At 43.2% G+C, this 72,089-nt stretch overlaps 2 protein-coding genes and 1 pseudogene across 4 annotated transcripts; all 3 read left to right on the plus strand.

Moving 5' to 3' along the window:
* The first annotated feature begins 23,861 nt into the window (after positions 1-23,861).
* LOC136506640 (transcription factor LHW-like) lies at positions 23,862-29,513 on the plus strand. 2 transcript variants are annotated; one of them, XM_066501538.1, is made up of 10 exons: positions 23,868-24,396; positions 24,920-25,066; positions 25,175-25,259; positions 25,760-25,801; positions 25,887-25,946; positions 26,333-28,039; positions 28,174-28,275; positions 28,385-28,522; positions 28,605-28,730; positions 28,904-29,513. In XM_066501538.1, the coding sequence occupies exons 1-10, from the start codon at positions 24,305-24,307 to the stop codon at positions 29,066-29,068; spliced, it is 2,664 nt and encodes an 887-aa protein (XP_066357635.1). In that variant the 5' UTR covers positions 23,868-24,304; the 3' UTR covers positions 29,069-29,513. The 2 variants fall into 2 exon arrangements, 1 of the variants encoding a protein (XP_066357635.1); XR_010771683.1 differs by lacking the exons at positions 28,605-28,730; positions 28,904-29,513 and having other exon boundaries at positions 23,862-24,396; positions 28,179-28,275; positions 28,385-28,424.
* Positions 29,514-31,822: 2,309 nt separating this feature from the next.
* LOC136506641 (protein FAR1-RELATED SEQUENCE 5-like) lies at positions 31,823-36,344 on the plus strand. 2 transcript variants are annotated; one of them, XM_066501541.1, is made up of 5 exons: positions 31,823-32,268; positions 32,736-34,916; positions 34,994-35,124; positions 35,203-35,283; positions 35,954-36,344. In XM_066501541.1, the coding sequence occupies exons 2-5, from the start codon at positions 32,738-32,740 to the stop codon at positions 36,014-36,016; spliced, it is 2,454 nt and encodes an 817-aa protein (XP_066357638.1). In that variant the 5' UTR covers positions 31,823-32,268; positions 32,736-32,737; the 3' UTR covers positions 36,017-36,344. The 2 variants fall into 2 exon arrangements, with proteins under 2 accessions (XP_066357638.1, XP_066357636.1); XM_066501539.1 differs by having other exon boundaries at positions 31,823-32,252.
* A 27,655-nt stretch (positions 36,345-63,999) lies between these two features.
* On the plus strand, positions 64,000-65,517 carry LOC136506482 (E3 ubiquitin-protein ligase PUB23-like; annotated as a pseudogene).
* Positions 65,518-72,089: the final 6,572 nt, after the last annotated feature.

Here is a 72,089-nt window from a genome sequence, read left to right on the forward strand (position 1 = left end):
GGGTATGGGCGCAGGGAAGACTTGCTGCTCTCTTGTCGTGGATCCGGCTCTTTCCGGACCGACTGATGGGAAGAGGAGGTGGTGGAGGTCCTTGCGCCGCACTGAGTCCGGGATTCAGAGGCGGGGGCTTGGAGTCCAAGTTTGGACGGGGACCTAGACACCTAGGACAGGAGAGTGGTGGGTTAGTCCCACTTGTGCCCGGGGTACAAGCGGGGCGTGTGTCTTCGGGGCACCCAGCTGGGCACATTGATTCGCGAATCACCGGGTTACCCGGTACGGCTTGTCTGCGGTTTAGCACCATAGTAAGAACTGGAAGTGGAAAAGGAGAAGAAACAGTATCGATTGCTCAACTCTTGCTTGAAAGTAGCACAGGTGTTTATATAGATTGACTAGATAAAAACTTAATACGGCTGATAATAATAATATATCAATAAGGACTGACTATTAGTACTGCTTTTGGCTAAAAGAAAACCAGCAACCATAAAGCCTAGCATATTCCTTGGAGTCGGGAAAGTATTCCCACTATCAGATAAGTTTTGCGAGTACATTGTGTACTCAGGGTTTATTTACCCATGTTGCAGGTGATGCTTGAGGAGTACCTTGTGTGGAGGATTCTTCTGGTGGGCTCAGACGAAATCCTCGTTATCTTATCGCTAGATGTTATCTTTTAATATTCCGCTGTTTATCATTCCGAACTCTGTATTTGGTATTGTAATAATGTACTTTTCAGAAACTCTAATGTATGAGATGGACTTGTGTTGTAACTCGTTTTCATTATTGGATCCTTGGAGAAAAATGTGGATCTTTCGGGCTCTCCCTCGGGGTGTGTCCGACGGATACCGCTCGCGGTAGTGGCTTTCGGGGTGCTTAGTGTCTGGTGGAAGACGAGCGCCTCCGTAAGTACGCTATTTCGGGTGGTTCTGCCACAGCCCTAACACACTACATCTCACACTTTATCCTCACTTTTCTCTCCTCCAAGCATCTCTACTCCCACCAGACTTCTCAAGGGATAAAAGGCACCTAAAGAGACCCCCATGGAGGGTTATTATAGCCATTGCCAGATGTTGGAAAAAGGTGATCCAATGGTAACTTGAAAAATTCGAAGAGAGGGCAATGCTCTTGCCATGCCTGGATAGTCTGGTGTGTGCTTCTGCACAATACTCCTCCAATGGTTAGCTTTGGAACCCCAATAGCTAGCTGGCATCATCATTCGGTGATTCTCCAGTGGGTCCATAAAAACCACGACTGGATTTTCCTCCACATTTGTCATCAACACATTGATTTCTCAATAGTCAACACCATTCTGACAATAGTCTAGTGATGATCAAACACCTTGGCCAGACCGTTTATTGAATGCATCTCAACAGTACCTTCGAAACCCTAGATTCTATCAATTGTACACTAATTCTCCGGTCCATACAATGTCCATTGGCGGATTGTCCATTGAGTTTACTTCAATATAACCCTTCATACACAAGCTCTGCCAGAACACCTCTTCACATTGTCTGGTCTAGTCATTTTTGTCAGCATCTGACTGTCCCTTCTATGCATTCTTCTGGTTTCACCTCCAACTTCTCCGAATGAGCTCAAATCAAGGTGAAACTTGTTTTTGTTGGATTCCTTACCGCATGACCATGCCCACTGTACAATTTGTTCACCAAGTTTGTACCACCATGCACACTGAACGCTTGGTAAAGCTTCTTGCACTCAAATGCCCTTCTTGGAGAAGCACAACTCTTGAAAAGATCTTCACTCTGGAGTCTTTAACTGCAATACTTGACTATTCTAAGACCCCCTTAATCTTTTAGTAGTGTATAGCTTTGTTGGACTCTTAAATGATCTTCACCTTGAATCTTGAGTTCTTGATCACATTATCAACACTTGGGGATATCTTCATCTTTGTAGCCTCATGTTAACTTGTTTCTCCAAAACACACGTTAGCAACACATGCCAAGGTGTCCTCGATCCGTTTCTCAATATTTGAGGACACCTTTATCTTCATGCATTGTGAACTAACATAAAACATGTTTATCGCAAACATACATGTTATTCACACATGCAAACTTGTCATTAACCACCAAAAGAACTTACCTAATGGGCCTGGAAGCTCACATCAATTCATGCGCAAGATTCACCGCCATCGCATCCTCGGCCCGATGTCATCTCTAAAATAAATTTTATAGTAGTAAACACTTATCCTTGGAGTGGTAGCCTGCTTGGTGACAAGTTTGTTGATAGCTAAGTGTCTATGGTGAGTTGATCAACCTCAAGATCCATAGGCTTACTCTCATGTAAATGCTCATAGGATAAGATGTGCATGAGTGTGCTCTTAGGGAGGAAGCTGCATGTGCATATATAAGCATACTCCCTCTGTCCCATAAATATAGACGTTATAGAGTTGGTCACATAGATCAAGGAGGAGAATAAATATTTGCATTACCCCTACACACCTGCTACCTTTTTTATTTGACGTGCACCACAACGCCAGTCACCTCTCTGTTTTTCTCACCTCCCGGCGACGAAAAGAGTAGCTGAGCAGGCATGGATGGACTGATGGGACGTCAGCTTAGGCTGGGATGGCTATAACGTCTTGCTTTGTGAGACAAATTTTGAACGCTACAACGTCATGTATTATGGGACGGAGGGAGTATGCATCTATACAGTGTTTTAAAAAAAACATGTTCTAAATTTTAATTAGCAATTTATGTTGATGAGACAGAGCACATGGGCCGTTAAGCAATACTGGACCGCTTTGTCTAAAAGAACTACTACCTGCTGGCTGCAGTTATGTAAAAGTTACGTTTTAGAGAAACCGTACATCCTATTTTCTTCGTGTTTTCTTGTACAGATGTCAAGTTTCTGGACTAGAGGTAGTCGTTGCATGTATATTTGTCTAGAAACTAACGTATATTTATATCCATATGAACAGCGTCTAAAAACTAACATATATTTATATGCATATGAAAAGCACTAGTCAAGATTCGTAGTATGTGGTGTAAACCGTTTGGGAAAAAAAATAAGCATAGTAAATTTTTGGATAATACAAGCTCGCAACCTTCTGGACCTATAAATAAAGAGCTTTTTACATGATCCTGGAAAAAATGTATCCTTCTTGTATGGTCTTTTTTTTCTTAAACTTATTTATATGCTTCTAAAACAAATTTTTCTTACTTGTATGGTCTTCTGTCAAGTCTGTTAAGGTATTATGGTAGTTTAGCCACTGGTTAATACGCGAAAGGTCTAAATTACCCTTCTGGTCTTTCTCCTAGTACCGCCGCATGCACGCATCTGACCGAGACCGAGACTGAGCCCACTCCCAGCGTTGGTCGCCGTGGGGCAGGCGCCGCCGCTCAGCTGGTGGAGTGCACGCGACCCCGGCTGGTGGGCGGCGCGGCACCAGGCGGCCCCTCCGGCAGGCAGCCCGCGCGCGGCCGCGATCTCCAGTGGGCAGCTGAAGGGTCGAGATGGCGACTAGAGGGGGGGTGAATAGTCTTTTCTAAAACTTAATCGCGTCGGCTAACCGATACAAATGCGGAATTAAAACTATCGGTCTAGCCAAGACTATACCCCACTATATATGTTCACTAGCACCTTGAGTGAGGGTAGCTCAATGACACGCTTTACTATATAGTGAACATATATAGTGGGGTATAGTCTTGGCTAGACCGATAGTTATAATTCCGCACTTGCATCGGTTAGCCGACGCGATTAAGTTTTAGAAAAGACTATTCACCCCCCCTCTAGTCGCCATCTCGACCCTTCAGGTGCTCAGCTACCGCCATGGCCGAAGGCCACTTCTATTTATAGCCCCAAGGGCTAAACTAGCCGTTACCCCTTTACTGGGCAAAAATCGGGCCGATCGGACGCTCCGGTCGTGTTGACCGGACGCTGGACCTCAGCGTCCAGTCGCCCGCAGACGGCCACGTGTCCCGATTCCAACGGTCACATGACCTGACCGGACGCAGCAGCTTTCAACTGACCGGACGCTGAACCCCCAGCGTCCGGTCGTTTCCAGTAAGGTACCGACCTCGACCGGACGCGTCCGGTCACACTTGATCGGACGCAGCCAGCGTCCGGTCACACTCCAGCTTCTGCGTCATCGTACGTCAGCCTGACCGGACGCACCCTGCCAGCGTCCGGTGCTTTCAGACCCAGCGTCCGGTCAGTTGACCGACGCCAGCGTCTTCGCGATCAACTCGTTTTCACTTCTAACTTTTTCACCCTTGCTCCAATGTGCCAACCACAAGAATTTACATTCGGCGCAATAGAAAATAGACATTCCATTTTCCCGAAAGCGCCAAACCCATCTCAACCCTACAAACACCACCTCCTTTGTAAATGTGCCAACACCACCAAGTGTACACCACCATGTGTATGTGTGTTAGCTTTTCACAATCATTTCCCAAAGGATGTTAGCCACTCAACTTGCCACGCCACTCGATCCTAGCGACAATGCAAAGTTAGATCACTCGAGTGGCACTAGATGACCGATATGCAAACAAGTTTGCCCCTCTTGATAGTACGGCCATCTATCCTAAACCCGGTCATAAACTTCTCTACACACCTATGACCGGTGAAATGAAATGCCCTAGGTTATACCTTTGCCTTGCGCATTCCATTCCATCTCCTTCAATATTGATGCAACACATGCACCAACATGATCAACAATGATATGATCCACTTCATATCATCACGTGATCATATTGGTTCATCGATCTTGACTTCACTTGCTCTTCACCATTGTCATCGTCCATCGGCACCAAGTCTTGCTCAAGCTTCACCGCCACGCGGTCCATCACTCCAAAGCCTTCGACTTGCCCTTCACGCTTGCAACCGGTCCATCAAGCCAAGTCTTGTCTTGATCTTCTCCACCTTGATCACATGACTCAATGTCATGTCTCATGTGCAATAAGCTCCTTCATCATCACATGTGTGAGCTTTGCAACATCTCCAAGCCATTTTCATCTTCATGGCATATGTTGCTCACACACATGTACCTATGGACTAATCACCTGTGTATCTCACATAAACACAATTAGTCCACCTAGGTTGTCACTCAATTACCAAAACCAAACAAGGACCTTTCAGCAGCGTGGCTCGGCAGTAGGCGGCCTCCCCGCAGGTAGCCCGACGCGGCCAGCACCTCCAACAAGCACGAGCAGCCTGGCGCGGCTAGCCCATCCCACGGCGCAGCACCAGGCGGCCCCTCCGACGGCTAGCCTAGCGTGACCGCCACCTCCAGCGACAGATATTGGGCCCAACTCTACGGGCTCCGGTCGCTCGAACTCGTCGCAACCCTAGAACGGCGGCGGGCTCTCCTAGCGGCGGCGGCGACGGTAAGAGCATCCATGGAGGCTACAAATCGATCAGCTGCAGCAGGAGCGAGTGGATCTACGTGCATCAGAGCGGCGAGTGCGGGCGGCTATGGCGAGTTCGTCCGGGGATGAGGCCGTATCGAGGGCCTCGTCGGGAAGGCGAGCTTAGCCGGTGGCGGTGAGCCTGTGTACTGTGTAGCAGGGGAGGCCCCGCGTGGATGGCATGTGCGGTCGTGCGTCCTAATCGGAGCAGCAAAGCGGGGCGAGCTTGCATCAGCGGCAGGCGCAGGCTTATTGCGATGCGTTCCTTGCAGTGTTAGCTCCTCGATACTTCTTCTCCCTGCTTGGATCCATTTATTTTCGGTTTTCTGATTTGCTAATATGATTTGTTAATTGGTTTGGTGGTGATGCATTTGATTAGAGTCAATTTCATGATCTTGTATTGGATTTGAGAACAATGATGTTTTTAACAAGACTGCATTTAATGATTTTTTTATATGACTAAAAGTTCAGTTCACCATGACTTCAGATCACAATGTATTTGTGTCTTGATTCCCTATTATTTCAATACACGGAGCATTAGCCCAAATTCACGAAAGATCGCATTTGCAGGACTCTTTGAAACTGTATTTTATTTTTCCAAATGTACACATTTTACTTTTTTTACCAGGGGTAAAATGGTCATTTTACCCTTGACTTAACACTGTCAAGTGCTAAAAACGGACGGAAGGCCATAGAAGAAAGAAAATTTCGTTTCGGGGCCATACAAGTAAGTTCAAAAAAAAGGCCATACCAAGAAGAGGCATTTTTTCCAGGACCATACATGTAAAAAACCCATAAATAAATAAAGAGTTAACTGGACCAGCAGTCCTAAAAGTGTGTTACTTAGGTCCATGAATTTTAAAAATACATTTTGGGTCTTTAAACTTGTAAAGTGATGGACTTAACAAGTTTGAGGGTCATTGGTGCATTTAACTCATAAATAAATAATATCACACATCTATGATAACTCCTCATCACACACAAATTCTCATACCCGAACTGGCGAACTTTATGCATTTGTGACAAGGGTTAAGTGGCGTCTATAATGAGAGATCTGATATAGTGCTCAACTAGACTATTCCTTCTGTTCATAAGTGTAATGACTTAATAGCTTTGTTAAAAGTATGTTTGGTTCAACCCTGAGTAATGAATTGTTGAGTTGTGAGCTATGAAAAAACCGATGTGAGTTAATTATGTGCTGTGAAAAATTGTAACATATTTAGTTAAAACAACTATGAAACCTACCTTATCTCTTTATCTCCCTTCAAACAACTATAAAATGTCTCTCTATTTTCATCCATTTGAAAAAAAGAAAGCTAAAAGTCACAGACAAGGTCTAAGGTGCTATGAAAATTGTACTGCGCGAAAGCAATTGCTTCTGATTTTTTTTTCTGTTCTACCTGTTTGGTTAGCGTCCTAATTTTTTTTTTGTTGCCATGAGAAGCATTTTTCAAAAGTTGAACCAAATACAGCCAAGACATACACATATTGTATTAAAGTAGAGGGAATAGACACATATGCCCCTCAATAGAAGGGCATGAATCATAGTTGTTGCCTTAATTGTAGCCCGATTTGTTGGATAGCCCCAGATTTATAGGACAAGAGATCACCCGAGAGAAAATGTGGATTTGCATGATTTGTTTAATTAATTTACTGTATGGTTCTGGTACCAAAAATATTTATATTTATGTTCAAACAATATTTATATTTGTGAACAAATTTTAGACGCCTGAATTTTCTTCTGTCTGTGAAGGAATGCCTTATTGTTGAACCTCGTCCTGAAATTGAAATGCTAGTCTCATACCCCTTTATTACATAGAGATCGTTCACAGTTCAATTTTAAGGATACTTATAGTGGGAGTATCATGTACATTTGCTAGATACCATGTTACTCCTATAATATTTTACTTATGTGTCAAAATAATTAGAGGAGGGAGTGAGAATAAAGTTGTATCTCCATGAATATACAACATATCGATACTATGAAAAAGAATTAATTATTTTGATAATATTAGATACTGATACGATACTACTCCCTCCGTTCCAAATCAAAAGACGTTTTGGTATTTCTAGATACAATGATTTTACTATGCATCCAAAATAATTAGAGGGAGTGAGAATAAAGTTGTATCTCCATGAATTTACGACATATCGATACTACGAAAAGAATTAATTATTTTGATAATATTAGATACTGATACGATATTGCTCCCTCCATTCCAAATTATAAGACATTTTGACATTTCTAGATACATGAATTTTGCTATACATCTAAATATATACTTATGTCTAGATACATAGTAAAATCAATTGATTAAAAAAGACAAAACGTCATATAACTTGGAATGGAGGGAGTATATGTTGTTCCCTATCCACATTATTATATTCTGATATCCAAGGTTGACCTATCACATGGAGTCTATTAAATTATTAAGAAAAAAACAACATGTAATGTAGAGTACTTTCTATGCCTTGAAATATAAGATATCTAAGAATTTAAAATTGTCCTAAACTATAAATAATTCCGGATGAAGTAACTCCAACTCAATTTTAAAAGGCAACGTTCACATTCATGCCTATTATTAATATATACCACTGACCTACATATAGTCACAAAAAGGAATAAATGTGTTGTTTATTTTACAACATAATATATCCTGAAATTCTTAGGATACCTTATACTCCATCCGTCCATAAATGTTTGTCGCCACGATTTATGTGTCGATAACTTTGACTCGATTTATGGAAAATACGTACAATATTTTTATTTCTAAATAAATTTATTAAAAACTAGATTCAAATATCTATCCAATTATACTAATTAAGTATCATAAATATTAATATTTTTGAATATATATTTAGTCAAAGTTGTTTCTCGCGAAGCGAGAACGACAGACATTTAGGGACGGAGGGTCTATAATATAGACGAATGGAGTGGTATCATATCACTGTGTCCAACCGTCAAAGTAATTAATAATTGTGGGTTTGATATATGGAATTTTAATGCCATATATGGGTTTGATAGAGAAGGAAATCCAGTATCACATCACTGCGTCCAACCGTCAAAGTAATTAATAGTTGTGTCAACATAACTAAACATTGATAGAGAAGGAAATCCAGTATGTAAACATTGATACATGCGATCCTCTCTCACTCGGCAATTTGACGTGCTGACAGGTGGACCCGCTCTACCACACCCACCTCCCAAAAGATCTAAAACATGTGGCCCTTGTCACCAAACAGATTAACAGAGGTCAAGATCGCCTGATGATTCACTGCTACAGAAACTAAATCTTGTGAATTAGGGATGAGGACTGGGGGGGCGATGCAGCCACTGGCCACACTGTAGCTGCTGGGAATTACTCCGTACATTTTTTTTGAAGAATAATTTAATAGGATCAATATTAAGGAATTCACGTACATGGGCATGCAGAAAGCAAACCGCAGCGTTAAACTGGCGGGCGAGCAGTTCCCTTCTCTTCAAAAGATTGGGCTCCAGGGCTCCAGGGGTTGGACTATTGGGCTGCAAGCGTGGCTGTTGGGCTGCGTGAGGGCCTATGTTTGGGCTGAGTGGTTGAGCAAGATGGCGTGAGCATGTTTGGGCCTAAGAGTGCATAAGAGATGGACTATGAGATGACAATCACGGGAGGGACTCGATTTTGTTTGGACCCTTATGGAGTCATGGCGCCGATACACTTTGGGGGCAACGTGGCGTCGACATCGAGTTCTCATATCGATTCATTTTATTTTGCGCATACTCATGTCGATCCATTTTGAAGTGGTAGCAACGTATTTTATATTGTTTGGTTCAAGAAAAAAATGTATTTTATATTTTTTTGTGGGTTATTAGATCCTGCAAAGGTGCACCTCCTGAGAGGAGGGGAAGCAGCTAGAGTACCAATGGATTGGAGAACATGGAAATTTGAATGATTAGAATCAAACAAAACATAAAACTATTTGTAGAAGTACTTTTTTAAGTAAAAGATAAATATATTACAATAAAAGCATAGCTAGAATGCTATTTGTGCGGGCCACCTACTAATATTACTCCCCCCTTCCTAAATTATAAGTCAATTCAAGAATCTTGAAGAGTCAAAGCATCTCAAGTTTGACCAAAATTATAGATAGAATTACAAATACTTATGGCATCAAATAGGTATACTATGAAAATATAATTAATGAAGAATCTAATAATACTTAGTTGATATCATAAATGTTATTATCTTATCATATAAATTTGGTCAAACTTGAGATGGTTTGACTCTCCAAAATTCTTAGAATGACTTACAATTTCGGATGGAGGAAGCACAATGTTATAAGCTATATTTCGAGGTGCCATATTACAATGTAATTATATCAGCATGTAGAACTCACCAAATTTAAAGCTCTGTTTACGTTTGCTCCAATGGAATCCAAAACCTCAGTCAAAATTCATATTTATGCTACAATAGTTCAAACAAGGAATTATAAACGGTGCAATAAAAAGCATGCATATTTGATCTTCTCATATATATTTTTTTTTCGATCAATTATCTTCTCGGATTTTATTGGACACTTGTTTCAGTTCCGTTGAAGAGTGCACGCAGTGCATCTTGTTTTCTACCGACGGCGCCACAGCCCACAAGAGCGAGACTGCCTGTTCTCCGCCCCTTCCCCTATCTTTGTGGTCTTGTTTGTTGGCTCCGCTTTAGCCCGTGTTTCGTTGCCAAGCCAAATTCTAAAAAAGTGTTACAGTACCCATTACATCGAATCTTGCGATACATGCATGGAGCATTAAATATAGGCAAAAATAAAAACTAATTGCACAGTTTGGTTGGAAATCGCGAGACGAACGTTTTGAGCCTAATTAGACCATGATTGAACACTAATTGCCAAATAAAAACGAAAGTGCTACAGTAGCCCAAAATCCAAAATTCACCCAACTAAACACCCTCTTAACGTTGCTCGAATAAATTTTCGCCAAATTTGCTTGTAGTCAAGCGCTGAATATGAACTCTACTGTGTACAAGCTCTTCTTTGTTTTTTTTCTTTTGGCAGGAACTCGATCCGTATGGTACTATAATGAATACCAGGGAGGTAGGTAACGGAAAAGTCCACGTTACCTTCCTCAAATTTTTTTCTTTGAACTTTAAAATTAGATAAACCACCTTCGTGAACTTTTAAAATCGTTCGTTTTACTTCCCTGATCGGTTATAAGCGGTTTTCAAAGGCGGTTTTGTCTTTTTCTTTTTTATTTATCTTGGCTGAGTTTTGAAAAATATAGTAAATTTCAGAAAAAATCATAAAATAGGAAATTCAATTTTGTTGGAATCCACATGAGTAGATCTACGTACTGAACCTATAATATGGTATGCTTTAGTATAATTTTTACTGTAGCTTTAGATATATGATTTTCTGTAATTAATTCATAGCTGTAGTTTTTATGGTCCAATTGTGATAAAATTTTTATTGTGGAATAATTATTGTATGCTTGAACTATAGTAAAATTTTCATACTCATTGAATCAAGTATAACTAAGTTATAGATTTCCCACCATAATTGGACCATAGAACTACAGTTATGAATTAATTATAGGCAAGCATAGACCTAAAGCTACAACAAAAAATTATACTAAAGCATATCATATTATATGTTCACTATTTAGATCTACTCATGTGGAGTCCAACAAAATTAGATTTTCTATTTTATGATTTTTCTGTGATTTACTATGATTTTTCAAAGATTCAGTCAAAATAAATAAATAATAAAAGGACAAAACCGTCTTTAAAAACCGTTTATAACTGGTCAGGGAGGTAAAACGAATGGTTTTAAAGTTAAGGGAGGTGATTTACCTGGTTTTAGAGTTCAGGAAAGAAAATAAGACTTTTGTAAAAAATTAAGGGAGATAATATGAACTTTTTCCGGTATTGAATGCTTTGGAATGTGGAAACAGTATCAGTGATGGTGCAGCACTGTGGATGCAGCTGCTCATGGGCCAGTTCATAGTAGTGGAGGCCTGCTGCTCCGTCCAGGCAGTGCTGCTACCAAATGTGGGCTCAACGTGGGCCTCACGGCCTGTCCCCGTTGCTGCGCTGGAGAGAGAAGGAAAAAGTTCATATTACCTCTCTTAACGTGGGCCTCAAATATAGGCAGAGAGACAGGATGAACGGTTTTAAAATTTGAGGGTGTTGTTTTGCCCGATTTTGAATCTTATGGAGCAAAAACAGACCATTGTGAAAGTTGAGAGAGGCAGACTTAGGCTCCGTTACTGCAGTTTCTCCTAAAATTTCTATCACATCGAATGTTTGAATACATGCATGAAGTATTAAATATAGACTAATTACGAAACTAATTGCACAATTTGCGACTAATTTACGAGACGAATCTTTTAAGCCTAATTAGTCCATGATTTGACAATGTGGTGCTACAGTAAACATGTGCTAATGACAGATTAATTAGTTTAAAAAATCGTCTCGCAAATTAATCTCTATCTATGTAATTAGTTTGTAATTAATCTATATTTAATGCTCCTTATTAGTATCTAAATATTTGATGTGACATTAATTTTAGAAGAGTAAACACCCTTTCTCCGACAGAAAACTAGCAGTGGATGCGGATGGTCGCCTGCGAGGGACCATCTGCAGCTGCAGATAGGCTGCAGCCCATTGATGGGAATTGCAGAAGCTATGGGACAGGAGGCATGAACCCAAAGCGAAATCATTTTTGCTTCTTTTTTCCATCATTAAAAAAACATCAATTGCATTGCAGCAGCCAGCAGGCAGTATGTTCTTTACTCGCATTAATTAAATTCAATTAATGGCAGGTCTGGTCTTCCACGAGTAGCCGCCGAGATCTGAAGAGATCCTCCCATCGAGTGGCTGGTGGGCTGCACATTTGTCTCTCTCGCTGCGCGCTCCCTGCTCCATTTCGCTTCACGTACGCACTCATGGAGTGACGCATCAGTGATGGCCGCAGCACTGCAGGCCGGCCGCGGAAGCGACGGCACCTGCCGCACCTCATGAATCATGATAGAGATAGCTAGACCCAGGCCAGGCGGGCCGCCGCAAGCCGCAGCGTTAGAATGGGCGCGGAAACGGCCAATGGCAACGGACATTCTTGCGGAATCTGGCCTACCACCTACCTACGGCTACGGGCACCACTACCCGAGCTAAGCTATGCCAATGGCTACTTGTTTACTGCTGCAACGACCGACAAATGGGGTGGCGAGTGATCTCCTTTCCAGGCGCGAGATCTGTCCACAGATGACGCCGCCGCACTTTTGCCCTTTAATCCACTGCTCTGCTCATCAGGCCCGCCGATGGGATCTTGTTCTAGGACGTTACTGTTCATTCATTGACGTGTCTTGTGTCTATTTTTTTCCCCTTTTTTCTATTAGCGACTAGCGCCCGGATGTCTGGAGGGATGCACACGTCCAAATGCCCAGTCATACACTCCTTGCGCGCCGACATGGGACCCGCACTACTTGATGTCAACCGCACTGCTCGACCCTCCGCTCGCGCCACCTTCGCTTCCTTGTCTAGACGTCTGCACCCGCTTCGGTGGTGCCCCAGCAGCTACGACAGGTGGGTCCACAGGAGCAACACCCGATTCACTTTTGAAACATTCACATGAAATATTTGCAACATGCTTCTAAAGACAGATGAAAAATTTGAAACATGCGTCTGAAACACTTACAAAAATACATAAAAAATACTTGAAAAAGCCATCGCAAAACATATAAAACATTTAGATAAAACTTGCAATATATGTGTGAAACATATGCAACATCCAAATAAGCACACTTGCAACATACGTCTGAAAAAGCAGATGAAACATTTAGAACGGACGCTTGCAACATCCGTATACAACCATTGCAAAATGTGCAACATCCCGATCTTTTTGCAACATCTATATTTAACACTTGCAACATACCTATGAACACATCTGAAACAATTGAAACATACTCTTTCCAACATGCGCTTTCAACGGAACATCGATCTCCTTGCTGCTAAGCATAATGGAGGCTTGTCGGTGTGTGGTATTCACTGGAGGCAGCGGCCCGACAGCGCTTGTAGGCGACAGTGGCTGCACGTTGCAGAAGGGAGGCATCGCCCGCACGAGCGGCGAGAGGCCGCCGCCGCGCGACTTGGAGAGGGCAGCGGCGCACCGCGCCTAGCAGGGACGGTAGCCGAGCGCCGCGACTCGGAGGCTGCCGCGCGCCATGCTTGGCAAGGCTAGTGGCCGAGCGCTGTGCCTCGAAGGCGACCGTGCGCTCGGAGGCGGCAGACGAGCAGATAAAGAGCGATAGAATGAGGAACGAGTGGATGCGTAGCTTTTTTTAACGAAGGAGTGTGAGATTGTTGGGCTAGTGTCGTGGCTCAGCAACAGAGCGTCCGCACGGATGGACGCCCGGTTCATAGCATTACTGTTTCCCTATAATAATTGTATATTGTATATCGGCCCCGTTCGCTTCGTTGAAAAAATAAACCGAAACACAGTTCCGGCTGATTTGTTGTGAGAGAGAAAATACTGTTCCGACTGAAAAAAAAACGAGCTGAAAAAGACGGATTATAAGAGAAACGAACATGGCTTATAGTAGATACACGGCTTGTTTTTCAAAGTTATCACGAAATTAATTAAATTGTTTGTGATTGCGTGGGAGTAACGAACTAACAATAGATCTGCTACTGACGTGATGCGTACAATACTTTCGGTATTAGTAGTGGTGGCCATGGCCAAAGTTTTCAAAGGTTGATTGCGCGCGTGCGGCTCTTATGACGATCTGCTTAGCATTGGGGCTACTAGTATTATACTAGGGCTTTGTTTAGATCACCTCCAAATTCTAAGTTTTTTTACGCTCTCTCTATCATATCAATTTTTGGACGCATGCATGGAGCATTACATGTATATAAAAAAATAACTAATTGTACAGTTTGGTTGTAAATCACGAGACGGGTCTTTTGAGTCTAGTTAGTCCATGATCAGATAAAGTTTATCAAATACAAACGAAACGTGCTACAGTATCCAGATTGCAAAAATTTGCAATCTAAACAAGGCCTAGAATATATCTTGGTCGTGTATACTTTGAGGTTTGGAAAGTAGGGGATTCCGACAGGGGAAAAAATAATGCCTCTGCTTGAAAGAAAACTAGTGGGTGCACTCGGTGTAGATTTTTTAGGGTATGCAGATGTGGCTGCAAACAGAGAACAGAACTGCTGGCTAATAAGAGTGTGTTTGGTTGAGCTGTGGCTGTGGGAAAAAACTGTTGTGGGCTGTGAGCTGTGAAAAAATTGTTGTGGGCTGTGAGCTGTAGAAAAACTGAAAGCTATTTGGTTAAACAAGTATAAAATATACCTTCTATCTTTATCTCTCTTGAAACAACTATGGAAAAGCTTTTTATTCCAACAATTTCAAAAAACAGAAAGTCAAAAGCCAAAAACAGGATCAAACCAGCTTTCAAAAATGTACTACGAAAAAGTAGCTACTTCTAAAAAAACACCCTCAAAAAACAACCCTTTTGTTGGGCCAGCCAAAAGCCAAAGCTAAAACCCCAACCAAACGCACCCTAACACATCAAGCGGCCACGGTAACATCAAAGAAGAAGAAGAAGAAGAGCTGCTGATAAAGCGTGAACTAAAGAAAGAGAATATGGGACAAGGAAGATAGTACTGAAGGATGACACCTAGGTACGTAGATTAACATTGATTAGGTAGGTTTGGACCTCGATGAACCACCAATATGCGTATTACAGTAATAGTTTAGGGACTTAGCTTAGATGATATTTCTGGACAAACTATGGAGCGTACGGTGCATCTCACTCATTTCAAAAATATGATATTGTTTTAGATGATGGTTTGCAATACTCATATGGCCTTACAACGTCCACGTAGCTATTACTCCTTCTGTCATAATAAATAAGGCGTAACCACTTTTTATTTATGTCCCGTAATATAAGGTGTGCTCTCTCTATATACACGTACATCGATATAGTAATACTAGTGTTGAGAGGGAAAATTAAATATGTTCCTGGGTCTTTGAACCAGATGTGGTTACGTCTTATATACGGAGACGGAGGAAGTATTTGTCTCTACGATGAGAAGCCAAGTACTTCCATTTAGAACTGAGCATTCGTTGGTCTAATCCAAAGAGAAAAGCTAGATTCTTTTATTGGAATGGCAGCCCAGTCCAATAACCCCAATGAACAACAAACTTAGGCTCTCTTTGGCAACTCAAAACGTTTTGGATTCTTTCCAGAATCGGTAGAATCACCGCCAAATGGGTTAGAAACGTTTCTCGTTTTTATGCCTAGCAAGGAGAAATGCCTAGTTGTTGGTTTCGCGTGATTCTGATTCTTGCCCCCTTTCTGTATTAGCAACAATAGTTTTTTAGTTAGTTCTTTTTAAGTGAAATAAGGTAAATAGGTTGTATTTAAAGTTGTTCTTCGCCCACAAAAAGTTCTGATTTTTTTGAAGAATATTTATATTTATATGATTTTTTTATAAAAAATATATTTTTTGAATCAGAATCCTAGCAGCCAAATGGTTTCACAAGCTGATTCTGATTCATCATCAGAAATGTTTCTTGGGAGAATCTAGATTTGAAACGTTTCGATGAGAATGTGGATCCCTACCAAACGCAACACACCCTTAAGGCAGACTCATCTAGGCCGCCCATGACTTTAATATTGAAAAATGATTGACCTTAAGGTTTGGGGGAAGGCCATTTTTTCAACGTCACAAATTTATGCTCAAGGCCATCCAATTAATACAGCAGGCCTGCTTTCTTAGATTGAGCCATGTTTTTTTTACGAATCAGACAGAAGAGATACCGATTATATTAAAAAGAAGATAAACCCAAAGTGGAAACAACGATATAACAGGGACCAACAATCACGTCGGAAAATAAACTCAACAAAAAGGGAAAAAATAACTCTAGTCGGTCGGATTGGGACATCAATATGAACTGCATAAAGCCGAAGCTCAACTCAGAAAAAAAGAAAAAGAGAACCACCACCAACTCCAAACCACCACACTGCACCGCCAACCCACGGACGACTAAGGACGTCAGGGCAGAAACACCGTTGTCACTGCTCGCGCCGTCTTTACCGACGATAATCCACACCGAGCTAGCGTCAGGTCTACTCCCATTGGTCATAAGTATTTCGATTTAGATTGGAGTACAACTATAGAGTTGTGCTTGATTGGGGACGTTTAGCTGGTACCAACCATCGGCTGCCCTCACTCTTATACGCCTGTCACCCTGCCATGGCGCCTTTGTTGTTATGTCCACCTTTCTTGCCGTCCATGATTAGGGATTAAATCGACTTGGGGCAGCAAACAAGAACAAAGAGGAGTCAACATCACAATCGTCACCATGGAGCACCACACAGAGACCACACCGGCTAGGTGGGCACACATGCCACATGGATCCCCCCTGTCACCATGACCAGCAACCGTGCTTGCTTTCCCCTGCTCTTCTTGCTCCATTTTTACATTTCGTTTCTACCCTAGAGCTTAGCTAGGGTTTTGTGGTTATCATTTGCTAAAGCCTTATCATGGTTCACAGTCCATATAAAAAAAATCCCGCATATATCATAAGGCAGTCTTTTTGGGAGTAGGATAATCATATCACTACCCATTATCAATCCGGGTGGAAATTATCACTTTAAGGCTCGAACAGAGTAAAAGTAAAATTTGGTTAGAGCAAACCTGCGATGAAAATGGGCACAACTTTTCCACAAGAATATCCAACCATAGTGAATTGATATCACCACGCATATAATCATTGTCATATAAAATCTCGTATATCATAAGGCGGTTTTCTTTGGTGAAATCATATATATCACTACACACTATGATCAAGCTGAGTGAAAATTATCTCTTTGAAGTCTGAATAGAATAAATAAAATTTCTGAAACACAAATCTACACAATGAACGAATTGATGTATCACTGAGAATAGACAAAATGGTATACTAAGTAGAAAGTGAGACAACAGGGGACCCAATTTCCCTGATACCACTGCTGATCCATGTGTTCCCCTTTCTTGAGGCAAATACACATGGTAATAGCAGCATCAGATTTCAGTGTGGGGCAAACCAAAACAAGGCAGGCTTCAAATCAAAGGAACTGTTGCCCTCTTGCCTAGGGCTCTTACAGCTGGTATTATTTGCAAGACGCCAAGGTCAAGATTCTCATACAGATTACGTCCTGTAGTGGGTTGGTGTCTTTTTCTGTTTTCCATCTCACTCATCCTGAACAGTTCTGCCCTTCCAAACAAAGTTAGTATTTGATCTGATAATTAGGCACAATTTTTTTTTCTGACTGGGAGGGGTATTTGTCCTAAATTTAGCTGTCAAAAAAGGAGAATTATCTTATTCTGTATAATTTTTTGGTCATACATTTGCAGTTCTTCTGTGATGTTGTTAAAATCAACCAAACATGTATCTCTAAAAAGAACCAAATATGCACCACTCTTCCCATGTTTTCTACCCTTTTTCCTGAGCTGATGTCAGTCTTTTTTCTTGATTGTGTGATCTCACTCTCAAAATATGTGGCCTTTTAGGTATTTGTCCGATTGATGATCTCATCTCATTCGTTCTCACCTAAACGAGTCGCTGATTATCCAACTTCCGGTACCCAACTTCATGACTCCAAAGAACGAAGGTGACCGTCTAATTTGGGCTCTACCGTGGATCCAACTGAATGATAAGCTGACACGTATGAAACTGAGCCATTCCAGCCCAAAGCAGCTTTGGCTTGTTCTTGTTCCATGATGTGACTAAACTCAAATAAACGTCCTTGTTTGTGCTCTAGTGGAGCACTTCTAGAAGCGACAGCTTCTTCATCCATATATCCACATCAAGAAGAGGAGTAGGATTAGTCTGCAAGCCTCCACTAATGAGTCAGCACAAATCTTCGGATTAATGCTTCGTTTATCTCTTGGATTGGATTTGGCCAATACCTCTCATCTCAATAAACAAATGCAGTCGAAATACCACACGTTCAAGGACGATGGATATGTTTTGTTTCAGGTCCGTTGCAGAAGAAGGATGGATGGGTTAAAGCTTAAAAAGGCTTTGGTTTTGATGCTTCCAAACTGTTAAAAAAAACCAAAGCTGGTTAATTTTTGTCCTGAGGCTTTTGGCTTTCTGACTGGAATGGAGAAGCAACAAACTTGGACCGGGGCTCGAGTAACACTGTTGTAGCTGTGAACTCCAGCGCAGACACTGCCTGCCTCTGGTCTGTGGATGGAACTTTTCTTGTGTTGTCCAGACCCTGTGGTCAGTCTTCAGGCCTTGTTCAGTGACTGTTTGATACAGGGATTAAGTTTAAGAGGTATTATTTCAGATATCACATGGAGTGTCATGTGGTGTTTGGATAGTAATAAAATAAATAAATTACAAAAGTTTTCAATAATCCGCAAGACGAATTTACTAAACCTAATTAATTCATCGTTAGCACATGTTACTGTAGCACCACATTGTCAAATCATGGACTAATTAGGCTTAAAAAATTTGTCTCGTAAATTAGTCTTAATTTGTGCATTTAGTTTCGTAAATAGTCTATATTAATACTCCATGCATGTGTCCAAACATCCGATAGGATAGTGACTAAAGTTTAGGAGGTGGAACCAAACATCCCTTTATTTTCCCCTCTAAACTTTAGCCTATGTTACATCAAATATTTGGACGCATGCATGAAATATTAAATATAGATTAATTACGAAACTAAATGCATAGATTGAGACTAATTTGCGAGACGAATTTTTTAAGTCTAATTAATCCATGATTTGACAATGTGGTGCTACAGTAAACATGTGCTAATGACGGATTAATTAGACTTAATAAATTCATCTCGTGGATTACTGAGGACTTGTGTAATTTATTTTATTATTATTATCGAAATACTTGATGTGACATCCCCACGTCACATCCGAGGTGACACTTCTAAACTTTAACCTATGGATTTACACACCCCCTCACCCTCAGTCTGAAACTCTGAATGTATATACAGTAAGTGTGTACTTGTGTACTCGATAGATATAAGTAGATTGTAGAATGCAGGAATGTTCACATGCATGGAGATTTTATGGAAGCAGTACTCTTGCGGTTGCTGTTTTTTATTATCCATAGGCGATCAATAACAAATAAATAAATAAAACTTGATTTATCATAATGGGTGAACAGCTGCAAGATCTGAAAACCAAACAGCTAAGGCCCAATCCTTCTTTCAGAATGAAAGGCCAAGATGAAACTATGTGATATAATAGCATATCTTTCTAACAAAAAGCAGGGTCAGTCAGACTTCCATTCAAAAACAACTAAGATCTCACAAAGCACCTCATTATGAAATGTCCCCTGCAAAAAGATACAGTAGCAAATAAAAAAAAAAGAGGTGCTAGGTGTATACCACTGATGCGGCTATGCCAGCTGACAGTGGGTCCCATTGCAGGCAGAATATTTTCAGGCCCACCCACCAGTGTCTGCGGGGATCAGGACATGTCCAACCATGACAGTGAGAGAAGCTAGCAGGATTATTTTAATATAATAATTATTTACAGACGGTATACGTCTCATCTAACACAGCCTTTGGAAAATGTTTCAATTAGGCTAAGAGAAGACAGGCTCTGCCATCTGATTGTTTACTTCTCTGCCTTTTGCCCCCTCAGTAAAAAATATTTAATATGCTTGTTAATTTAGAATTACCCCACCACTTCCCTCAAAAGAATACACGACCACATAATTGTACTCCATGCCCACCTTTTGAAGGCCAAATTGGCACGGGCTGCAATTGTCCAGCAACCTCGAGGGCATATCTGTAATTCACGTATAAATCTGGTACACGACATTCCATTTGTTGGATTAGCTTACATTATCCTATTTGTCTTCTTCAGAAGGGTTCTGAATATAGTATGTAAAGCTTTCAAAAAGGAATTGCTACTTGGCGTGATTTTAAAAAGGATTGCTGCTCATTGGCAAATGTGACGAAAGCTTTGTAATGTCACTTGCTTTTAGTATAAGAAGAACTAGAAAAATAATTCTTGAAAAGAAAAGAATTAGAAGAACAATGTCTATCGTTTTCTAATCATGATTGTAGTACAATATAGTACGCCTTCGTACAATTCACATTTATATAAATAGTTCCATCTCTGTTAGGATCTTCCTCCTATCTACTACTCCCTCCATCCCAAATTGTAAGTCATTCCAAGAATCTTGGAGAGTCAAAATTTTTCAAGTTTAACCAAATTTATATAACAAAATAATAATATTTATCATACCAAGTAAGTATCATTAGATTCTTCATTAGTTATATTTTCATATTATACCTATTTGATGTCATCAATCTTTGTGTTTCTCTCTATAATTTTAGTCAAACTTGAAAAAGTTTGTCTCTCCAAGATTCTTGGAATGCCTTACAATTTGGGATGGAGGGAGTACTATTTATTTCCGTTCTTACATTGATTTCTGTTTTATATGGAAAGATAGTTAAATTCTAAACTTTTCTTTAGTTCATTTTGTCTAATGTCATCTTATTATCTTTTCCTAAATAGAAACTATGACAAACTAACTGATCTTTACATCAGTTGATGAAAGAGTCTAATTTTTGGCTATTCTAAGTGATTATTTTTTCTAGGTGAAGAAGAACTTGTCAATTTAAATTCTTGGATTCGGAAAAGGACTAAAAATATAAACAAGGAAAGTACGTTTTTCAATCATTCTGCCCTTTTTGGCCATAGTGCTTCTGTACAGTAGAATTCTTTTTTGTTTTTATTTAGATTAGTGAACCTTTTTAAAGGACAAAAGGTGGAGTAAATTCATTTTTATTTTCTTTGAAACGAGTGCCCTCTTAAGATTTTGGTAAACAAAGTGATCTTGCACTCATGCCTTTTGTTTCTTTGAAATACAACAATAAACTGATCAAACACACCTCTTGTTTCTTTGTTATTGCTACTCCCTCAACTCCAAAAAAGAATGGAAATCTCGTTACATAAAGAGCTAACCAATTTTCATTTTAACTAGATTTATTAAAAAATAGTATCAACATTCTATCTCCAAATATGTTTATTATAAAATAAGTTTTTATAATTAGTCTAGTGATACTTTTTATGCATCATAAATATGAATACCTTTTTATGTATTTGGTTAAACGCGTTATTGTCTGAGGGACGAAAAGGAGATTTTTATTTTTTGGGATAGGAGGATTAGTACAATAAAATCTTGATCTGAGAGGCGACAAAATCATGCAATTGTAAGGGGGGTTTGGTTCCACCTCCTAAACTTTAGTCGTTGTCCCATCGGATGTTCGGACACATGTATGGAGTATTAAATATAGACTAATTACGAAACTAAATGCACAAATTGAGACTACGTTGCGAGACGAATTTATTAAGTCTAATTAGTCCATGATTTGACAATATGGTGCTACAGTAAACATATGCTAATGATGGATTAATTATGCTTAATAAATTCATCTCGCGGATTTACTGACGGATTCTGTAATTTATTTTTTTTATTAGTATCCAAACACCCTATGTGACACCTCTTAAATTTTAGTCTCTGCATCTAAACACCTCATAAATGGAGATGTCAAATTAAAAACCTCCTGCTATAAAGAAAAGTAAAAACATCCTCAGAATCATGGTGGATTGTAAATGGAGATGTCAAAGTAAAAACCTCAGAAAAAGTAAAACATCCTCAGAATCGTGGTGAATGGCAGCACAAATGAAATGATGTGGCTAAAACGTAGGGTAGCATCAGCATCCCGATTTTGCCCCTCGTGGAGGGAATGATACCTGCCTCGGGAGCAGGGAAGGAGAAAAAAAAAGGAAAGAGAAAACGCAAAAGGGCGAGCACAGCAAAGCAACAAGAACGAGAAAGCCAAAACACGCTAGAGCACCCAAACCCGAGAAGAGAAGAGAAGTGAGAAGCCAAAGAAGCCAAAGCCAGCGAGCGAGCCAGGAGGAAGACGCACCAGGACATTGACGAGGAGCCTTTTAATCGTGTCATTCTAAAAGACGGTCGCGACCTATATGTCTCTAAAAAGTTGGAACGTATCTATAGATCCTGTTCGCTAGTCTGAAACTTGGTTGAAAAACACTGTTCTGGCTGAAATGTTGTGAGAGAAAAATACTGTTCCGGCTAAAAAAAAACCGAACAAGCAGTTTCAGACCAGTCGAACGACCCCTATGTGTCATGGTACTTTACTTTTCTTTTTGCCTCCCAAGCTATTCCGTTCACCTTCCGTTTGATTTTTGCCGTTTGCCAGCCCTGACATGTGGGCTCAGTCAGTAAAAACGTCCCAAATACCCTTCTGTCAAAGCGTAAATTGTTCTCTATATTTTTCCCCATCGACATCTTCCGCCCATGCAGCCCTCTCCGCGATGCGTTGGCCTCCCGACTCTGGCGATCCCCATCCCGACTCCGGCGAGCCCCTCTCGACTCCGACGAGCCCGGCTCCCCTCTCCCTCTCACATCCGCGGTGCGCCGACCGCGACCCCAAAGCGTCGGCGTCCGCGATGCGCCGGCCCGGCCTCGAAGCGCCGGCGTCCGCTTGGCCAGTGTCTGCCGCCTGCCCCGAGCCCCGGCCCCGACGCACCGTCGGGCCCTGAGAAGACGGCACGCGGTCGAGGCCTCGCTCGCAGGTCGTAGCTCGCGCAGCGCGGCTTCGGCGACCAGGGGCCGACCTCCCCCAAACAGCCAGGTCGCGCGCCGCCAGCCGAGCCTCCACTGGCGCGCTCGTCGGTGACCACGTCGTACCCGTGCCTTGCCAGCTCCTCCTCCTCGCAGCGCCCGGGCGGCCTTCCTCCCGCTCTGTGTGTTCCTCGCCCTCTCCGCCATCTCCGCCCGCTCATGCCGCGCCTAGCGCGCCGTGCGGGTTCTGACTGCACCGCCGCGCTTCTAGCCTCCCCCGGCGCCGTCGTCTTCGTCTTCGGGCTATTTGTGCCCCAGGAGGCGCGCAGGGTCGGGGCGGCGCATCCTCGGCTTGAGGCGGCCTTGGCGCGCGTAGGCCTGGGCTGGGTCCGGAGAGGTCAGGTGGGCAGGGAGCTCGCGGCCAGCGGTGTGGCGACACGGCCCGCGCAGGGGCGCATGCGGCCATGCGACCATCGCGCGCGTCGGTTGCGGTGGAATCGCTGGGTGCCATCGGTGGGTGCGTCGGCGGTGGAGGCACGAGGCAACGAGCGCCTAGGCTCCGCCCAACCCTGATGTCCACGAGGCCGGCTGTGCCCCCGGCCCCGGCGCCCGCGCGGCTGGCTCCGCCCCCCGCCCTAGCGCACGCGGGGCTTCCTTGCCCCCGCACACGGTGGAGGTCGGGACGAAGACGACCGGTGGAGGAAACAAAGAAGGGCACGGTGAAGAAGCAACATGAGGGTATTTAAGACATTTTTTCTAATGTAGATTGACATCGTTAGATAAAAAAGTAGACGGAATGGCTTAAACTTAAAAAGGGGGGAAAAAAATAAAGTGTCGTGGCACGTATTCGAACATGTTAGTGGCACCTCGGCCACGACCGTGTTTTATAATGACACACTGCTGAAAGGCTCATCGACGAGCCGAAGGCCGCAGCAGCAGCCCCAGCTTCAGCCCCCGGAGCCCCAGCACTGGGGCAGGCAGGCTCGCTCGCCGCCGCCGCGCCGCGTGAAGCGAAGCGCGCCCCCCGCGGACGCTGACGCTGACGCTGGGACCCGCGCCTGCTGGCTGGGAGGCTGGGAGTGGGCCCGCCCCCCTGATGGGCGCCTGCGCGCCGGCGGCGAGGGGAAGCGTGAGGACGAGGAGAGCCGGCGGGCTCCGCGCGAAGCAGGCCGGGCGAGCCAGCCGCCGCGCCGCCTAGAGGAGGGCGCCGCCGCCCGTCTTTGCTTGTTTGCTCGCACGTCCTGTTCCAGTTCCAGGCAGGCCAGAGAGAAGGCTCAGAAGGGGACTGCAGGCGGCGGGCCGCGGAGGAGCTAGGGTTCTCTTCCTGCGTCGCCGGGATGGCGGTGGGGGACGCGCTGCGCCGGCTCTGCGAGGAGGTCGGCTGGTCCTACGCCGTCTTCTGGAAGGCCATCGGCGCCGCCGACCCTGTGTAAGCTCCACCCCTCCTTGCTTCTCCTGTATTTTTTTTTCTCTCCCGTTTTTTCTCGGATCTTAAGCTTCTCCTGCAGCTCGATTTGCGAAGAAATCCCATCCCATTTGTTTTCGGAACGTTCGTATGCAACTTTTCGCTCCCTGGGTTTTGGGCTTTGGAGTTTTGCTGCGCATTCCGTTTCAGCTAGATTTGCCTGCTAGACAAGCGAAGCGCGCGTGGGGAACATTCGGATGGGCATATTCCTCGACATCCTTCCCGTTATGGGAGCTCTTTACTTCAAACGAACAAAGAACGTGTATGCACTTTTGGCGCCGCTGCAAATTTACTGGAACCTGTACCCATTGAGTTCGTGCTAATGCGTGTGAGTTCTTGGGGTGTCAAAGGGCGGGAATGCGTGAAATGCGCTTGCATTTCTGTGTAACGCTAATGTGCTGCGCATTTAGCTTCGTGATGATGTGCTTAGTGCACGAATTCAGCGGTTCTTTGCTGATTTGTGTGTCTTCGCCTCGGTGACGTGCAGGCATTTGGTGTGGGAGGACGGTTGCTGCGGCCACGCGTCATGCTCCGCCGGATCTGAGGCTCCTGAAGCTGGGTGTGAGCCGGGCACCAGTCTGTGCACGCTTGTTAGGAAGGTCATGGCCTCGCAAATTCATGTTGTTGGTGAAGGGTAAGCACGAATTGTGTTTTGCTTGTTAAAATGTTCTTAGCTGCTAATAAGTGCTTCGGCGTTGTTGGAGAAGTTCAAGCTTCACTGATATATATATGCTGTGTTCAGTACCATTGGCTGTGCTGCTTTCACTGGAAATCATCAATGGATTGTCCATGATCCTGCTGCCAAACATCACAATCTCAGACCCGAGGTACGATTCCTTCTCCTTCCCTTGTGAACTGATATAAATGTAGCCCAATTTAAGTTTTTCCGTGGTCCATTTTGCTGTCACTGTATTTAAAGCGTGAGGCCAATGGATTTATGCCACTGCAGAAGTCCTTGTGGGGTTATTTTGTCCTCGAGTATTTGTTCTACGCCTTGAAACTTTGGCATGTAGTGAGTTTGGTCTATTATTCTGTGAGCAAGCTGTCATTGTGATAAGCTAGCTGCGAAAGCACACAAATAGACGCGCGAAATAAGTGGAGACATCTTTCAAGGTTCTTGTTTGTATGGTTTGCCCTAGAGCTGAAGTCAACCATGATGGCATTTCCCTTTCTTCATGCTAGCACCATGAGGATTTCCTCATCTTTGGGGTCTTTCTTACTTATTGTCTAAGCAGATAAATGTTTGGTTTGTTTGGGGGATTTTAAATTGTAATATGAGCTTCTGTGATGGAACACCAAACTGATTATGTTCTTCTTACGATGATAGCTTGCCGCTGAGATGAATCATCAATTTGCAGCTGGCATTCAGGTTAGTACGATTTTTTTCCTTGCATGGTGGATTATTCACTGAAACAATGTTTGCATTGGAGCTCTCAATAAGTTATTGTCTGCAGACTATTGCAATTATTCCTGTGTTACCACGAGGTGTACTGCAGCTAGGCTCTACAAGTGTGGTAAGATATCCATGCTTTAGCAACTGGGATTACTATATAGTATATATTGTTCTACATGTCTTGAAGTTGTTCTCTGTCATTATTATATGGCCATGACATACTACTTTATGACTGTGTTACATTGTTGACTGGTCAAATGTCTGTTCCCTTGATCTCTGTATATAAACTATATGGTGGTGAGATCCGAGGAGACAAAACCTTCTTGTGGACAGTAGCGGAACCCTGAAAAGAAAAACAACTTGTGATAATTGTGCTCTATTTTTGCACTTAGGATTGCTGTGAAAGAAATAAGAAAAAAAAAAGATTCTCAGATATCTCTTTATGCTAACTCTACTAACCATGCTTATGACTTGTTAGAACTTATATGAATGCTTATTTTCTGGCAGGTAGTGGAAAATACCAACCTTGTGCTCCAGTATAAGAAGCTGTGTTCTCAGCTGAACAATCGGTCGAGTATGGCTTCATCGTCATCTGTTAAAAATGATTCGAACCGGAAAGTTCAGTCACGCCCTTTGAGTGGCCCCACAAGTATATACCCTGCAGATACATGCTCAAAGTTTTTTAGTGGATCCCCAATGACATATCAACAATGTTATGGTCCTGATGGCACAACTGTGTCTAGTAGTACATTGGCAAACATGGGCAGTAATGCTTCAATGCTTATGGTTGCACAAAGAAATGGCCAAGTGGGTAAAGAACACATTCTATATGCTCCTGACATGAGATTCAGACCGCAAAACCCTTACTGTGACAGGAGAGTTCAGAGTAACACCCAAAGTAGTGTTGTGAGCTCTGGTTTTATCTCATCTATCTCAGCATCAATGGAAAGGCATCCATTGATGACCAACAGTCAACAGTTAGAACAAGGACACACTGGAGAACCATTAGATCCCAGAAATGTTCTCTTGAAATCTCTTGCATACCGTAACCCTTTAGTCCATGAGAACACAAACATGACTTTGTTGCATGGCAGAGGCCAGGTGCCAGGTTTTGTTAATGGTCATGGGGGTTTTGATTTTCTCCCAGAAGGCACTAGGGTAGTCAAGGGTAACCTGTATGGCAGCACAGCAAATCAAAATTTAGACCAAAGATGGAGTTCTACTTCTGGGATGACAGGGCACAGGCCAACTATTTCATATAAAATGCCCCAATCTACCCAATTTGTTAGGAAAACGGAGAGTCCCAAGAGAGAGACATGCCAAGCTTCTGCTGCTCTGTCGTCTGGCTCTGATATTCAGGTTTCTGGTGGTTTGAAAACAGCCATTTCTCAAGAGAATCAGATGAGTACCTCAGATCTTATTGGCCCAAAAAAGGCTAATGAAGTGCATGACCCTACTGATGCAATTGTTCAAGCTGTCAAGAATATGGATCACCGCAGGCTCCCAGACATATCTAATGAGAGATCACCGCCGCTCCTTATGGATCCTGCTGCAGAAAGTGATTTGTTTGACATGTTTGGTTCCAAATTTCATCATTTGTGCCGCAATGTGGATAATGATCTTACCTGGAAAGCTGCAAAACCTGAGAGTTCAAATAGAGATGTACCTGAATCCTCTGTTCATCTTGGTTCCTCTCCAGCCTTCAGTTCAGTGGATGACGAGTTCCTTTATTCTGGGATCTTCTCACTGACTGATACCGACCAACTGTTGGATGCAGTTGTCTCCAATGCCAATCCTGGTGGCAAGCAGATCTCTGGTGACAGTGCTTCCTGCAAGACTTCAGTGACAGATATTCCTAGCACTTCATATGGTCGCTTAAAAGAGCCAAAGCAGGTTGCTCCTCTGCTAATCAAGAATGAGTTAGCCATTTCAAATTTTGTTAAACAGTCATCTTTCCCAGAAAAGGCAGAGGATGGCTGTCTTTCTCAAAATAATGCAATACAGAAATCTCAGATACACCTCTGGATTGAGAGTGGACAGAACATGAAATGTGAAAGTGCCTCGGCCTCAAACAGCAAGGGTGTTGATACGTCAAGCAAGGCAAGTCGAAAGAGGTCTCGACCAGGAGAGAATCCTAAGCCACGACCAAAGGACCGCCAGCTTATTCAGGATCGTATAAAAGAGCTCCGGGAACTTGTACCTAATAGCGCAAAGGTATCCTCTTCTTCTACTCGTGAATTTCAAATGTGCGTTAGGAATTTAGGATTATTTAAGGTTCAATTGCACTTGTTTCAAACTTTATATGCTTGTGCAATGACTGTTAGTCTCACAGCATTTTTTGTCAACAGTGTAGCATTGATGCATTGTTGGAGAAGACCATTAAGCACATGCTTTTCTTGCAAAGTGTGACAAAGCATGCAGATAACCTCAAGGACTCAAGTGAATCTAAGGTATGCACATATTTATTAATTTTGTCATCTAATTTGCAGCCTTTTTGAGAAGGTAATAGTTACTAACCTCATGCAATGCGTTGTGTGGCTATGGGTAAACTCCAAACAGATTCTTGGTGGTGAGAATGGTCCACTTAAAGACTACTTCGAAGGTGGTGCAACTTGGGCCTTTGATGTTGGTAGTCAATCTATGACATGTCCAATCATTGTCGAGGATCTTGAGCGGCCTCGTCAGATGCTTGTGGAGGTAAATGATTCTGCTATTGCTGGTTCTTTCAACTCTTATTATTGTCAATGCATGCATATTGCTGATGGTGTTGCCTCTGTAGATGCTTTGTGAGGATAGAGGTATCTTCTTGGAGATAGCTGATTTTATTAAAGGACTAGGATTAACCATCTTAAGGGGCGTTATGGAAGCACGCAAAAATAAAATCTGGGCACGGTTCGCTGTTGAGGTAAGCAGTTCCATGCATTATGAAAGTTCTCTAGGTTGGCTGAGAACTCAGAAGGCTAGAATAGCTTCTCCTCAGAGCATGTCATAATATATATGTTTTTCATGACTTCAGATTTCTTTTGCTTCCTCCACTGTCTGCTTTATGGAAGTTCTTATTTTACTGTGTTTATGCAGGCCAACAGGGATGTGACTAGAATGGAAATCTTCCTTTCCCTAATGCGCTTGCTGGAACCAAGTTGTGATGGTGGTGGAGCAGGAGAGAATCCTAATAACAACACAAAAATGCCTCTTGGGATTGTGCGGTATCCCGTAATCCCTGCGACAGGTCATCTTAGGTGAGCCAGCCAGCACAAAGATCACAGGAGGCATCTTTGAAATGCTAAGAGCGGGAGGTCGACCCACTTCTGCCATGACTAGCATTGTCAACACAGGACGAGCTGGAATCTCGTGACATGCAGTGCATCGTCCCTGCAGTGTGCATTCAGAAAGCCTAACAGTAGACGGGAATGGAGACATGGATAGTTGGTTCGGCGGATGATCATTAGACGACCGATGTTTTGACTGTATAATCTTAGTTTCTGTTTGTTGCTGATGCTTTTACCTTTTGTTCTTCTGCATATTAGTGAATTTTGTTACGTTCTGCTGAATGGAAATTCTGAGTTGAATTGTAGGCCTTGTTCTGGTACTGACTCGAAATGGGAGCTCTCTTTTTTTTAGTGTTCCTGTGTGATTACTAATGAGAAACTAGTATTACTGTTTACCAAGTTATAAGGTTCTCTTTCTTTGTTCTCCCAAATTCTCTTGTACCTATCCTTCAAGATGTTTCATGGGTTAAGATGCATGCAATTCATTGGCGGCACTGTACTATGACTTGGTTGACGTCCATACATTCAAAAAATCATGAAAGGAAAGCATGCATAATACCAGTTGGTAAAAGGAGAGATTCATCTTTTATGGCTCCAGATATTCAGATGTGCATCTGTTCTCCAATGACTGGGTGAAGCTATACAGAGGCATCTAACCCAAAGCTGCCATTACCGAAAAAAGGATGCCGGCCAGCTGAGGTACTGCCCCCATCCTGTTGCGAAGACATTTGTGCCCCCTTCTTTTCAATGTATCCTGTTCCAAAACCAATTTAAAAGAAAAAATAATTCAAGAATAAAAATTATGCATTCCAAATATGGTCTCACTTTGTCGTTAGCTTCGTCAATCAATTCAGTTTTTAAAGGAAAAACACTAGATTCAAGAAAAACCATGGGTTTGGAGCCGAGTAGCTTTTATTTAGTTTTGAAGGAGACCGCTAAATCTATTATGCCACTATTTAAAACGTTGCAAATAAGGAAATCTCTGATATATCCTCTTATGCTGCAGTTGGCTGCACCTGCACTCCGTTCACCCTGCACTCCCTTCTCTCGTTCACCCTGAGTTTAGCGCGCGCGCGCTCTCTCTCTCTCTCTCGTGTCGACCACACTGGCAACTGCAGCTGCCGCTGGTCTTTCACAACAAATGGGTCCTGTATGCTTGGCTTATAAGCCGTATTTTTTTAGCAAACAAACAATATTTTTCTCTGATAATGAATCAGCCGACAGTACTTTCAGTCATGGCTTATCAGCCAAACGAATAGGGCATTTGTTGTGTCCTTAGCCGCCAATGAGCACCCGCCAGGTATGCACAAACTATTTGGCTATTTGTATTTGGATCTGATCTAATTTCGAGTGTATAAATGTATATTATTATGTCTGCTATTTTGTTTTTGCAAATTTTATTGGATGTACATGTGTACACCCATGTTGTTTCCTGGGTCCGCCCTTGCTCCGTTTATTCGATTTGTGATAAATAATATAGAAGCTTAATAATAGAACCCAGTGCCTACTAGCTAGCAGGAGGTATAAAATGTGCTTTGAGTAGGTTTCATATTCATACAGTCATGTGGGGCTGACCTACTTAAATTCAAGGGTACTATTCTTATTTCTTTAATCCTAAATACTACTTTACGAGCGCGCGCACGTTGACGCTATGCGGAGTGCACACCGCACCGCTCCCTCCCCACTCACGCCCCCACAACCTCGTTTTCCACCTCCCCTCTCAGCCTCTCTCCCTCTCTCTCTCTCTCTTCCCTAGTGATGACCTCCCCGGAGCCTGCGTCCGCGCCTCACCGGATCCGACCGCATGCCCCCCCTCCCCGCACGGGCATGGCAGATGCGGCGGCGGATCCACCGGATCCAACGGCGGCGGCGCTAGGTAGGCCTCCTCCTCTCTCCTCTAGGGTTTCAGCGAGCTCTCCCTTCTTCTCCCCAACTCCGGTGGGCTATAGAATGGCCGTTCGGGAGGAGGCAGGTAGGCCAGGCGGTGGGAATGGTCGATGGGCTGCTTAAAGGAGCTGGCGGCGGTAGGGACGGTCATGCCAGGTTGGGGCGGAGGAGCTCCGGCCATGGTGGTGGCGGCGGCCATGGTGGGGGGGGGGGGGGGGGGGGGGAGAAGGGGGAGCCGCTGGCGAGCTAGGGGGACGGTGGTGGCGGTGGGGGGCGAGGGCGCCGGAGTTGGGGGAAGAGAGCTGCTGTGTTTTTTTTTGACTAAAAACTAGTGTTCGAGGAGGTGTGCGCGTGGAACCTCCAAATCATGCGGACGCATGCTTTAGTAGCGCCCTTTTTTAATTCTTTTTTGTCAACTTCTTCCTAATTGTCTGGATATTGGAGAGTTTCTTCTGTCTTGCTTTTTTCACTTAAACCGTACTTATGATCTATACTCATACGTGTTAGAACAGCTCATTTCTAGCGATAATGGATACACGGTCCAATTCCAATATATATATATAGAGAGAGGTTACGTCATATGTATCTCGTATGTGTTGAACTCATGACTCATGCACATATAAACTAGAATAACTCGCGTCTAGCGATTATACAGAGTCCAATTTCTTTGCATCTTGGGTTCCGTTGCAACATATTGCTAGTACTTATATTATTTTTTTTAAAAAAAACTGGGTATATAACTATGTATATACGTGTTATTAGGAAAACAAAAACAAAAAACGTAACATGGGTTCACAAATTCTCCTGGCGCTCTCCCGGCGACCCATCTAGCCCAGTTTTCTCTCCCGCGGCCTCGCAGTCGCAGGCGCTAGGTCCCCCATCGCCGTTTCGGCTTCCAGCGTTTCGCGCAGAACAGCGCCTGCGGCTTCTGCCTCTCTCTCTCCCCTTCCATTCCAAACCCTAGGGCCGAATCTCCGGCTAGGCGTCGGCGGCGAGCGCAGCCACGCTGTCCACGCAGGGCTTGGGCGGCCTTAGGACGTAGGTGCGCTGCTTGGGGCCCCGGGTGGCTGCGGAGGGCTGGGGCGGCCCCTGGCCAGGGGCAAGTCGGCAGCGGCAAGCAACCGGGGTGCTGGGCGTGGGTGGGCTGCTGGGAGGCCTGGGGCAGCGGCCAGCGGCAGCAACGGTCGAGCCTCGATCGTCCTGAGGAGGCAGGAGCAGAGCAGCTGAGCTGGTCTGGTACTCTGTTGATTCTCCATTGGAGCAGCCATCAGGTGTGCATCCAGTTTTGTAAGTTAATTTGGTGAATTGGCTTTCCGTTTCACTCTATTATATCAATTGCAATTTGTGAAACTATAACAGATACGGATATTAATTCACTGATTATGTGTTACTTATATGTGTTAAATAATTTGTGAAACTGCCAAATTGGGACAGTTCTACATGTAAAACAATTTCTAGTTATATTCAATTCTATATGAATTTATTAAATCATGCTCAATTATGTACTATATCTCTACTACTATGTGATATTATACATGACAAATATTAGGCTTTAGGTTGTAAAAAAAAATGATAGCCCTTCACATTTGTGTGTGTGTGTGTGTGTTTTTTTTTTTGGGGGGGGGGGGGGGGGGGGGGTTGCACCCAAAATATAAAAAAGGAGCTTCTGTGTCTTTGTTTCAATTGTTTCAGTAGTAGATCTGTTCTTGTACTTTCCTGTTATTTGTACCAATACATTGCCTTTTGTGATGCAGTGATGGAAGGTACTACGATTGCTATTGAGATTGATGGGGAGGCCATCTGTCTTGGCAGTGTCGAAGATAATGAACAAGAAGCTGAGGAGAATGGAGAAATGCAGCAAATAGTTTACACCGCTGAAAATGGGGAGCAAGTAGCCTTCGACAACCAAGAACAGGGGAGGGAGGAAGATCCTGCAGGAAATGAAGAAGAGGATAGGGAGCATAATTCCATAATCCCAAGCCGTGAGGAGTTGACTGAAGAATTACGAAATAAAGTCGCATATAGTGAGGAAGAAGCTTACAGGTTGTACTGTGACTATGGGCACCGTATGGGCTTTAGTGTTCGAAAGGGAAAGCAGTACTACTTTACCGGAACCAAAACCATCCGTACTAAAGATTATTACTGCTCAAAAGAAGGCTTGAAGGATGATGAGCAGCTTACTGAAGCGAACTTTAATAAGCCGGAGACCAGAACTAATTGCAAAGCGATGGTCCGTTTTAGGGTTGATTCTGAAGGTCAATGGCGAGTTATTCAAATAATTCCAGAACACAATCATGAGTTAGTTCGTCCGGAAGAGATACACTTACTGAGATCAGTGAGGACTCTTTCAGTCCCGAAATCTGGTGTGCTGAATGCAATGGTGAATGCTGAAATCCAAGCAATGCATGACAGTTTGCATATAAATGAAGATGGTACAGAATGCCACAGCCAGCTTAGCATCCGTAGTTACACTCTGCTTGAACCAGAGGAATGTGAGGCCCTTGTTGGATATTTCAAGCGCAGGTCAAATGAACAAGGTATGTTCTATTGGGATGTAGAAGTAGATCAAGAAGGCCGAATGACTAATTTTTTCTGGAGGGATGGGAAAAGCCGGGTTGACTATGATAGTTTCGGAGATGTTGTGATATTTGATACATCATATCGCACCACCAAGTATAATATGATATGTGTCCCATTTATTGGTGTGAATCACCACCGACAAAATGTCATGTTTGGCTGTGCATTTTTGTTAGATGAGTCCCTAACATCGTATGAATGGTTATTTAAGTCATTCTTGGAGTCAGTGGGCGGTCGTCCTCCTAAAACAATCTTTACTGATCAGAATGAATTTATCTCCAAGGCAATTGAAGATGTTCTTCCTGGGACACATCATTGTCTTTGTCAACGGCTCATTGAAAAGAACATGCTGTCCCATTTAGGCACTATCAATGATTCTGGAACATGTCATAGCTTGCTTATAAAGTGCATGAGAGGATGTGAGTCAGAAGCAGAATTTGATGAAACATGGGCGATGATGCATCATGAGTATAATATGCAGGAACACCCGTGGCTCACTGATCTGTATCAGCAAAGGCATAAATGGTGCACAGCTCTTCATAAGGATGCGTTTGATGGCGGGATCGAATTGATGGATAGGAATGAGGGTTTGAACAATATTTTGAGCAACATTGATGATGAATCAACTTCACTTGCCACTTTTGTTCTTGAGTTGGATAAAATTGCAGGTAGTTGGCGTGAAACTGAGTCTTTAGAGGACATTCAGTGCAACCAGGCTGCTTCGGAGTGTACAGTTAAACATAACAGAATTTTGCAACATGCTGCTGAAGTTTACACACACAAGGTCTATAAGTCTCTTGAAACAGATTTTCTAGATGGAACTGGTGCAACTTCATATCAGGAAGTTCAGTGTAATGAAACATTGTATAAGTTTGAGTTCGTTCTGCAAAGTAGTCCAAATGTTTGGGTAGTTTTCCTTAACACCTCTACCATGGAGTTGAGCTGTACTTGCAAAAAATTTGAGACCATGGGTGTACTTTGTTTACATGCTCTAAATGCACTTGGTCTCAAGAATGTCGATAGGATTCCTGAAAGGTATATTTTAAACCGTTGGACAAAATATGCCAGAAAAGGAACATATCCATTTCCAGTTGATGAATTTGCAGAACAAGATCCCACAGAAGCTGCATCTGTGTATCATAATAGGGCTATGTGGTTTGTTTATGATCTGCTGACGAAGAGCAAAAGTCATCATAATACAAGAAAACTAATTCTGGATGTACTTGAAAACGGAGAAAAATCACTGGAAAATATGTGTGACCTCAAAAGATTGCATATGAATCCCTTGGGAAAAGAGAAAGATGGGAGTAGGGTTGAAAAGAGAAAGAAAAAATCAATTAAGCAAGAGAAACATTCAAGTATCTCCTCTTTCACTTGCATTCATCTTGCTTCAGCAATGATTAAGTTTGATTGAATAAAATAATTGTTTTTATAGGAAATGTGAAACAAGTGGTTTTGCCCCAGCCAGCTGACCCGGTTTTTGTCGATCCACCAAATCAAGATCAATATTTTGCTGCAGAAGATATTGCATCAAACTCATCTGTTGGTAGACCTTACTTCTACCAGGTAGTGATCCTACCTCTTTAGGAATATTGTTTTATTAACTGCTTCCAAATTACTGAATCATGCATCTTTGCTTTTTAGGGATACCCCGCGACTGTTGTTTCAACAAGTCAGATTCAGGGGCATACAAATATGCATTCTGAGCCTCAGTGTGCATCCCAGGTGCTTAAATGAGCTTTTTTATTCTATATCTTATCATAATTGATGGTGGCATGTATGAAGGATTAGATGCAATTGGAAGCTTGAAAGCCTTCCAGTAAAACTACAATTAATATGAGCATTCTTAACATTAAGGAAATGAATAAATAAGCTAACCTGGCATCTTTGCTTACCCTTTTCTTTTATTCTCAAACTTCCAAGACATACACAAAACTTGCTTTGGAGTTCTAACTATTTATCAAGACAGACTTTGCACCAAATGAACAAGGTTGGATTTTTGTAGGCTAGCTTGGTTTAGTTTCTAGATATTCTGAGTCCTTTTGTTCAGAGTGTGTATATCCTTGTCTCCTCACTTCTTCAGTTGGGGTATTGACCTTCGAACCTATGACCCTTCTGTCACAGAGTCTAGTTCTCTACTCCATCTGTTCCAAATTATGACATTTTGGCTTTTCTAGGTACGTTGCTTTTACTATGTATCTAGACATAGTGTATATCTAAATGCATAGCAAGAGCTACTAGAAAAGCCAAAAAGTCTTATAATTTGGAATGGAGGGAGTACATGCTAGTAAACATTTCCTGTTCCTTTTTGTACTGGTCTCTCTCGCCTTAGTTGCTTCAATTCTTTCAGCTTTTACTAGTTTAGTAAGTTTACTGAACTTGTGAACTGTGACAGGAATATTCAGCTTATGGCGCAGTTCAGCCACCATCGCAATTTGGTGGTGGAAGAAATTTCTGAAAGGTGTAGTGTCATTGACGTGTGAATATCTGAAGCTTATATCTCTTCTACTGATTGTTGTATGTGAATTACTTGTTCATCTAGGCAGTAGACACCCAACCTAGCAACAGAAGAAATAGGTTACTCTCTTCCATTTTGTGAGAATGTACTAACTGTAAATCTGTTATTCACAACTGTATGGAATATGGAAGCATCATGTTATAGGAAACTAGATAAAATTTGTTTTCGAAATGTATCATTTATGTACTAGCTAAACAAATCAGTAAGCATTATAGTAGACTTGTCCACCACTTGATACTGATTGTCAAATTCAATTCAACCACCAAGTTCTTTACCTTGGAAGGGTATTCACTGAAGCACGGTCTTAAGGAAGTCAAAACATTTTTGGTACAGTCGGTCCTGTTCAGTAAATTACGTACTAATTGTTTATGGATGGCATGCTTGTTTAAAAGTTTGAATTGAGAAACAAAACCGAGTAATGAAAATATTCTGTGCATACTTTAGTTTTAGGAGCGTATAAATTCATTTGAGTTGATGCAATTGGCTAAGCTTTTTAGTTTGAATCACTGATAGTTGAAGGCTTGAGTTATATATCCGGTGCATAAAGTCACCATCTTTCGATTGCAATGCACTCTATTTTCTTGTTCCATCTGCTGCTTCTGGTTTTCAGTCATTTTTATTGTATTTTGTTTCCTCGTTTGCGCATTGCATTTGATACTAAAAACAGTGCCACCATCCTGAAATGTCCTAACATCAACCAATAGTTGGGTCGGATTTTTTTCGTCAGACACTGCACATGGAACTACAATTGGATATTTCTAGTTTTGACAAAACCTACGATTTGAAGTAATCTGGCTGTACGACTCGCCATCCAGTAACTTCAATTTCCATATTTATTACCATCCCGAATCGCTCATTTTCCTTCAACGATGTGCCATCACCCTTAGTTTATAGCTTTGTTAAACACGCTGTAAACAGACGGGTGTCAGGCTGACCCCCTGTTAACCCCAAATCTACGTGTGCCCAACCCAACCCAGTGCAGCTCCATCTCTCCTCTTCTCGTGGGACGCACTAGCATCCAAAACGAAAGATACAGATGTTGGAACTACAAATATGTTTATCATGATTTTCCTTCAATAAAATAATAAACTAATACACCTCATACTGGTGCTATTTTGATGAACCAGGTCATTTGTCTTTGAATCTCACACCAGCACTAGCAGCTAGGGGTGGACAAAATTTCACCAAAACTGATTAATCGAACCGAACCGATTTAACTAAAGTCGGTTAACTAAAATTTTTGTGATCTATTCAGTGAAGCCTTTGGAAGTATTTGTAGTTTGTCAATCTCGAGATTAACCGGTCCACCTCAGTTCTTTGGAGGTGCTCATGTGGAGGTGTGTTCATAGAGGTACACTCGTGTATATGAGTATCTACATCTGTATATTGGATTTCACAAAGAAAAAATAGCTTTAATTTTCAAAATATATTACAATTTATCTCCTCATCAGAGATATGGAGATTAATTAGATCAGTATTGAACTTCAACTTAAGGTAAAGGTCTAGTTCAATTTTGGAATAAAGTGAATGTGCAATTAATGGGATTTTTGTAATAAAAAAGGAGTCCAATTTGGAACATTTAGATAAGATGTCAAACTAGGAACTTTGTGCAAATTTAGTAGTTTACCGATACTTCATAAATCTTTCTCTAGTTGTGACGTCCATTGTTAGTAACTTGTGTGCAATCATTGAAACCTTGAAACACTAGATCACATATACCGTGTACCTTAAACTCTATTTTATTTGACGTTATACCTAGGATTTGAGTTGATGTTATTACTCTACATTATTAAATTTGTTTACCTAGGATTTGATTTGACGTTATACCTAGGCTAGTACTTGGTTTGTGCAATTACAAGAATCATGAGAGATCCCCAATCACCATGGAAAAAAATATTTTGATAAATTTCTAGCAATTTTAGTTTGTTGCCACAAGGCATGCTGCTATTGAGTATCACAATATTTAATTGATTGGAATCACACATGGAAGTGGCATATCTTCTTCTAATGTTCTGGTTGACCTCCGATATCTATCGATGCCAGTTTTGAGATTCAACATTGGAGTAAGTGATACTATAATCTTGAGTCTGGTAACACAATTAAAATCTACAGCTTAAGATCTCCAATCCTCAAAGGCACGTGCTAGTCAAATAGTCGAGATGTGTGTCAGTTGTACTATCAAAGTGTGACATGGAGGACCCTGATGTCTTTGTCGTGGCCAGGAGAAGTGGCCACGACAAGTTCCCGATGTCGAATATTTTGTATAAGTCCAGTTACGTTAGGACTTTGAGTTGTATGTGGCAATATAGACGAGTTGGAGTCAAACTCAATTCGGCCTCATAAATATGATAAGAGGGCAAGAATAGGGGCGGAGGGCTCAGTATGGCAAGGTATGGCGGTGGCCATACCTTGATTCCACCGCAAATCCCCTTCTAATTTGCTTGTCGATTGTCTCAATTACTGATCCGACATGGATGACTGAAGCTGAGCAGCCACGGTCTGAAACTCTGAATAGCGACTCAAGGAAGAAGAATGCTGTGATGAGAACCTTTGGCTGGCGCCGTGACTCCCTGTGTTGCCCGTCGGCCGGATTGTGTATGTCGCGCGTATCATCTCGTACCCGTCTCCCCATCTCCCCGAGTGTATGAGACGATTAGAGTTCCCCGTCCGGCAGCCCGTCGTCTGGCGTCTGCGCTGTGACTCTGCATCTAAGCATGCATTACTGTCTGCGTCGATCGGTCGATCACGCCATCACAGTGCCTAGTGCATGCTAGGCGGCAGGCCAGCAGCAGCACACCTGCACTTCGTGATCAGCCCATCAGGCATCACTGCATCACCGCATCAAAGGTATATGGCCTAGCGGGTGGCAATCACAACCACCTTACGTATTTGCTCTTTTAAATTGTTATATATATGTTTATTTAATTTATTTTTCCATTACTGAATTTGGTTGATTATTTTACCAGGGATATTCAAGTAAATATGGTCGCTGCGGCATGTGTATAAATCACTTTAGTTTTGAATTATACTTTGCTATCTATCTACGTTATCGAATTCGCCGTACCTTAAATTTTTTCCGTAAAGATGACCCGAGAGCAAGAAGGTCATTTTGCATCACTCAGACACACTGGTATGCCTATGTGTCATATGCGAAAATGGCTCAAAGTTATGAAATCTTCTCCATCTGGTGACAAATATGTAGGAGTAACCTAATAATGACATTTGAAGAGGTGCCGATCGTTATAATGGCAAAAGGTTAAATATTCCATAGCCATGCAATGCTTTGGCTGAACCTCGTTAACAAATATCTTGCCTTCCATGATGTTTGTGATCTTGCATGTTTATCTCGGTAGATCTAATCAACATTTTTGTGTGTGCAGATTAGCGGCTAGCTTGCCCACTATGAGGACTAATTTATAACAATTGGTTAGAACCCATGGTTGGATCATTATTATCTAAAAAAAGAATCTATAGTTCAAGACCTGAAAAATCTTAGGGTCACATAGTGACGGTGCAGCCCATTGACATCTCCGAAGGGTCTCATGGGTTGTGTGTGACATAGATAATTGGACTCGGGATCTGGATAACGTCTTTCGAAGATCACATCATCAATTGATGTTGGGGAGCACAATATATATATAAAGCGGGACAACCCCGTCTATTAGACTAGTTTTTGGGTTATGTTAGGCTCATATCTTGGTTTGTTATGGGCTTTGATAAATATATATGAGCCTGATGTGGCACTGACTCATTGGTATAGCGAGCTGAATCGTATCCATGCTGCTCGCTCTAAGGGCCTGTTTAGTTCCCAAAAATTTTTGCGTAGTACCCGTCACATCGAATCTTGCGGCACATGCATGGAGTACTAAATGTAGACGAAAAAAAAACTAATTGCACAGTTGGGTGAAAAATCGCGAGACGAAACTTTCGAACCTAATTAGTCCATAATTAGACACTAATTGTCAAATACAAACGAAAGTGCTACAGTAGCCAAGACCCAAAATTTTTTGCATCTAAACGCGCCCTAAATCTACAAAGGAGGTATCATAATCCCCAAAACGTGCAGTAGTGACGCTGACCACCTTATACTTATTTTATGCGTTTTCCCTTCTCGTGTATATTTTTGGCAAATTACATCTAATCATCATGATGTCATATATTCATATAATCAACCAGCGCTGCAAATCTTTATCACCTTAATAAAAGATGCGTCTGACTTGTTCCTTGATAAAAGAAAGATACATTTGACTCTGATGATATACTTCAATCGATTTTATTGACAACTTATCTATATTAGGGCTACTTTGGAAGCCGATAACCCCGTCGGGAACCCCGTGATTTTCCAGGGTGAGAAACCCACCGGCCGATCTGTCCCGGGTCAATCCCCCGCTGAGTTTGGAAGACCGCGGAGACGTGAATATCAGCCCCCTTCCCCGAGTTTTCCGCGGGGGAGAAATCCGCGACACAGTAGACCGGGAGCGCTTCCCCGGCCCTCTCTCGCGAGTCACAACGGTGCGTCGGTGCCTCGACCATCGCTGGATTCAACTTGGTTGACCTGTTCGCTGTTCCCGATGTTGCGGCTAGCGAGGTTGCTTGGCGGCTGCTCCCTGCGGGCTGCGAGTGGCGCGGCAGGTGCATGCGAGGGCGAGGCTGCATTCCATCACTGTCATGGCCATGGTCCATGGAGAGCTAGGTGTCCGTTGCCGACAGCAACAACAGGGGAAAAAAGGTTTCCAAACAGCAGCAGGAGAATGACCCCGCGCGTGAAATCTCCCCCGGAGAGGAGAAGGGGATTACGATGTCAAAAAAAAAACCCTCCCCTGCCGTTTTCTTTCCTGGATTAATCACCCTGTGTTGCCAAAGTAGCCCTTAAAGGTGGCAATGGGGCTACGATCCCCGAGTCTCCGGGAGTTCCCCTGTTAGAGGACGGCGATCGGAAAGCGTCGCTGCCGATCAGTCGGACAGCAGCCCCGCGCCGACCCCACTCCCTCATATTATTTCCTGGCTTTAGTTTGACCCAACAGCAGTTTTGGCCCACAATTCCACCCGCAGTGATGACTGCCGTGCTACTGTAGTCGGAGCACTCGATCACGTGGTCTAGGTTCCGTCCGTAGGTGAGCTTTTCTTTTCTTTTTTTATATTTCCTTTTCCTTTCCTTTCTACTATTTCTTTTTCCTTTCTGTTTTCTGTTTTACTTTTTTGCTGTGTTCTATTATTCTTGTCATCTTTATTCCTTTTTATTTTCTTTCTTTTCTTCTATTTCTTTTTTCTTTCCTTTCTTTTTTCTTTTTTCTTTTTGGTGGTCTTTTATTATTCTTTTTGTTTCCTTTTTCTATTTTATTTTTTATTGTATGTTTCCTTTTTTTTCTTTCCTTTCATTCATTTATTTTCCTTTACTTTTTCTTTTTCTAGACTTTTGTCATTCTTTTCATTTTCTTTATTCTTTTACTATTTTTATTTTACTCTATTAATTTTTATTTCCTTTTATTTTTGTTTTTTTCTTTCCTTGCTTCTATTTAGTTTTTATTTTTATTTTTTATCTTTTTATTTTTTAAATGTTTATACATTTTAATTTCTTTTTTGATAGAGTTAATAATTTTGTTTATTTCATTTTGTATTTTGGTATTTTATTTTTTAATTTTCTTTCTTTTCTTCTATTTATAATTGTATGTTTTACTTTTTTTTATTTACAGATACACAAGATGTTCATGTAGTATACATATAATGTTCTATGATGTATTTTTTTAATGTCCGCGACTACAAATGTGATGTTATACGATGTACTTTGTGACGTTCAACAAGCATACATTGATGTGCTAGTGAAAGGTCCTAATGGTTAGAGGAGGGTGAATATCCTATTAATATTCTACAACAACACTTAAATAAAACGGTTAGACAATTATGAGACGAAGCGAATGTTGCGCTAGCCTACTAAAAATGTAAGCCACCTAACCACAATTCTAATTGCTATAGTCTCTAATTCACACTCAAGACTAAGTCACTCCCACTAAGTTAGTGAGCTCTCAAAGGCTAACTAAAGAACCTCACTAACCACTGGACAAGGCACATGCTAGCTCTTAAAATTAGTTACACTAAAGAGCTTAACTACACTAAGAAGGTAAATACTAGAATGGTAGAGATGTTTATAACGCTGTGTAACTAGTTACACTAAAGAGCTTAGCTACACTAAGAAGGTAAATACTAGAATGATAGAGTTGTTTATACCGCCATGCAGAGGAAAGAGCCAATCACAAGATGAAGCCAATCAATCACAATAGAATCCCGGTGGCAAGAGATGACAATAGTTTTTCACCAAGGTTTACTTGCTTACCGGCAAGCTAGTCCTCGTTGTGGCGATACACTCACTTAGAGGTTCACGTGCTAATTGGCATCACACGCCAAGTGCCTCTAGATGCAATCACTCAAGCAATGCACTTGGATTCACTCCCAATCTCATAAAGATAATGAATCAATGATGCAGATGAGTGGAAGGGCTTTGGCTAAGCTAATAAGGTTGCTATGTCAATGCAAATGGCCAAAAGAGTGAGCTTGAGCCGGCCATAGGGCTTAAATAGAAGCCTCCACGAAATAGAGCCGTTGGGCTCTCACTGCCTGTCTCCACGAGGCGACCGGACACACCGATCAGAGATGACTGGACGCACGCCTTCAGCGTCTGTTCGTACGATGTGCGCCACGTGGCGCTCGCTTTGAACGTGCGCCACCCGATCCCAACGGTTGAAAACTTCTCGCGCTGAAGCTAAAGAAGGACCGAACGCGCCCTAGCCCTGGGCCAGATCAACGAAATCCCACGCGCCAACAGTTAACGACCGGACGCGCCAATCACTTCTCCAGATGCCAAGCCGAGCCATGCCAAATCGTTTCCAGAGAGCTCCCAGAGCGCTCGAAACGCTATCGGACGCGTCCGTTCGGCACCGATCGGACGCACACCAGCGTCCGCTCCTCACTCCTTCATGAAACGGCTGGCGTCAGCATACATCATACACGACTGGATGTGCCTCCATTGTGTCAGCTAATTTCTTTAGCCAGCGTCCAGTCAGAGACCGACACCACGCTCTTCACTGCACCGATGACCGGATGCGGCGAGCCCTGAGTCCGGTCACTGCGTGACCTGCGTCCGGTCAGAGAAAAACACCTCTTACACTTCACCAACTTCTCCACCCTTGATTAAATATGCTAACCACCAAGTGTATCACCTTGTGCACGTGTGTTAGCATGTTTTCACAAATATTTTCAAGGGTGTTAACACTCACTAGAATCTAAATGCATATGCAATGATTTAGAACATCTAGTGGCACTTTGATAACCGTATTTCAATACGAGTTTCACCCCTCTTAATAGTACGACTATCTATCCTAAATGTGATCATACTCGCTAAGTATCTTGATCACCAAACCAAAAAAGCTCCTAACTAATTTTATCTTTGCCTTGAGCTTTTCATTTTTCTCTTTCTTCTTTTCAAGTCCGAGCACTTGATCATCTCCATGTCCATCACCCTCATGATCACTTCCATCTTGCTCCACCACTTGAAACGTGCATAACATATCTCATATTCACTTAGATAAACTAGGTTAACACTTAGGGTTTCATCAATTTACCAAATCAAACTAGAACTTTCAGCTAGAATATATTTTTGTGATGTTCGATAGCTTTTTTGTTCTTTTTATTTGACTCTAATTAATTAATTCACTAATTTTATTATTTTATTTTACATTTCATGATATTTTTGTATTGTTCATAGAGTATACATATAATGTTATATGCTATATTTTATGATGTTCGTGTAGTGTTAATGTGATATTCTACGATATATTTTGTGATGTTCAGTAAGTATACATTGATATTCTAGGATATATTTTGTGATATTCGGTAGCACTTTTTCTTCCTTTTTTACTCTAATTAATTACTTCACTAATTTTATTATTTTTTACATTATCATAATATTTGTGATGTTCACGTAGTATACATATGATGTTCTATGCTATATTTAGTTATGTTCGTGTAGTGTTATTGTGATGTTCTGCGATATATTTTGTAATGTGCGATAGCATCTTTTCATCTTTTTATTTGACTATAATTAATTACTTCACTTATTTTATTTTTATTTTTTACTTTTATATTTCATTATATATATATATATATGATGTTCACATAGTATACATATGATGTTCTGTGCTATTTTTTGTGATGTTCGTGTAGTATTAATGTGATGTTCGACGACTATCTTTAAATACATATTCATCATGAGATAAATGTTTCGTTAAAATTTTTTATCGAAATATATCTATGTGGGGTCTTGTTTTGATGAGTTTATTGTAAGGAACACGATGGTGTAATTGGATTTTAATTAGGATACTTAGTTTAGGAGTTACAACTTTTTTTTACTTCAAAAAGCATGGGATATGCTGACGTCAGCACTTTTGGTTGTAGTGCATGGCTCCTGCTTGGCTTGCTAGCACGTTACGCGAGAAACAGCTCGGGAAGGCCCAATACAATTAAATTTGGCCCATGAAGTGCGTGTGGGAAGAGAGTTAGCGTGGAATATCTACCACCCAGGTCGACACCTAGGGGTCCCCGACGGGGATGGGATCAATTTACCCCCATGGGGATTTAATTGGTAGGAAATCAATCCCCGTCGGGTCTGGCGGCTACGGGGATGGGGTCCGTTCCCCGTCCCCCATCCTCGCAAACCTGATCCGCTAAGAATACACAGTGTTTAAGGCATAAGATCCACATCAATTTAGCCCGTCTAAGGCCCATTGGTAGCTTTAGTATATATAGAAACCTGTAACCCTAATCCCTTGGTTCTCGAATCCCTAGCCCTAGCCCCAACCACTCCCGTAGCCACCAGAGTTCTAGGCGCAGACGCGACGCCGACCGCGGCCTAGGGGCGATTCACGCTATCACGCGTCCTCGCCCCAAGCTCCTCCGCTCTCTCTTGCGAGCAGCATCCCAGAGCCCCCAGCCAGACATCGCTAGTCACCAGTCACCACCACCCCTGCGCTACTGCCGGGTACCTCGATCTAAAGGAAATATGGCTATTGTCGTGTTGCGTGACTTCATTTCCTTTTTCTCAGCCTACTAGTGGACATCAGAGGCGTATCTTGCCTTTTTTGCATCTACCAGTCTCATCCTAACACAAGCACTTGTGTATTTGTGAGATTTTGTTATTTATTTGTTTGCGATTTTGGCCGCAATGCAGCTGTGATTTGTAAAACTAAATGATTCTATTTCATGTTGGTGTAAGATGCGTTTGTGATGAACATTTCTTTTTTCTAGATTGGTAATCTGGGTAAATTTTTCCCAACTTATATAGCGGGGACAGGGACCCCGTCGGGGATGGATTCTCCACTTGGGTTCGGGGGTGGGGAGATAACGTCCCCCGCGACCTTTGATAGGGACGGGAAAAATCTTTCCCCACGGTGACGGTGATGGGAAGGCGACACCCGACGGGGAGTTCCCCATTGCCATCTTTAATCTATATATCATCCAACCATCAGCCATAGCAGCCTGCCAACCCTTTAATTTACTCCATGACCTGGCAGTGAAAACAGTCAATACGACGGTGAAAGCTCTAGTTTGGTTTTGGTAAATTGATGAAACCCTAAGTGCTAACCTAATTTATCAAGTGATCATGAGATAGGTAGCACATTCCAAGTGGTGAAGCAAATGAAGATGGTGGTGATGCCATGGTGATGATTAAGTGCTTGGACATGAAGAAAAGAAAGAGAAAAACAAAAGACTCAAGACAAAGGTATAAATTATAGGAGCTATTTTATTTTAGTGATAAAGACACCTAGAGAGTGTGATCACATTTAGGTTCGATAGCCGTACTATTAAGAGGGGTGAAACTCGTATCAAAATGCAGTTATCAAAGTGCCACTAGATGCTCTAACTCATTGCATATACATTTAGGATCTAGTGGAGTGCTAGCATCCTTGAAAATGTTTGTGAAAATATGCTAACACATGTGCATAAGGTGATACACTTGGTGGTTGGCACATTGGAGCAAGGGTGAAGAAGATAGAGGTGAAAATGAGTTAGTCACGCTGGTCACGCAGTGACTGGACGCTGGTCTCAGAAGGACCAGCGTGTCCGGTCAGTTGTAGTAGCAAAGATGCTGGCGTCGGTCTCTGATCGGAAGCTGGGTCTTTTAGTGACTGAACGACGGAGGGTTGCGTCCGGTCCTACTGATGTGGCAACATCAGTGATGAAGGTGTCTGACCGGACGCTGGGTGTGTCCTATCAAGGGTGACCGGACACGTTCGATCGAGAAAAGTCATCTCTAGATGCTTACTGGAAATGACCGAACACTGGGTTCAGGGTTCGGTCACCTTGAGCTGCTGCGTCCGGTCATCACATGACCGTTTGAAAGCTCTAGTTTGGTTTTGGTTAATTGATGAAACCCTAAGTGCTAACCTAGTTTATCAAAGTGATTATGAGATAGGTAGCACTAACCCAAGTGATGAAGAAATGACGAAGATCATGACAATGGTGATGGCTAGGTGATGATCAAATGCTTAAATTTGGAAAAGAAAGAGAAAAACAAAAGGCTTAAGGCAAAGGTATAAAATGTAGGAGCCATTTTGTTTTAGTGATCAAGACACTTAGTGAGTGTGATCACATTTAGGATTGATAGCCATACTATTAAAAGGAGTGAAATTCGTATTGAAATGCGGTGATCAAAGTGCCACTAGATGCTCTACCTCATTGTATATGCATTTAGAATCTAGTGGAGTGCTAACACCCTTGAAAACATTTTGTGAAAATATGCTAACACATGTGCACAAGGTGATACACTTGGTGGTTGGCACATTTGAGCAAGGGAAGGAAACTTCACCGGCGGAGTGTCCGCCCGTAGAGTGCGGATAGTCCGATGGTGCCACCGGCACCCTAGACAGAAAAGACAAAGGTCACTATAAGTGCCCGGACGCTGGTCTCACTTGGACCAGCGCGTCCGGTCATTAGCAATAGTGAGCGCGTGGTCTCGGTCTTCAACCGGACGCTGGTGCTAAAAGTGACCGGACGCTAGCAGGGTGCATCCGGTCAGTGCTGATGTATGCTGATGTGAGGCGCACAGAGGAAACGTTGAGTGACCAGACATAGGGTGTGTTCGGTCGAGCATGACCGGACGCGTCAGATCGTGAAATGTCACGTTTGGAACCTTACTGGAAACGACCGGACGCTGAGATCCAGCGTCTGGTCACTTTCTAACTGACGCATCCAGTCATCACTTGACCATTGAAATCGGGCGATTGGTGTTTGAAGCCGATGACACGTGGCGCACATCGCACGACTAGACGCTGAGGTCCAGCGTCCGGTCAATATGACCGGAGCGTTCGGTCAGCCCGTGTTCAGTGCAGTGAGGAGCCCAACGGCTCTATTTCGTGGGGGCTTCTATTTAAGCCCCATGGCTGGCTCAAGCTCACTCTCTTGGCCATTTGCATTGACATAGCAACCTTATAAGCTTAGCCAAAGCCCTCCCACTCCCCTCCATCATTGATTCATCATCTTTATAAGATTGGGAGAGAATCCAAGTGCATTGCTTGAGTAATTGCATCTAGAGGCACTTGGCATTCGTGTTGCGCTGTGGGTTTTCCTTATTACTCTTGGTGGTTGCCACCACCTAGATGGCTTGGTGCAGCGGTGGAGGATCGGCACGAGTTGGTGATTGTTCGTGGCCGTCTCCGGTGATTGTGAGGGGAGTTGTACCTTCCCCGGTGGAGTGCCAAAAGGTAACTCTAGTAAATTGCTCATGTCATTGAGTTACCTCACTTGTGGGTAGGTTCTTACGGTGTCCAATCATGTGGACGAGGTTTGTGAAACACCTCTTAGCCGCTGAACCACTAAGTGTTGGTCGACACAATGGGGACATAGTGTGTTGGCAAGCATGTGAACCTCAGAAGAAAATCGGTTGTCACTTGCCATTTGGTATTATCCTGGTGATTGGTTTATATTCATCTTGTGATTGGTTCATCCCTCTACACGGTGGTATAATCACCCTACTCACTCTCTTATATTCTTGCAAACTAGTTGTAGCAAGCTCTTTAGTGTAATTAGAATTGCGAGCTTGCTTTGTTATTTAAATTCATCTAGTAGAGCTCTTTAGAGTAGCACGATTGAGAGCTCTTAGTGAGTAGTATCATAGCAAGTTGTGTGTGTAGTAATCATTGTAACTAGAATTATTGGATAGGTGGCTTGCAACCCTTGTAGGGCTAGAGCAAGTTTGCATTTTGTTATTTGTCATACTAATCAAATTGCTCTAGTCAATTTGTAGATTTTTAAATAGGCTATTCACCCTCCTCTAGCCATATTAGGACCTTTCAAGTGGTATCGGAGCCGTGGTCACCGGTTGATTAAAGGCTTAACAACCTCGGTGTGAAATTATGGCTCAAGTTGTGTTCAACCATGTGGGTGGCAAACCACCGTTCTTTGATGGCACATCCTATGGTTATTGGAAGAGAAAGATAAGAATGTATCTTGGTTCAATCAATGATCAAGTATGGGAAGTGACCGAGAATGACTATGCTATCATTGATCCCGATGATCCCACCAACCAAGACAAGATCAACAAGCAATTCAACACAATGGCTCTCAACACCATATACAATGCTATTGATTCCAAGGTGTTTGAGCAAATCAAAGATTGTGAAAGAGCAAATGAGGTATGGAGGAGATTGGAGGAAACATATGAGGGCACACCGGTGGTAAAGAGTGCAAAGTTGTATATTCTCAAGGACAAATTGACAAGCTTCAAGATGAAGGACGAGGAGAGCATTCTGGAGATGTTCCATCGCTTGCAAGTCATTGTCAATGATTTGAAGGTATTGGGAGAGAAGATCAAGGATGATGATGTCTCTCATCGATTCTTGATGTGCTTACCTCCAAGATTTGAGATGTTGAGATTGCTCATCATAAGAGGAGGATTGAAGGACATTACCCCCAACCAAGTACTAGGTGATGTCATGACACAAGAGACATACTGTGTGGAAAGGGAGGGGGATGACAAGGATGACAAGAAAGAAGAAGAAGACAAGAAGAAGAGCATAGCATTCAAGGCTAGTTCATCATCCAAGAACAAGGGCAAGTCCAAGAAAGAATCAAGTGATGATGATGATCTTAGTGACATTGATGATGAAGCCATGGCTCTCTTTGTGCGCAAGATGGGCAAATTCATGAAGAAGAAGGGCTATGGTGCAAGAAAGAGAAGAGATCGCACCAAGAGTAAAGAGTATGTGAGAAGATGCTACAATTGCAAGAGCCCCGATCATGTAGTAGCTAATTGTTCTTACAATAGTGACAATGATGAGGAAGAGAAGAAGAAGCACAACAAGGATAAGAAAGAGAAGAAGGAGAAGAAGATGGCCTTCCAAAAGAAGAAGAAAGGTGGAGGCTATGTGGTCACATGGGATAGTGATGGCTCTTCGGATGATGATAGCTCTAGTGATGATGACAAGAAGTCTATCAAGAGAGCACTAGCAAGCATCGCCATCAACAAGAAGCTCTCTATCTTCGACACTCCATCGACATGCCTCATGGCAAAGCCTACCAAGGTAATATATGATGAGAGTGATGATGATAAATGTGAAAGTGATTCATGTAGGGATGATGACGATGAGGAGGAGTATACCAAGGAGGAGCTATTGGACATGTGTGAGCAAGTGCACGCTTGCAATGAGATGAAGAGAAAGGAGTGCAAAGAATTACACAAGAAAGTAAAATTTCTTGAGCAATCCTTTGATGAGCTCAATGCCACTCATGAGAGGCTAATAGATGCCTATGAGAAGCTTGGCAAAGCTCACTCTAAAAAGCTTGAAAAGGCTCACTCTCTCTCATTGAGCAAGTCAAAAAGGAGGAAGCCAGAAGGAGCAAGTGATTGTATCATGTGATGTGGAACTAACATGTGATCTTATTGATGAATCTATTTTTGTTGCTCCCACTAACACTTCTTGTAGCACTACCACTTCCACTTCACCTTTAAGTGATGGTCTCACTAATGATACCTCACTTATGGTGGAAAATGAGACCCTTAAGAAGGAGGTGAATGAGCTCACTCGTGCCTTAGGCAATGCCTATGGTAGAGATGTCCGCTTGCTAAAGTGCTTGGGTAGCCAAAGGTTTTCTCTCAACAAAGAGGGATTAGGCTATACCTCCAAGAAAGGCAAAGCGGCTTTTGTCACTCCCAAAGCTAGCTTTGTGAAGGGCAATGGTCGGTTTTGCAATAGATGCAAGCAAGTTGGGCATATAGAGCAATATTGCAAAGCTAACAAGAACAAGCTATCTAATGTATCCTCAATCAAATTTGATTCTTGTTACATGCTTTATAAGGGTGCTAATGGAGTGAATGCTAAGTTCATTGGTACACCAATTGTGGGCCCAAAGAAGAAGGCCATTTGGGTACCAAAAACCTTGGTAACTAACCTACAAGGACCCAAGTAAGTTTGGGTACCTAAAAAGAATTGATCTTCTTTTGTAGGTAAATTATAAAGCTGGATGAAGGCATTGGGTGCTTTATAGTGGGTGCACACAACATATGATCGGTGATTCAAGAATGTTCAATTCAATCTAAGAAAACAAAAGCAATGGGATTGATAGTATCACATTTGGTGACAATGACAAAGGCATGGTCAAAGGGCTTGGTAAGATTGCAATATCAAATGATTTGAGCATTTCCAATATGCTACTAGTAGAGAGCTTGAATTTCAATCTATTGTCGATAGCTCAATTGTGTGATCTTGGTTTCAAGTGCATCTTTGGTGTGGATGATGTAGAAATCATAAGTGTAGATGGCTCAAACTTGATATTCAAAGGATTTAGATATGAGAATCTATACTTAGTTGATTTCAATGCTAGAGAAGCTCAATTGTCAACATGTTTGATCACTAAGTCTAGCTTGGGTTGGTTATGGCATAGAAGGCTTGGTCATGTTGGAATGAAACAATTGAATAAGTTGATTAAGCATGACTTAGTTAGAGGCTTGAAAAATGTCACTTTTGAAAAGGATAAGCTATGTAGTGCATGTCAAGCCAGAAAACAAGTTGGTAACACATATCCTAAGAAGAGCATGATGAGCACATCTAAGGCATTTGAGTTGATGCACATGGACTTATTTGGACCAACCACATACACTAGCATTGGTGGAAATAAGTATGGATTTGTGATTGTGGATGATTTCACTAGATATACATGGGTATTCTTTCTTATTGACAAGAGTGATGTGTTTGCAACTTTCAAATCTTTTGTCAAGAGTATTCACAATGAGTTTGAAACAACACTCAAGAAAGTTAGGAGTGACAATGGTAGTGAATTCAAAAACACAAGAATTGATAAGTCATGTGATGAGTTTGGAATTAGACATCAATTCTCAGTCAAATATACTCCTCAATCAAATGGCTTAGTTGAAAGGAAGAATAGAACTTTGATTGACATGGCAAGATCAATGTTGAGTGAGTACAATGTGAGTCATTCATTTTGGGCCGAAGCAATCAACACGGCTTGCTATTATAGCAACCGACTCTATTGTCACCCCATGATGGAGAAGACTCCTTATGAGCTATTGAATGGAAGAAAGCCAAACATAGCATACTTTCGGGTCTTTGGTTGTAAATGCTATATATTGAAGAAAGGCACTAGATTGAGCAAGTTTGAAAAGAAATGTGATGAATGTTTCTTGCTTGGTTACTCCACTACTAGCAAGGCTTATAGAGTTTGGAATTTGGCTAGTGGTACTCTTGAGGAGGTTCATGATGTGGAGTTTGATGAAACAAATGGGTCCCAAGAGGAAGATGAGAATCTAGATGATGTGAGAGGCACTCAATTGGTCAATGCAATGAAAAAGATGGACATTGGTGATATAAGGCCTAGAGAGGTGATTGACATTGAAGATAACAAAGATCAAGTGCTCTCTAACTCAAATATGCAAGCTAGTGGTTCTCATGATCAAATTCAAGCAAGTACAAGTGATGGAAATGTGCAAGATCAATAAGTGGCTAGTTCATCATCTCAACCAAGTGATCAATCAAATGCTAGCAATCAAGTGCAAGTGCTTCAACCAACCAATGTTGTAAGAGATCATCCATTGGACGCTATCATTGGTGATATTTCAAGAGGTGTACAAACTAGATCAAGATTGGCATCATTTTGTGAGCACTTCTCATTTGTGTCATCCATTGAACCTAGGAAGATAGATGAAGCTTTGAATAATGTTGATTGGGTCAATGCCATGCATGAAGAGCTAAACAACTTTACAAGAAACCAAGTATGAGAGTTAGTTGAGAGGCCTAAGGATCATAATATGATTGGAACCAAGTGGGTCTTTCGGAATAAGCAAGATCAAGATGGGATAGTTATAAGGAACAAAGCAAGATTAGTGGCTCAAGGTTACACTCAAGTTGAAGGTCTTAACTTTGGAGAAACATATGCCCCGGTTGCAAGATTGGAAGCAATTAGGATCTTGTTAGCCTATGCTTGTGCCCGCAACATCAAATTGTACCAAATGGATGTAAAGAGTGCATTTCTCAATGGGTACATCAATGAGCTTATGTATGTTGAGCAACCTCCCAGTTTTGAAGATGACAAGAAACCCAACCATGTTTACAAGTTGAGAAAGGTTTTGTATGGATTGAAACAAGCACCTAGAGAATGGTATGAGAGATTGAGGGATTTCCTACTCTCTAAGGGATTTAAGATGGGAAAGGTTGACACCACTCTCTTCACCAAGAAGCTTGGACATGATTTATTTATGATGCAAATCTATGTTGATGATATCATCTTTGAATCAACAAATCAAGAATTTTGTGAAGAGTTTGGAAAAATGATGGCAAGTGAGTTTGAGATGTCTATGATTGGAGAACTTAGTTACTTCCTTGGTCTTCAAATCAAGCAAATGAAGAATGACACATTTGTGAGTCAAGGCAAGTACATCAAAGACATAATCAAGAAGTTTGGAATGGATGAGTCTAAAGCTATTAGTACACCAATAGGGTCAAGTGGAAGCTTGGATATTGATACTAGTGGCAACATGATGGATCAAAAGATGTATCGGTCTATGATTGGAAGCCTACTCTATATGACCGCATCAATGCCGGATGTGATGTTTAGTGTATGCATGTGTACTAGATTTCAAGCCTCACCAAGAGAAAGTCATTTAAAAGCAACAAAGAGAATATTGAGGTACTTGAAGCATACACAACATGTTGGATTGTGGTATCCCAAAGGAGCAAGATTTGAGTTGATTGGATATTCGTACTCCGATTATGCGGGATGCAAAGTTGAGAGAAAGAGCACATCGGGCACATGTCAACTATTGGGAAGATCACTTGTATCTTAGTCATCAAGAAAGCAAAATAGTGTAGCACTTTCAACTACCGAAGCGGAGTACATTTCAGTCGATAGTTGTTGTGCTCAATTACTTTGGATGAAGGCTACTTTGAGTGACTTTGGAATCAAATTCAAGCAAGTGCCATTGCTATGTGACAATGAAAGTGCCGTCAAGCTCACCAACAACCCAATTCAACACTCAAGAACAAAGCATATTGATGTCCACCATCACTTCATAAGAGATCACCAACAAAAAGGGAACATTTGCATAGAGAGTGTGGGCACCGATGATCAACTTGCCGACATTTTCACCAAGCCACTTGATGAGAAGAGATTTTGCAAGCTAAGGAATGAATTGAACATACTTGACTTCTCCAATATGTGTTGATGCACCCCCACTTTATGACATGCCTCTACTTCAAGCAAATCAAGGTAAAAATTGATTGGCATGGCATACATATTTGCTAAGGACATGTTTAGTTCATATAGACATCATTCACATTTGAATAGGCTCATTCATAAAACTCAAATGAATTTAATGCTTGTATGGTACCACTGTTGCTTATATGAGTGAAATGATCTAGTGGTAGCATATGACATGTTTGTGGGCTTGTAAACCTAGTGTTTGATCTAGAAAATAAGCTATAAGTGTTTAACTCAATATGGTACAAGATAACCCTTATTGGAGGTGTGAAGAAGCTTATCCTTGGATCAAACCGAGTTAAATATCTTTTGCAAGTACTCTAGATTGAACCAAATTAAAAAAATGATCCTCATTTCATATGGTTTCACCCCAACTTATCTATAATTTAAGCTCACCTTTGTGCTAATTGTTGACATTGATAATCCTAACCTATCTCTACTTTAAGCCTTTGTGGTAATTGATGACAAAGGGGGAGAGAGTTCACAAAGATAGTAAGATAGGGGGAGAAAAACAAAGATGGTGAAAAGACAAAAGACAAAGGAGGAAATAAAAATATGACAAAGGAAATTGATCAATTAAAATTTTGAGCACACAAGTAGGGGGAGCAAGCTTATAAACTTGTATGATGCATTTGAATGTGCGTTACATATGATTGCTTGCATGGCACAAGTCTTTAGAATTCTATATTCATGCTTGTGTGATGAATGCTAGTTGTAAAATCGAATGATGAAATGAAAATCTAGCATGTATAGGATACCTAGTGATTTCATTTCTAAAGTAGTATTTCCAAGTGGTATCTAGCTAACCATGGTGCTTCAAGTATTTCCAAGTGGTATCTAGCTAGCCAAGATGCTAAGGATGATATATTAGTGCACTCCGATTGGTATCACTCTTCAAAGGTCCATCTCTTATACTTTAGCATCATTTGGTAGAAATTGACTCCTATATTTCCGATCTAATCATATGTGCAAGCTATAATCCGAACTCTTAGCACATATATAGGGGGAGAAATTGCTACCATTTGGAATTCATGAAACTTGTCCATATTCTTTTACACATGGTAAATATGCTTGGGCAAGCAACATGGATTCAATTAAAATTCAATTCATATCTTTGTGGAAGGGTTGTCATCAATTACCAAAAAGGGGGAGATTGAAAGCTCTAGTTTGGTTTTGGTTAATTGATGAAACCCTAAGTGCTAACCTAGTTTATCGAAGTGATTATGAGATAGGTAGCACTAACCCAAGTGATGAAGAAATGACGAAGATCATGACAATGGTGATGGCTAGGTGATGATCAAATGCTTAAACTTGGAAAAGAAGAAAGAAAAAAACAAAAAGCTCAAGGCAAAGGTATAAAATGTAGGAGCCATTTTGTTTTAGTGATCAAGACACTTAGTGAGTGTGATTACATTTAGGATTGATAGCCGTACTATTAAGATGAGTGGAATTCGTATTGAAATGCGGTTATCAAAGTGCCACTAGATGCTCTAACTCATTGCATATGCATTTAGAATCTAGTGGAGTGCTAACACCCTTGAAAACATTTTATGAAAATATGCTAACACATGTGCACAAGGTGATACACTTGGTGGTTGTCACATTTGAGCAAGGGAAGGAAACTTCACCGGCGGAGTGTCCGCCCATAGAGTGTGGACAGTCCGACGATGCCACCGGCACCCTAGACAGAAAAGACAAAGGTCACTATAAGTGACTGGACGCTGGTCTCAGTTGGACTGGCGCGTCCGGTCATTAGCAGCAGTGAGCGCATGGTCTCTGTCTTTGATCGGACGCTGGCAGGGTGCGTTCGATCAGTGCTGACGTACGTTGACGTGAGGCACACAGAGGAAACATTGAGTGACCGGACGTAGGGTGTGTCCGGTCGAGCATGACCGGACGCGTCGGGTCGTGAAATGTTGCTTTTGGAACCTTACTGGAAATGACCGGACGCTGAGATCCAGCGTCCGGTCACTTTCTAACTGACACGTCCGGTCATCACTTGACCGTTGAAATCGGGCGATCGGCATTTGAAGCCGATGACACGTGGCGCACATCGCACGACCGGACGTTGAGGTCCAGCGTCCGGTCAATATGACCGGAGTGTCCGGTCGGCCCATGTTCAGTGCAGTGAGGAGCCCAACGGCTCTATTTCGTGGGGGCTTCTATTTAAGCCCCATGGCCGGCTCAAGCTCACTCTCTTGGCCATTTGCATTGACATAGCAACCTTGTGAGATTAGCTAAAGCCCTCCTACTCCCCTCCATCATTGATTCATCATCTTTATGAGATTGGGAGAGAATTCAAGTGCATTGCTTGAGTGATTACATCTAGAGGCACTTGGCATTCGTGTTGTGCTGCGGGTTTTGCTTATTACTCTTGGTGGTTGCCACCACCTAGACGGCTTGGTGCAGCGGTGGAGGATCGGCACGTGTTGGTGATTGTTCGTGGCCGTCTCCGGTGATTGTGAGGGGAGTTGTACCTTCCCCGGCGGAGTGCCGAAAAGTAACTCTAGTAAATTGCTCATGTCATTGAGTTACCTCACTTGTGGGTAGGTTCTTGCGGTGTCCAATCGTATGGACGAGGTTTGTGAAACACCTCTTAGCCACTGAACCACCAAGTGTTGGTCGACACAACGGGAACGTAGCGTGTTGGCAAGCATGTGAACCTCGGGAGAAAATCGGTTGTCACTTGCCATTTAGTATTCTCCCGGTGATTGGTTTATATTCATCTTGTGATTGGTTCATCCATCTACATGGCGGTATAATCACCCTACTCACTCTCTTACATTCTTGCAAACTAGTTGTAGCAAGCTCTTTAGTGTAATTATAATTGAGAGCTTACTTTGTTATTTAAATTTATCTAGTAGAGCTCTTTAGAGTAGCACGATTGAGAGCTCTTAGTGAGTAGTATCATAGCAAGTTGTGTGTGTAGTAATCATTGCAACTAGAATTGTTGGATAGGTGGCTTGCAACCCTTGTAGAGCTAGAGCAAGTTTGCATTTCGCTATTTGTCATACTAATCAAATTGCTCTAGTCAATTTGTAGATTTTTAAATAGGCTATTCACCCCCCCTCTAGCCATATTAGGACCTTTTACCGTTGAGATCGAGCGCTCAGTGTTTGAAGAGAGGGGACACGTGGCACACATCACGTGACCGGACGCTGAGGTCCAGCGTCCGGTCAATATAACCGGAGCGTCCGATCACCCCGCGTTGTGCCCAGTGAAGGGGTAAAATGACTCTATTTCGTGGGGGCTTCTATTTAAGTCCCATGGTTGGCTCAAGCTCACTCTCTTGGTCATTTGCATTGACATAGCAACCTTGTGAGCTTAGTCAAAGCCCTCACACTCATCTCCATCATTGATTCATCATCTTTGTAAGATTGGGAGTGAATCCAAGTGCATTGCTGGAGTGTTTGCATCTAGTGGCACTTGGTGTTCGTGTTTCGCTGTGGGATTCGCTTGTTACTCTTGGTGGTTGCCGCCACCTAGACGGCTTGGAGCAGCGAGGATCGTTGAGCGGAGGGTGGTGATTGTCTCCGGCTCCGATCGTGGTGATTGTGAGGGGTTCTTGACCTTTCCCCGACGGAGAGTCAAAAGCTACTCTAGTAAATTGCTCGTGGCTTGTGTGATCCTCATCTTGTGTTGGTTGTGCGGCACCCTATTGAGGGTTTGGCGTGTGAGACCAATTAGCGTGTGAACCTCCAAGTGAGTGAATCGCCACAACGAGGACTAGCTTGCCGGCAAGCAAGTGAACCTCGGTAAAAAATCACTGTGTTCATCATTTGATTCCGAGGTGATTGGTCTTCATTCTTGTGATTGATTGGCTCCTTCCTCGACACGGCGGTATAAACAAATTGCTCATTCTCTTTACATTACCGTAAACTAGTTGTCAAGCTCTTTAGTGTAGCTAGTTGTGAGAGCTTGTTAGTTTGGTTAGTGTGACTCTTTAGTTAGCCTTTGAGAGCACACCAACTTAGTGTAGTGACATAATTATTGTGTGGATAGAAACTATATAAACTAGAATTGTGGTAAGTGGCTTATATTTTTAGTAGGCTAGTGCAACATTTGCTTCGTCTCATAATTGTCTAATCGGTTTGTTAAGTGTTGTTGTAGAAAATTTGAATATGCTATTTACCCCTCTGGCCATTAGGACCTTTCGGACGGGTGTTTGAATTAATTGTCAGCTTCACAAAGGACACTAGCAACCAGTTTGTTTATTTGCTACCTCATAGCTGGGAGGTGAAGGATGTATGGAGCCGGCTGCAGTAACCGATAAATTTGGTCAAAATTAAAGTTGATTAACTCATCAAAAAGTGATAATTTTATTTTGTTGGTACGGAGTTAGTATGAAGGCAGAAATGAGAACAGGAATGGCCATGTTAACAAAGAAATTGGCCTAATTTTTTCATTTTTTTTTGTTTCACCCTGCCATCAAATTCTTTTCTGAAATATTGGAGTAGCAGTTGGGCGGGCAACATGGTCGACACGAAGCCTCCATGTGGACGTAGGCGCCGCAGAGTGCAGTGAGGCACTGAATGAAGTCCAGTACGCCCACCTCCCTCAGCGTGCTTGGGCCGGCCGGATACGAACAAAAGGCGTCCGAGTCCAGCAACGACCACTAGCGCTAGGCCTGCGGTCTTCCGCCCAGGGCCTACGCACGGCACCGGTGGCACACGGCAGAGCAACGAGACCTGCGATGCGAACGGCCCCCGCCTCCGGTCAACCAACCAGACGTCTGCTGGTCAAAGTACTGCGCCCAGGCCAGCTGTGGCTGTGCCGGTCAAAGAACGCGCACACGGCACACTATTCATTAGGAGCAGCCAGCCAGCCAGTTCGCGTCGTCGTCGTTTCTTCAATGTGTTCACGTCACGATTTTGGCACCGTTTGGATGCCAAAATTTTTGGCAAAGTGTTACTGTAACATTTTCGTTGTTATTTGACAAATAGTGTCCGATCATAGTCTAATTAGGCTTAAAAGATTCGTCTCGTGGATTTCGTCTAAACTGTGTAATTAATTTTATTTTTTTATTTATATTTAATATTTCATGCATGCGTCTAAAGATTCGATGTGACGGGGAATCTTGAAAATTTTTACAAAATGGGGTGGAACTAAACTGGCCCTTTGACAAGAGGATTTGGAGAAATCAATTCATCCATCTCTGCTTGCAGTTGCAGGCATGAAGCCGGATAGAAGAATGTTGCCAATATGAGCCCTCGTTTAGTTTCTTCTCTAAAATTTTACACCTTATCACATCAAATATTTAGACACATGTATAGAGTATTAAATATAGACTAAAAAAATAATTAATTGCACAGATTACGACTACTTTACGAGACGAATATTTTAAGCCTAATTAGTCCATGATTTGATAATAAAGTGTTACAGTAACACATGCGTTAATGACGGATTAATTAGACTTAATAAATTCGTCTCGCGGTTTACTTACGGATTCTGTAATTTATTTATTTTATTAGTATTCGAATACCTCTGCAACCCTTCGTATAACATCTGATGTGATAACATAGAACTTTACGCTGATCTAGGTCCTATTCACTTGTTTTATAATCCGTACTTTTTAGAGTGTTTTTCTCTTAAACAAATCAGCTGGAATATTGTTTCGGCTTGTTTTTTTCGACGAAGCGAACGGCCCTAGACACCACCTGAAGCGAGTGACCTCCGGATCGTCTGACAGTGAGAGGGGTCACATCGGGCCACCACCAACGCTGGCGTATATGGATGTTAGACCGTCTCCACCAGCTCACCTAAAGGGCGACGCATACCCAAAAACGGTGATGCACAGTGTTTTAGCCGGCTCCAACAGAAGACGCGGATGGAGCATGCATTTTGGGTACGAGGCTATCCGGGACGCTTATTTGCGTCCTCTTTCTCGAAGACGCAAAGTCTTCCGCGACAGCGAGGTGAGCGCCAGCGGGCACCGACGATGCGCGCTCCTCTCCGGGCGCGGACGACGTGGACGCCTCGCGCCGCGTGCTCCTCTCCGGGCTCGGGGCTGAGGCTCGGTCCCCCGACACGGTGGCCGTCCACTGGGCCAAGTACCGCGACACGGCGGCGGAGGCGTGGCCGCTGCTGCGACGCGCTCGGGGCGGCGCTCACCGGATCTACGCGCAGGGAGGGATGGAGGCCGTGCAGGGGAGGGAGCTCGGTGGCGAGGCGGGCCCGACGACGACGGCGAGGTGGGGAGGTAGGCGGGCGGAGCTCGCCGGGGAGGGAAGTGAGCGGAGCTTGGCGGGGAGGGAGGCGGGCGGCGCTCGCCGGATCTGCGCGCAGGGAGGGAGGGAGGCCGTGTAGGGGAGGGAACTCGCCGGCGAGGCGGGGAGGGAGGCGGGCGGAGCTCGCCGGGGAGGGAAGTGGGCGGAGCTTGGTGGGGAGGGAGGCGGGCGGCGCTCGCCCGATCTGCGCGCAGGGAGGGAGGGGGGCCGTGCAGGGGAGGGAGCTCGCCGGTGATGCAGGCCCGACGACGACGGTGAGGCGGGGACGGAGGTGGGCTGTTGGAGAAGGAATGTTTTGGGTAGCTGACCTTTTTACTGTGCCGAACTCAAATCTGGGTATAGGTCGCTGATTTAGGGATTGGCTGTTGGAGATAGTCTTAGCCTGAAGAAAAAGGTGCATTCACACGTCGGCATGGAGCACGGAACCATAGTCTCTCCACCGCAGGCTATAGTAGACAAATTTGCTTCCCATTCTCTCTCTTCACAGAGATCCAGAGGCTTTTGCTTCGGTCCGTCAGCTTTGTCAGTTCAAAAGTGGCTCTAGGAATCTGCTTTTACCCCACAGTGCACTCTTCGATAGCTGCTTCTGCGTTGTGTCAGTTGTGGCAATTGGCTCCTCTGCAAGCTACACTGCTGCTCTGCGGGGATATCAACTGGGTGGCTTTTTTTTTGTCCAAGCCTATCTGGCCTGACCAACAGGGCCGGCTCTATGGATTTTATGGCCCTTGGGCAATACGAAAGCAAGGGCCCTTAAGGCTAATTTTTTTCCCCTCACTTCTATGATCATGAGAAGTCATACACTAGTACTAGTATGAGGTAGATAGGGGCATGTATACATAGTTCATAAAACACAATGTTTATACAATAGAAGAAACTAAAAGAAAAATAAAATGACTATTATGATTACCTCAAATAAGTAAATAATTCTTCAAGGCTTGTTGGAAAAAATATCTTCTGGCATTTCTAGATGCAAAATCATTGAGAGCAATGTCGAGATCAATGTTATCCAAGACATCCTTCTCAGTACAACACATAGCGCTTAGACCTAAAATTGCGATAGAAAGTAAATAATAGGATAGAATTTTAGAGAAACATCACTAACATGGTTACAAATGGTATATAAGTAGATGAGAAATTCGAGATAAATAGATCAAAAATTCAAAATTCAGATCATGGTCAAACGTAGAAGTAGTGAGGTGTTACCTATGCGGCAATTCGGGGAGAGTGTCGACAAGTCGCCGCGCCGCTCTCTGCAAGGAGGCACCGCATTTCCTACTGCTGAACAAAGTATATACAATATAATATACATATATAACATATACTCATATACATATACATGAAATTTTTTGGGCCCCCCGATGGCTTGGGCCCTTGGCGGTCGCTCCGGCCGCCTAGGCTCAGAGCCGGGCCTGCTGACCAAGCATATATATATACAGCCTGTTCGGCTGATGTTGATACGATCGTGATTATTACTGCCGGCTGGTTTGGTGTGAGAGAAAGATACTATTCTGGCTAAAAATTTACGATCATTTACGACCAAACGAACATGCTGATAAAGCGTGAGCGTTGTAGAAGGCCTCAGGAGTTATACGTACGGCCGTCGCAGTAATCTTGCACGAATGGGGGATGTGCACTGTTCGTTTGTGTGGACACAAATGGATTTCGGAAATCTGCATGTGTTTGATGCATCATAGACGCATGTATGGCTTGCATATAAATTGTAGTAGTAGTAGTTTGTGCCCCATCAGTTGGCTTTAATTTTAGGTTAATTAGAACGGTATCATTAATGAAATATTTCTCTTTAAAAAAATAAATTTGACTTTTCCGATAAGCATCACTATTTTCTCACACGTAACATGGCTAGTGTAATTATAATTCATTCAGAACCTGAAATATGCCACTTTATACATCGGCGGACTACTTTGGTTCACACGTGGACGTGGTATGGACCAAAATCATCGGGCTACTCTCTTTGTCCACTTGCTGACACATAGGTCCCACTCATCATCTTTCCGCATTCTTCGTCCCCACGTGACGCCACTGGCGCCACACTGTCTCTGTCGGCTCACCCTGCCTCGCCCCGTCCTCCACGTATAATCAGCCTGTTCGTTTGATTGGGGCTTGTCGTAAATGATCGTAAATTTTTAATCGGAATAGTATTTTTCTCTCGTACAAATTAGTTAGTAGTATTTCTTCCCAATAATGATATAAACCAGCCAATCGAATAGGCTCAATGATGGCTGCACCACTCGCCGGAGATGCACCCTAGCCGCGCACTCCCTCGGCCTTACACATGCGGCCGTCACCTCCAGCCACCACCGCCTACGCGGTCGATGGTAGGGCAGCTTCATCTAGTGACTACGATTTGTTTGGATCTCATGTGGGTTTTAAGAATCCAGATAGTGGCTATAGGTCTAGGTTATCTATATTTGTACTTAATATTTCTATACCTAGCTAACATTAAAGAGCGAAGTGATTCTTTCGTTTGTCCTTTTTATTTCTCATCACAATGCTCTCGCGTCCCTAGTCCTGTCCATGATTTGGGTTCATGCCCATGCAAGTACGAGTAAGAATAGCATGTGTCTGGAGACGAGACGGTGTAGAATCTTACTCCAAGGCGTGTCTAGCAATGGGGCCTTGTTTAGTTTACGTCAAAATTCCAAGTTTTTTCACTCTCTCTCCATCACATCAATTTTTGGACGCTTGCATGGAGTATTAAATAAAACGAAAGTGGTACTCGTACTATTCACTGTCCCGGCCTACATTTTTCGATTTCACAAGGATTACAGAAATCAACCAATCCAAACGGCTGATATTCTGATGTAGATTATAGAATTCACCGTCGAGATTCTTATAATCCCATTGTCTCTCTGCGTGGTACTATTTTGAGATTATTGACACGACCAACCACCGAGATCTACAGCTATTTATAATCTTCTACCAAATGTCCTCGTGAGTTGGAACGCAACATACAGCTTACGGCGACCCGGAAGATTTGTGGCGTGGAGATTTATTTAGTGATCGTGTCATCTGTTTCAATATTTTTGAAATCAAACTCCGTATCATTGTTGAATGTGTTTCTAACTGGGTCACGTACGGGATAGTGAGTTTTCGTTCCATCGCTAGATGCGCCATGTAGGCCGGGACAGTGAATTTTGACGTAAACTAAACAAGGCCTACATGGCGCATCTAGCGATGGAACGAAAACTCACTATCCCGTACGTGACCCAGTTAGAAACACATTCAACAATGATACGGAGTTTGATTTCAAAAATATTGAAACAGATGACACGATCACTAAATAAATCTCCACGCCACAAATCTTCCGGGTCGCCGTAAGCTGTATGTTGCGTTCCAACTCACGAGGACATTTGGTAGAAGATTATAAATAGCTGTAGATCTCGGTGGTTGGTCGTGTCAATAATCTCAAAATAGTACCACGCAGAGAGACAATGGGATTATAAGAATCTCGACGGTGAATTCTATAATCTACATCAGAATATCAGCCGTTTGGATTGGTTGATTTCTGTAATCCTTGTGAAATCGAAAAATGTACTAGGATCCGTCCGGTGTGTGGCGCCCAAGAAAGTCAATTGAACAAATCTCTTGTTAAAGGAATTTGAACAAATACTTTTGTCCAGCCTGTTAAATTTGTTTCTGTGTTTCCAATGTGAAGCCGATGGAAAATCGTTTTCACGAAAGCTCACTTGACTACAACTATTTCGGCAGGCTATCCGTATTATTTTCCCATGCACAGTTCAATCATTCAAAATCGTTTGACTGAAAATGTTGCGGCAGGGCTACCCCTGTTCTTGTTTTCATAACGGTCAAAACCCAAAACCTGATATGCATCACCATCACTAATGTACCCCCTCCACCTATATATAGAGAGAGCAAGCAGCATTGGGCCTCGATCGAGCTCCTATATGCGTTTCAGTTAGTACAAGTCACGTTCCCATTCCAGGTGACAAACAATGGAGGACTTGACCGGCATGCGTCACCACCTGATGTGCCCCATCTCGCTGCAGCCCATGCAGGACCCCGTCACGGCGCCCACCGGCATCACCTACGACCGCGGCGCCATCGAGCGCTGGCTCGCCGCCGGCCACGCCACCTGCCCGGTCACCGGCCAGCCGCTCGCCCTCGCCGAACTCACCCCGAACCACACGCTCCGGAGGATCATCCAGTCCTGGCACCTGCCTTCCTCCACCTCCACGCCGGCGCCGGCGCCGGAGGCGGGTGAGGCTAAGCTGCTGGTGGACGACGCAGTAGAGCAGCGGCAGCCGGAGGTCGCCGCCGCCGAATTCGTCGTCAAGAAGCTGCTGTGCACGGCTGCTTCTCCGCCCGTCGACGTGCTCCGCGAGGCCGCGGAGGTTGCGTCCGAGAGCGACGCGGCGCAGCGGCACATGGTGGACGCCGGTGTGCTCCAGCGCGTGCTCCGCCTCACAGTGTCGAGCGCCAGCGAGGTCATCAAGATCGCCGATCCCGGACACCAGGGGAGGAGCAGCTTAGAGATCACGCGCACCATCGAGGCCGGACTTGATCTCGTCCGCGCGCTCGCCGTCTCCGGCAACGAGCTCCGGCCGCTGGTCGTCGCCGATAGCCACGTGCATGACCTCCTCGACGCGGTGACGGACGTGCTGATGGCCCTCGAGCAACCTGCCGGCACCGGCGGCGGCGACACCGACACGGCGAGGGCGAGCGCGGTCCGGCTGCTGGATTCCGTGACGGAGGCGGCCGGCTCCGCGGTGCTGGAGCGGCTGCAGCCGGCGCTCGTCCGCGCCGTCACGGCGGTGGTGCGCGACAGGGTGTCCCCCGGCGCGATGCGGTCCGCGCTGCGGGTGCTCCTGCACGCGTGCCCGCTGGGCCGGAACCGCGCGCTGGTCGTGGACGCCGGCGCCGCGCACGAGGCAATCCAGCTGGAGCTCGACGCGCCGCCGTCCTCGCCCGCGCCCGCCCACGCGGGCTGGCGTCAGTAGGAGGGTGACGGAGCTGGCCATGGCGCTGCTGGCGGAGCTGTGCGCGTGCGCGGACGGGCGCGCGGCCGTGGCGGCGCACCCGGCGGGCGTCGCCGTGGTGGCGCGGCGGCTACTGCACGTGTCCGCGGCCGCCGACGCCTGCGCCGTGCGCGTGCTGGCCGCCGTGGGCGGCCGGGCGGCCTCCCCCGAGGTGGCTGCGGGAGATGGCGCGCGTCGGCGCCGTCGGGAAGCTCTGCTGCGTGCTGCAGGCCGACTGCGACGCCGCCGTCAAGGAGGCGGCCCGCGCCGTGCTCAGGCTGCACTCCGGCGTCTGGAGCGGGTCGCCCTGCGTCAGCGCCTACTTGCTCTCCAGGTACCTCTAGTCGTTGCCGCCAGTAATGGTATGCGATGCATGGAGGATGGTGCAAGACAGAGACTTTCTTTCGGCATTGCTATTCTTGCAGACCGACATATGGTTAATTCATGTACGTACTAACTAGCTCATTTAGTCTTATTCGTCAGTCAAGAACTCAAGATTATGCTGCCAGCAAATAATGGTAGTCAATCGATCCATCACCAAGAAATGTATGTACAGAAATTTCATGTTTTTTTATTATTAGTACTCCCTCTAGCTACAAAAGCAATGTAATCTCGATTTCTTCGTAAGTCAAGATTCTTAATTTGACCAAATATATAAAAAATTATAATTTTTTACGATGCATAATAAGATCATAAATTAATGATGAGATGTATTTTCATAATAAATCTATTTAGCATTTTAAATATTGATAATATATTTTACAAATTTAGTAAACTTAAGATTGTTGACTTCCGTAAAACGAGATTTATTAATTTTTTTTAGAGCACAGAGGGAGTATATCTTTATTGAGAGGAGATCATTTTCTTCTTTCTTTCTCGATAGAGCTAGAAGGTATAGTACCTGTCGAGAACCTTTACAAAGTTGAAGTTTCGAAAGGAATGAAGAAAAAAAGAGAGATATACAGGCTAGCCAACATAGCACACCTGATCTTCTGAGCAATCACACATCTTTGCTGTACTCTATCTCCCAAGCTGAACTGAAGAACCGAGAATTGGGCTGAACTGTGCTCTTGCAGAGAAAAGACAGATAGGAACGTGCCATATCAAAGACTGAACTGAAGAACCAATATCATGTAGTCCTACAAGTCTACAACGACTGTACAGCTCTTGCAACACATCCACACGTTATGGATGGACAAACATCCACATGAAATCAAACTTTGGAACTTTGACTATCAATGACTTCTGAAGATATTAGTTTGAAGACACAAAGGCAACATGTATAGATTAGTTTAGAAATATTTTAGTAAAAATATATATTGTTGATTTTTTGTATATGATATAGTAGCAAAACTATATCATATACAAAAATTATCATATACAAAATTCAACAATATATATTTTAACTTATGTGTCAATGACATATGCGGTGTGAGCACAAATCGTCTATTAATAATACTCTTATGTGTCAAATTTTAACTTTACAAAAAATGGTTGTTTTCCGGTCAACACTGCATTTGTCTCCCTTGCCTCTATGAGAGACTCGAGATCAGCAAAGTCACCATAAATGTCTCATCTTCGACATACACGTCACCTACATATAAAAAATAGTCATTATATCTTAGAATAAATTCAGGAAATACGAACACACATGCCAAGTCTCAAGGACCTAGACCCTAGTACTACAAGAAATGTGATCTAACCAACCGATCTACACTCAGTTTGTATATGTCTTGTTCTTGCTCCTCCCTTGAAAAATTGCTCCTCGAGTTACATAATGCTTGTCGTTTGGACAAGGCCAAGGTCTTAGAACTTGGCTATCAATGATTCTTAAAGTACTTATTTAGAGTGAAGATATGTGCAAATTAGTCTGAAAAGGTAGTTAATAAAATTATGTATTTATTGGTTTTTACAAACAATAATAATAAAATCATAGTCCAAGCTATGTTTTGGAGACTATATTCATTACCGAAAACAACAACAATTATTTAACTAGAGGGAGTATTAGCATGAGCCAAAACAAATGCTTTTAATAAGAAAATCACTTCAGTGGCCAAACATATGCTTCCTATCCACCTTTTCCACGGGTTTGTCAGAATAAACTACATCGCGTCTTGTGAGATGATGGCGAGACCAAAAGTTTTTCCTTTATAACGACTAACCAAAAAAACTTTTTTTCTTTAAAGACAGAGTTAGGTAGCTTTTTAGAAAATTATATACATCCATAATTATATTTCTTGAGAATTTCTAAGATTTATCTTTTTTAAGTATAATTTATGTGAATTAACTTGGAGACTCAAAAAGATCCTCCAATAAGATAAGACAAAAAATGACCAAATCAATTATTCTACTTATTCCCCCTCCATTCGAAAAAGAATGCAATTTTTGAAAAGTACCGAGTCAAATTGTCTTGAGTTTAACTAAATTTATACAAAACATATCAGTATTTATATACCAAATAAGTGTCATTTAATTTAGTTGCAGAATATTTTTATAATACACCTAACTGGTGTCATGAAGTTTAATATTTTTTCATAAACTTGATCCTACTTTATATAGTTTGACTAAAGTTAGAACCATAATTGCATTCTTTTTATTAGGTGATCCCAAAGCCCAATGGTCCTAATCAACCAACAGATAGAGCTAAGAAATACGGTAATTCTCTGAAGCGTGCGTCTGTCCGCCGGACGCTCCGTTGGTGGCCCGCACGCGAGCCCAACAACCCACGCTCTTTCGTTTCTAAAAAAATGCTCATCCACTCATTCCTATCCACTAGTTTCTCTTCATCGCTCTTATCCGCTCGCCTGCCATCTCTGAGCGCTGACATCAGGCGAGTCATCCTGCCGCACTGCTTCTTGTGCTCCGCGCTCAGGTCCTTGTCCTACCTCCTACGCGATCTCTCCGCCGTCGCCGCGCTTCTCTACGTGGCGCTGGTGGCGATCCGGTCACTCCTCGCCGGCGGCGTGCTCCGCCTGGTGTCGTGGCCGCTCTACTAGGCGGCGCAGGGATGCACGCTCAACATCATGTGGGTGGTCGCATACAAGTGCGGCCACCACGCCTTCTCGGAGCACGCGGCGCTGGACGCCGCCGTCAGCTTCTCTCTCCACACGGCACTACTGTGAACACCACACAACGTCAGCTTCGCTCTCCACATGGCGCAACAAGGAGATGTTGCTTCGCAAGCATATGTTGCAAGAGTATATTTCAATTGTTTCAGATGTTTCAGAGACATATTGCAAGTGTTTCGTACCGGATGTTGCAAAAGTAGATCGAGATGTTGTATATGTTGCAATGGTTGTACACGTATGTTGCAAGCTCCTGTTCTCAACGTTTCATTGATTTTTTTCCGACGTATGTTGCAAGTGTGTTTATCTAGATGTTATGTTTTCACACATATGATGCAAGTGTTTTATCTGGATGTTGCGTATGTTTACAATGGTTTTAAGTGTTTTTCAGGTGTTTTTGCATATGTTTCAGATGCATGTTTCAAATGTTTCATTTATTTTGAGCTGTATGTTGCAATTGTTGCATCTGGGTATTTCAAAACTAGATCAGGTGTTGCATCTCCCTCCTCGCCTTTCTGCTGTCTCGCCTTGGTGTCAGGTACGAAAAGCGAGCGCAGGTGGAGGCGGTCCCCACTAGCATGGCGCGGGCCCCACGTGCTTGCAGGTGGGAGTAACAGGCGAGACATGTGCGGGCAGGTGCAGGACGGGGGCAGCGGCGCGGGCATCGGGACGGCGACTAGTGTCCGGACGCTAGCCACTCCCTAAGAAATAGCATTGCTGTGAATAATACTCCCTCCGTACTAAAAAATAAAGTCGTTTTGGACAAGGCTTGGGTCAAACATTGGGAATATAAATTATGAATAATTTTAAGTTGTTGAGTTTGGAAATGTGAAAACCATATGTATAGATTTGTCTTGAAAAATACTTTCACAAAAAATTTACATATATCACTTTTTGATAAATATCTTTATAAAAATAAGTAGTCAAAGTTATGCTTTGGAGACCGTGTCGCTGTCCAAAATGACTTCATTTTTGAGTATGGAGGGAGTATCTCTGAGTCATCCGACGCTTAAAGTTTTAGGACACGTGCATCAAAGGAAATTTGCTTTGTAAGAACACTGCAGACGACTAAGCTTAGAGTACTTTATGCTAGTTTTGAAGTCATCCCCTTGCACACACATGCATAGATCGTCGTCACTCCGACTAGATATGCTGGATCGTACGTCCAATGTTTCACATTATACGAATTCAATAGCTTGAAGCCTTGAACTAGCTAGCAAGCGAGGTTGCCAACTACAACTAATAACCTATACCTACGGAGTAGACCATTTGCATGCTTGAGCACTTGCGGTCAATACATGTCTTCAGACTTCAATTTTGGAGGACTTCCATGCATGCCTCGATCGACTCATCAATCTCGAGCAGGCCGGAGGCAAGGAGGCAGAAGAGCGACGCTACATCCGATGATAGGGCACACGTACTCTTCCTCCTTCGTCAATACTAGTAATAATTCTATAATCCCTCTTCTCTGGCAAGCCACCAATTAATTCAGTGTGTACAAAGCAAAGTTGGACTTTATTAGTACTATTATAGTATTACATGCGTACATGTGTATTCTAGACTAAGATAAGAGACTTGACTACAGAGTCTCCGTAGAATAGATAGAACATGCACGCATGAACGCTGCTCCTACTATGGCGGCTGGAAAACATGCATGCGAGGCCACACGTGGTTGGTACGTACGTAAACAGTACACACACGGTTTGCACACAACCACCTCTTTGTTTTCTTATTAAATTTTATTAGAACAAGATTTTGTCTTCCATTAGTATCTGTGTATCCACAAGAATTCTATCTCCAAATGTCTATGTCAGTATACCCATCATCCACTAAAATTCATTTGCCATCCAAGCATCAACATGTGAGGTATGTTTCTAGTCTCTATCTCTATCTCTACACCTAAAAAGACTTTAAAGTAATCATCTACCCGGTGATACCAAATCACGTCTATTTGTATAACACCCGGTCTACGAGCCATGTTTTGCGTCAGAAGTCCCAAGTCGAACTGCACTAGAAGTCCGACGAAGTCCCGCACCCGTGCCACTGCCAAGCCTCCTCGCCTTGTACCCTGCTATCCTACTGGACGTCGTGTGTATTGTATTAAAATTCTTACCAAGCCAGGCATGTGTTTACAGATAATCTCTGTGTTAAGGTTTTTCAATGGAAAAACATTGTTCGAGTGGTGCATGGATAGGACGAGCACGCTGACGCAATAGCGCAGGTATGTGACCGAGTCATTCACACTTAGTGGTATTATTTTTTACCATTGCAACGCACGGGCACATCCGCGTCCGATACGAATCGTAATACACTCGGAGCTCACATGCCGCGTCCTACCCAGTTACGATGCGAAGATCGGATCCACGTGTCTGCGTCCAATACAAAGTCCTTGGAGCTCATGTGTACGTGTCCAGTTAGTGATGTTTAATTCAAAAAATTAGGACCCCGGTGCAACGCACGGCATATATATATATATATATATATATATATATATATATATATATATATATATATATATATATATATATATATATATATATATATAGTATACTATAATTAGCCGGTGCCTTGATGATCCACCATTAGCCCCAACAATCATTTAAAGCGTTCGCATTATTATTTCATTGAACCACTCTTGAGGAAACTATAATGTCTTCTATAGTTCAGAACACAGGGCTAACCAACGCTGGAGAATACATTGAGCTATTATGGATGCAAAAGTTGTTCTAAATAAAAAAATGGATGCAAAATTGAACGGCGGAAAGGTTTGTGTGAACGAGAAGAGACCGGTAGGGTGATGGGAAGAAACTAGAGCGCGATGAGCGTTGTTCAGATCGAGAAGATGGACGCGAAATTGACCAAGTGCCGACCATATTCACATTGTCATATCGCATACATGAAGGGATCGATCGGAAGGGGTTATACGGCTCCCCATGCAACACGTTTTCTTCCCTTCACAGCGTTCAGATGGAATTGCATGCATGGGCGCAGAGGACCAAGAGTACTAGCTAGGATATTGAAAGTAGTACTAGTAATTAATTTGCTGTGCCCTTGAGCAAACATGCATTTTAATTTCGGACTTGCTAGCGCCCGGGCAATCCGTGGGGCGCTAGCGTCGGACGGTGCTCGAGGCTGCAAACGAGCGAGCACCATAGCATCGAACTTGTCAGCGAGCACCCCACCGGGCCCGCGCCGACAAACTATGCACGGGGCCCGCTCACGCCCCCTTTTGTTTTCCACATGCATCCCATGTGTAACACCCTGATCTAATTTTAAAATATTCAGATGCAGCACTTGCAACATACAAAAGATGACAGATGAAGCACTTAAAACATGCGTCTGAAACACTTGAAAAAACACCTGAAAAATATTTGAAAACCATTGCAAACATACGCAACATCTAGATAAAACACTGCAACATATGTGCGAAACACATGTAACATCCTGATAAACACACTTGCAACATACGTCTAAAAAACAAATGAAACATTGGGAACAGACTCTTGCAACATACGTGTACAACCATTGCAACATATACAACATCCCGATCTACTTTTGCAACATCCGTATGAAACACTTCAAACATACATCTGAAACAACTAAAACACTTGAAATATAGGCTTGCAACATGTCTGAAAACATGTCTGAAAACATCTGAAACACTTGAAACACAGCGTTACCGGCAACCATGACCAACCTGGCAGGGAACTGCAGTGGCGCAGGCCTCCCCTTCCTACCGACGGCGCGAGGTGGATGGGGGAGTAGGCGGAGGCCTCCCCTGCCTCCCCTTCCGCGACGGGCGAGATGGATGGGGCGCGGCGCTGGATGGTGACGCAGCGCGGGCGTGTAGAGCAGCGCGGGAAGGGCCAGGTGTGCCGCCGCCATGCTGGAGAAGGCCACGGCGGGCGGCTCCTGCGATGGAGAAGACAAGTGGCGCTGTTTTTTTTAGAAGCCATGAAGCACC

The sequence above is a fragment of the Miscanthus floridulus genome, chromosome 15 (assembly GCF_019320115.1).
Source record: "Miscanthus floridulus cultivar M001 chromosome 15, ASM1932011v1, whole genome shotgun sequence".
In the NCBI taxonomy this organism is placed as follows: Eukaryota; Viridiplantae; Streptophyta; class Magnoliopsida; order Poales; family Poaceae; genus Miscanthus; species Miscanthus floridulus.

Bases quoted from the DNA above. Each gene is read 5' to 3' on its own strand.
- LOC136506640 (XM_066501538.1), top strand. From the start codon at position 24,305: ATGGCGGTGGGGGACGCGCTGCGCCGGCTCTGCGAGGAGGTCGGCTGG. The intron at 24,397-24,919 runs GTAAGCTCCACC...GGTGACGTGCAG, and splicing joins ATCGGCGCCGCCGACCCTGT to GCATTTGGTGTGGGAGGACG. The intron at 28,523-28,604 runs GTAAATGATTCT...TTGCCTCTGTAG, and splicing joins CTCGTCAGATGCTTGTGGAG to ATGCTTTGTGAGGATAGAGG.
- LOC136506641 (XM_066501541.1), top strand. From the start codon at position 32,738: ATGGAAGGTACTACGATTGCTATTGAGATTGATGGGGAGGCCATCTGT. The intron at 35,125-35,202 runs GTAGTGATCCTA...TTTGCTTTTTAG, and splicing joins GTAGACCTTACTTCTACCAG to GGATACCCCGCGACTGTTGT. The intron at 35,284-35,953 runs GTGCTTAAATGA...GAACTGTGACAG, and splicing joins AGCCTCAGTGTGCATCCCAG to GAATATTCAGCTTATGGCGC.